This window comes from Ursus americanus, chromosome 8 (assembly GCF_024610735.1).
Source record: "Ursus americanus isolate L20-20 chromosome 8, mUrsAme1.1.p, whole genome shotgun sequence".
In the NCBI taxonomy this organism is placed as follows: domain Eukaryota; kingdom Metazoa; phylum Chordata; class Mammalia; order Carnivora; family Ursidae; genus Ursus; species Ursus americanus.
Genome location: NC_142134.1, coordinates 5,289,070 through 5,361,158, shown reverse-complemented (window position 1 = coordinate 5,361,158; position 72,089 = coordinate 5,289,070). Strand labels below are relative to the sequence as shown.

At 36.4% G+C, this 72,089-nt stretch overlaps 1 protein-coding gene and 1 long non-coding RNA gene across 2 annotated transcripts; one reads left to right on the top strand and one right to left on the bottom strand.

Moving 5' to 3' along the window:
* Positions 1-22,786: 22,786 nt before the first annotated feature.
* On the bottom strand, positions 22,787-63,365 carry EIF4E (eukaryotic translation initiation factor 4E). The gene is made up of 7 exons (XM_045792247.2): positions 63,249-63,365; positions 39,927-40,033; positions 30,484-30,579; positions 27,612-27,675; positions 26,795-26,908; positions 25,378-25,517; positions 22,787-23,096 (listed from the first exon to the last, which is right to left on the bottom strand). The coding sequence occupies exons 1-7, from the start codon at positions 63,264-63,266 to the stop codon at positions 22,982-22,984; spliced, it is 654 nt and encodes a 217-aa protein (XP_045648203.1). The 5' UTR covers positions 63,267-63,365; the 3' UTR covers positions 22,787-22,981.
* Positions 63,366-63,768: 403 nt separating this feature from the next.
* Positions 63,769-70,758, top strand: LOC148109516 (uncharacterized). The gene is made up of 3 exons (XR_015725415.1): positions 63,769-63,955; positions 66,940-66,983; positions 70,513-70,758. It is a non-coding gene; the product is annotated as an uncharacterized LOC148109516 (long non-coding RNA).
* The last annotated feature ends 1,331 nt before the right edge of the window (positions 70,759-72,089 follow it).

Sequence of the window (72,089 nt, the reverse complement as noted above, 5' to 3'; positions counted from 1 at the left end):
TAGTGCAGATTTTGTGAGAGAGATCATATATACCTGGGAATCCTAATTTTAATAGTTGGTGCATCAATAGCTCTAGGCTCTTTCCATGGGCAAAATTAGGAAATACTTCAATATTTCTAAATTACTTCATATTAATATTTAAAATCCATATTTACTATTATAAAAGTATTTCTGAACTTCAGGTTTTACAGGTTTTTTTCTGGCAGTGAAAATCTTGGGGCCTGATAATTCTAACACCAATATTACTATCAGCAATAAAATTATCTAGTTTAAAGATTTCTCTGCAGTTCTTGGGGCATCTGAGTGGCTCAGTCAATTAAGCCTCCAACTCTTGATTTTGTTTCATGTTGTGATCTCAGGGCTGTGAGATTGAGCCCTGTGTTTGGCTCCATGCTGGGGGTGAAGCCTGCTTGATTCTCTCTCTCCCTCTCCCTCTGCCTCTCCCCCCCAAAAAGATTTCTTTGCAGTTCTTTTTGTTCTTAGAATACATCCCAGTAAGGATGTACAGATGGAATATTATATTCAACGTTCACTTGGAATAATTATTTTTCTGTATGGATCTTACTAATATAAAAATAAAAATAGTCTTTTTAATTGTTGGAGTTAAATTTGAAGATTATTTTTTTGCGAGAGACAGAGTGCACACATACGTGAGCGCAGGGAGGGGCAGAGGGGGAGGGAGAGGAGAGACAGAATCTCAAGAAGACTCCCTGCTGAGTGCAGAGCCCAACTACAGGCTCAATCCCATTACCCTGCAATCGGGACCTGAGCCAAAATCAAGAGTCGGATGCTCAACCGACCGAGCCACCCAGGTGCCCCTTGTTGGGAGTTAAATTTTGTTTGCATTTTACACTCCATCTAATATTTTTTCAAGTTTATAAAACACATTGGTAGAAGAATATCAAAGTCCTATAAAAGTCATGCTTCCATCCTTCTCCTCTCCCCATGGCCTCTTCATCCCTTATAGGTAATCATTTCTTTACTCTGTAAAGGAAAGAATTAAACTTTCATCCTGCCTTTGGGGAAGAACTAGAATTTATCTCCTGTTGATGAGGGAAATTTCTTCTTTATAGAAGAAGTCAGCTGATAAACATAGAAGGAATTATTTAATTAAAAAACCTTTCTGCAAATCTTAATGAAGTAATTAATTCAGACAAGGATGTTAAAACCATTGGGTAAAAGGTTGTTGAAGATGATGATACTGGCATAGGACCAATGTATCACCCCACAGATAACTTGCTTACTGCAAAGGAGAAACATATCTTGCAATTGAGAGCTCTGGTGTCATCATCTTAGCCAAGTAATCAAACTTGACATTATGTGCTCACTGATGGGATGCAATAAGAAATACACAGCAGTACCACGAAGCACTCTTGCCAAAAAAGTTTAAGATTGTTCTAGCCAAACCTTTAGGCTAAATTTCCAGTTAATGGGAATATCAAAGATAAAAGAACAGGTTAAACACTCAGACAAATCCAGACTATGGGCCATCCTACAAGATCTGATTTCTTCTAATAGGCAACAAAAGTCAAGGGGGAAAAGTGGCAGAGACTTGGTTAGGTTAAAAGAGACTAAATGAAACTAGATTTTAAAAAGACAGAATGACACAAATAGCCAAGTATTCACATCGAGTGCACAAAGTACAACTCTTCATGATATGAAAAGCAGTTCATTATTACTCATATTTGTGTGTAGTTATCAAGTTAACATGTGTGAAATGTGTTACTGGTTCTCTTTACATTGGCAACAAGATGGACATTGAACATTAGAATTGCAAAGAGCTTTATTTATATAAACCATTTAATAACACTTCATTAAACTTCCAAAAAATTAAGTTTTTAATTTTTATTTAAAATTGAGACATTAATTATATTTGTATTCTGCCTTTTAGTTTTTATAAATAATTCTGAATATCTTAAGACAACTTTTTGAAAACAAAAATAATTTTTAGTATTTAATTTCCATTTTTGATGAAATATATTTAAATATTATATACTTGGAATACATTTTTTATACTTTATACTACTGCCAACAGAAATTATAAGAGAATTCTTATTATAAGAATGTAATTAGTGATTTTGCTGGAATGAAGGCAAGACAAATGAGCTCTTCAGAATAAAGATTTGAAAAAGACAAGAAAAGAGAAAAACAATGGAAGAATAGCCAAATACATAGAGAACAGAATCAAAATAGTGTTCCTGAAGTGGCCTGAACAAAAGAAACAGAAACATTAATCAAAGACAAAGGTCTTTATCACTCACGCAAACATTGCTGTCGAAAACCCAGACACGTGCAATAATTAAATTAAGTCATCTTCGACATTTTGTTTTTCATCATATAAAAACCATAATGTTACACATCTTTTTCAATTTTATTTAATGAAAATTTATTTGCCAAGGTGAGAGAACAGAATATAAGTTTGTTGGCTTGACTCAAACATTTTAAATCTTTAGATATATTGTATGTGGTGCTCCATTTGAACTCTTGCCTTGGGTCCGGTGAACATTAGGGATGGAAAGAGAAAACCCTATAACCCTAAAATGTTAAGCCGTTTATACCCCTTCAAGCTTCCTTTAAATGTAAAAAAAGGAACAAAAAGATCATTTTAGATAGACAAAGTCTGAGAAAATACACCATCCAGGAATCCTTCTTGCACAAGTTACATAAAGATGTCTAACACATGACCCAAAATTAAAAGCTCAACACTGGAAGATTCTGAGACGACAGCAGTGTGAAGGCATTCCTACTGCTTAGCTTTCTCAACTCCAGACCAAATACCAACTACTTCCCTTGAGCACGCCGACAGCATGTATAAGCTAAACTTCCGAGTGTGCCCAGATCTCTCCTAAGAGAGTGAACTCAGGACCTTCCCCTTCCAGGTCAGATGGAAACAATGCGATCCTGTGAAAGAGCAGGAGTCCTGGGATGAGGGCTGAAAGTCACTGATATGTGATCATACTAATCTCATGACTTCTTCCTTTTCACATCTCTGGCCCTGGAGGGTAAGTGAGGGGAACTGATCACCTGACTGAATCCCTCCTGCCTCGGAATCTGAGGAGCCAAGGGAGCAGACCACTCTCAGTAGGGGACAGACAGCCTTCTGGTGGGAATACCAGCTAGACTACTGCTAGAATACGAGCAGGGTGCAAGACAGGAAATGCCAGTGCCTCTCAGAACTGTTGGAGTTACACGGGAGGTACACCACTAGCAGGACTTGAGCCCCGAGCACAGGTGGAGCCCTGTGGAGGCAAAGGCCAACAGCACAGCCCCTAGCCAAGCAGCCAGGGTGAGAAAGAGCACGCAAAACACCCAGACCTGAGATTACCTCCTGAAGGGTAAAGTCACCTTAAATGTATACAATCAGCGTGTTTAAGGAAATCTGACTACAAACCACAAAGCATGGATTAAAAAATTTTAAATTCAGTAGATAAAACAGGAAGTGCACTATTTAGACCTTCAATTAATTAAAGGTCAAGTTAGGAGGCCTATCTCAAAACAGTCAGCAGGCATGCAAAAGAATGTGACTTGAGAGAAAAGATGACAACTGACCTGGACAGATCCAAAGGCGTCTCCCATAAAAAATCACGGGGGCTCCAGGAGAAGTTAATAAAACACAGATGTTGGAAAGGTAATAATGAAACAAATTAATGAAAGAAAATGTGCAAGTCTGCAGATTGAAGAGGTTAGGAGCCCAGCTGGGACTGTTTGGGAAAACAGACATACCTGATTAGCTTTATAAAACTCTCTATTTCAAAGATAAAATCATCCAGCCTTCTGGACTAAAAGAAAAAAACAGAACAAGAATCATTTCCTTTCTCCCTGCTCACTCCCCCTCCCAAAAAAGATCAGTACTGGACTTTTTATCTCTAACAGTACAAGGTAAAATCAGTCTAGCTTCTTTCTAAATCAAGTTTGAGTACTTTCTTGAGTATTTTGCTAAGATGGTGTAGGTGGCTGGTATAGTCTCTGAATATTTCCCTATCTGGGACTATTGTCTTCACTCAGCAATGATATCATGGCTAGGTAACAGAAACTTATATAATCCGTAGTATGCCAGGCACTGTTCTAAGTACTTTAGAAATACTAACTCATTTAATCTTCATAACCCCATGAGTTAGATGCTGTTATAATCCCTGGTTTACAGATGAGGAATAGAAGTACAGAGAGATTGAAAAATTTGCCCAAAACCACAAGCTGGTAAGTGGCAAGACCTTTTCTTTCTGCTAATATCAGCCAGTGCTCAATATAATTTTAAAAGCCATAGCAAAATAAAGAGGCATTATATAGAAAGTAGCAATTCGTGCAGAATACAATGGTCATAAATCTATAGCACTAACAGCATATGTAAATAGGTCTGACTTCAAAAAAATTCAATTTGTGGATGAGAAAACACAACTCAGGTTATTAAATGATATACTTGCACAAGTATGTATAATGTGAAACAAATAACTCTTAGAAAACAACAGTAAAGAGCAACTTGACAGAAACATGGACTAAGGGTATAAATATGCAGAAGAGTAAAAAGTAAGAGGTAGGAGAGTAAATCCAAACACATATATGAAAATATTTTCAAAACACTACAGAGAAAAATGAAGTACCAATGACATTATCACTTTACATCCATCGGATTATCAAGAATTAAGAGTCTCAGCACTTTACCAAATTTCTTACCATGGCTGACAAGGTAATTGTAACCTAGCCCTAGACCACCCCTTCTGACATCATTTCTTTCTTTTCTTCCCCTATCATTCTGCCCCAGCTACACTGTCCAGCTAGTGATCTTCAAACAAAAACACTGTCCCATCTGCCTGAAATATTCCCTCCTTAGATATTACTATGGCTTGCTCCTGCACTTAAATCATGTGTTTGCCCAAAAACCAACTGTTCAGAAATTTTCCCTCATCTCCCTAAGAGATCATCTCCCACAATGCTCTGCCTGCTTATCCTACTTTATTTCCCTTTATAGCACTTAGCAGTTATCTAGTGTAATGACTGCCTTATTGTATGCGTACAATATTCATTTTATTAGATTGCATTCATTACGTGTTTATTGTCTGTCTTCCTCAATAGATTGTAAACTCCATGAGGGCAGAACTTTTTCGCCGTAGTGCCTGGAATAGTGCCAGAGACATGGCTGAAATAAGTATTTGCTGACTGAATGAACAAACGTACAATGAGCAAACACCTACCACTAGTAAAAGTACAAATAAATTGAAACTCTTCTACACTTGTGGAGGATATGTGAATTTATAACAGCATTTCTGAATTTCTGTATAACAACATTCCCTTCAACACAGCAATGGATTCACCATCCTCATAATCTAAATAAAGCTCCAAAATATAAGCACAGGAAAGATGTGTTTAATAGCAATACCTGCAGAGGAAAAACCTAGTAACATGCATGAACGTTCACCAATAAGGATATGGTTGAATAAAATGTGTTAGGGATACAGCACAGATTATCCAGGGTTTAAAATAACTGAAATTAGGGGCACCTGGGTGGCTCAGTCAATTAAGCATCCAACTTTTGATTTTGGCTCAGGTCATGATCTCAGGGTCATGAGATCAAGCCCCACATGGGGCTCGACACTGGGTATGGAGCCTGTTTAGGATTCTCTCTCTCGCCCTCTGCCCCTCCCCCCACCAGCACACACACACACACACACACACACACACACACACACACACACTCTCTCTCTCTCTCTCTCTCTCAAAAAAAATTAACTGAAATTAGACCTATGCCTATCGACTTAGGAGTATTTGTACTATACAGTAAGCAAGAAAAGGAAGATTCAGATAAATGTATATAACGTGAGCCCACTTTAGAAAACAATGACTAAACCTCCACTCTACACCTGGGTGCATTTATAAACATAGTGAAATGTGAGCTAATAGATTTGTAGTAATAGGTATATGGGTTTGGATACGGTAAGAAAAAAAAGAATTCACTTTTAAAAATTGTCCACACCAAAATAAACACAATATACGTCACCACTGTGTACTATTGCACACGTGACAAACACTGTAGGTTGTCTAACAGTCATTCCCTACCATTCTTCTTTGCTATCAAAGTCTACCTGTCGATCTATAAACAGAACATGCCAGAAGCACTCTTCACCAGACTCACTTGCAGCTGAGGCATAACCATGTAACCTGACGAATGGAAAGTAAACACTTGCTAGGGTCTTCTAGGAAAGATTTCTTTTTTCCTTAAAAAAGAGACACAAGGAAAAGTAGCTTATTTCCTTGCTTCCTGCTTTTGAACACAATCATCTGCGGAAGCCATGCTGGAACTGTGAGAGCCATCTTGTGACTAAGAGAGGAAAGCCAAGAAAATCAAGAGAAGCCAATCCAAAGCCCTAACTTTGCTAAGCTGCTGTAAACCCTATAAACTGTCACCTGATAGCCTTATTATGTTAGGTATTTAATTAATAACCCTCTATTGTTGATATTGCTTTTCATCAAATATTTGGGTCAATTATAGCTCAGCATCTAAACTAGCCCTGGGTTTATGTGGATATTGTGAACGCATGAAAATGTGATGCCAAAATATTAACGGTAGTCCTCATACTTTTATAAATTGTTTGAATTTTTGATGAGCAAATATCAGACCAAAATAATGAAGCTGATTTCATTATTTCAAAAAATGATGACTTCAGGGTCAGATAGTAAATAAAAACTAGAGATAACTTTTAACACTGTAAATGTGTCCATAAAACAGTACAAAAAAACCCTGAGAATTTTAAGAATTGAAGTATTTTCTTAAACAAAAGGGCTAAAAATATTATGTCATGGAATGGTTAATACTAACAAAGAACACAAGCTAAAGAATGCTTTGAAAACTTAAAATATCCACTACAAGAACCAAAAATAAAATACGCCTTTTAGGAAGACAAAAGCAAAGAAAATAGTTTAAACCAATACACTGAAAAAAGGAGCAATCAAGCATTTAAGAAAAACTAAAGAGGGGGGACCTGGGTAGCGCAGTCGTTAAAGCTCGTTAAAGCGTCTGCCTTCGGCTCAGGGCGTGATCCCGGCATACCGGGATCGAGTCCCATATCGGGCTGCTCCGCTATGAGCCTGCTTCTTCCTCTCCCACTCCCCCTGCTGTGTTCCCTCTCTCGCTGGCTGTCTGTCACATAAATAAAAAAATCTTTAAAAAAAAAAAAAAAAGAAAGAAAAACTAAAGAGATGACTGTCCTCAAACACATTAATTATACGAATAAGCTGATCTTCTGTATTGAAGACAGATGAGGCGCCTGGCTGGCTCAGTCAGTACAGCATGCTCCTCTTTACCTTGGGGTTGTGAGTTCAAGCCCCACGTTGGGTGTAGAGATTACTTAAAAAAAATAAAAATGAAAAAAGACAGATTATCTCAGAAAAGGTTAAAAATGACCAAAATCTGGTTTCCAATAGAAAATAATAGGCTGAGGATAAATTTACCTCCCTTCCTTCCCATAATCATAATGAAACAACAATGAAGAAGAATAAGGACTTCTTATGCAAAACAGCTAGAAACCAGCATCTTTCCCTTCTCTTCTTGGAAATTGTACAAAAATAAGAATATAGGGAGAAAGGAAACCTTGTGGCCTCTCCCAATGAAACATAGGAAAAGTATAACCTGCAGACACCAAAACATAGATAAGTACTGCCAAAAGTGCCTGAGACCGCACAGACGTGAACACAAACAGTCCAGCGGTGGCAGATCTCAAAGAGCACGAGAAAAAAGGCACTTGCACCCTAAAATGCATGGCGTTCTTTACAACAACCAGCACAAGAACTAAAATGAGGGTTGTCACAAAGGGGAGTGAAAAGCTTAGACAGTATCAAAAAGGCCCAGCAACAGAAAATATGAGAAATGTGAGAAATACCAGTAAAGTGCAGTTAAATTTTGTAATTTACTAAGTAACTTTTTTAAATGGACACATCAAAGATACTATCAGAAATAAAACAATGGCGCCTGGGGGGCTCAGTACGCTAAGTGTCTCCCTTTAGCTCAGGTCATGATCCCTGGGTCCTGGAATTGAACCCAGTTAAGCTCATCAAGCTCCCCACTCAGTGAGGAATCTGCTTTTCCCTCTCCCTCTGCGCCCCACCCCATGCTCTCTCAAATAAATAATAAATCTTTAAAGAAAGAAAAAGAAAAAGACAACAAAACTGACCAACAGATGAATATTCCTCCACAGAATATGAAAAATTATTGTAAAAAAAGAACAAAATGGTTTTCTAGGCTATTCTGGTAGCAACTGAAATCCAATGAACTTAAGTAAAAGGCAAGGGGATTAATTTGAACACTGATGCAGAAATTATTGGACAACAAATAGAAAGAGCAAGGAAATATATGGGCTTCAGGAACAACTGGAACCAGGAACCCCAACCACCAGTTCCCACACTATCCTTATTGATGCTAGGGTACCCATGCATGTGCGTGTGGGTCCGCACCGCGCACTCACACGCGCGCACACACACACACACACTCTCACATCTGGGGAAAGGAGTATAAATGTAGCAAAAGTGGAGAAGTTTTATAAGAACAGAGCAGGAATTTTCAGTCCTGGCTGCACAGTTGATTACCTGGTGACTACCTGAGGGGCTGTTAAAAATACCAGAAAAATTGTAAATAAAAGACAAGAACAATTTTCAAAAACACACAAACTCAGCCCTTGAAATATATCCAACATCACTCAAAGTAAAACAACATTAAAACTATACCAAAACACCATTTCTCCACTTTCCACTGGCAAATATTCAAATATTAACAACATGCTCAGTTGGTGAAGTCATGGGAAAACAGGCACTCTCACATACCGCCGGCTGCAATGTACGTTGACGCAAACTTTAAGGAACCAACAAAAACCACATACTTATCTTTTAATCAAACAATCCTGTTTCTAGGAGTTTAACCTGAAGATCCGTAAAGATTGAACTGCACAAGAACATTCACTGCAGCCTTGCTTGTAACCGCATGTATCGGAACACACACAGTCACATGTAGGACAGCGGCTGAATAGGCTAGGGGACAGAGGAGAGCACTCTGTGGCCGTAAGAATAAGATCGCCATGAATTGATGTGAAACAATTTCCAGGATAAACTGTCAGGTGAAATAAGCAAAGTACAAAAGATATCTGTAGTATATCACCCTTTGTGTGAGAAATAAGAGGACGTAAAATATATAGGTACCTACTCCTTTGTGCAAAAATAAAGGAAACGTAATACAGAGAATCATGAATTTAGTTACCCACAGGAGGTGGGTTGAAATGGGGTAGAAAGGACAAAAGAATGAGGGGGAAGAGGAGGATGTCATTCTTCTGAGCACACCTTCATAAACCATTCTGCCTTTTGGAATCATGTTAATGTATTACACATTCAAGGAAGACAAAAGGAAAGAAGGGAAGGGGGAGAGGGGAGGAAGAAAAAAGGAGAGAAAGGAAAAAGCAAGGGAAGGGACAAGAGAGAAACAAGAAGTGATGGGGCAAGGGAGCCTAAAATGGAGCACAACCAGAAACCAACGAACAAAATGGCATTTCAAATGATAACATAGCCACGCTGAAGAAAGGGATGGGTAGGAGGGGGAACTGAAGTTTTGAACACAGTGTTTGAACTAAATGCCCTACATCAAAAGATCAAACGAACTATCTTGAATTCTTAGATTTCTTTTTTTTTTTTTTTGTAAAGACAAAGGCTAGCAATTATGAAACTATTTTCTATTCCAGGATTGAACAAATAAGTAAATATATTGGGGATGATGTCTTGTTTTCTCACTGCACACAGAAAAGAATCACACATATGAAGAGAGACAATACAAAGACCCCATGTGATGTTGGGCTGGAATTAGAAATATCAGTGTAAACTCATTGATTTAAGGTGTGTGTGTGTGTGTGATTATAGAAAGACACGTACGTAAATACACACATACTTTTATTTCCTAGCTTTGTCTACTGTGAGAACTTTTAAGCAATGACACCTTGGTACCAATGAGTATATTAAATGTCCAGACCTCGGTTATAAATTCCATTCTCCACTGAAGGATCAGGGCTCCATGGAGAAATCACCAATTTCAGAGCTGAAGTAGAGAAAGTACATGAGTCAAGAAAAGTCTCGAACATTCTTTTGTACCCAAAAGTAAATTCCACTCAAAGAATGATAAGAACATGTCAAAAGGACAAGGAGCCAGGTTGAAGGAGCTCCCACTGGCCAAATCTGGGGCAATATGAACACCAAAATGATGATAAAGGATTATTATCAAACAGAAACCATGAGTCTGCACTTAAATAAGAGAAAGCTCTAACAACAGGAAACCAACTAATAAACATAGGAGGATGATGAAGTAGAAAAATTACCATTTGTCAATCATCATAACTGAAGACAAGACCATAGCTGGGTACTAAAACTTTGTGGGTAAAATTTGTGAAGAACCAGAAAGTTCCACAATGAGATACTTATTAACTACAAAGGGAAAATTAGTTAAGTTTACAATGGAGAAACTCACAGAAATTACCTTACTGAAGTGATCAAAATTAATATCACCAGTAATGGAACAAATTGGCATCCTGTGTTCCTGGTAGGACGCCCTGAGAAAAGCACATAACTTCTGTCGTATACTGGTCAAAAGTCATAATCTCATCCTAATCACGAGGCAACATTATTCAAACCCAAACTGAGAAATATACTACAAAAGAGCTGGCATCTTCTCTTCAAAGATGTTACTGTCATTAAGCCAAAGGAGGGCTGAGAACCTGTTCCAGATTAAAGGAGACTAAAGGGATATGACACCTGAATGCAACATAAACTGGTTTTCAGTTGCTATCATGGAAATTATTGGGACAGATAGTACCTGAATAATATCTATAGATTATACCATTTTATCAATGCTAATTTCCTGATTTTGATCATTGCATTATGCTTAGGTAAGAAAATGTCCTGGTTTTAGGAAATACGCAGTAAATATTTTAAGAAACACACTGAAGTATTTAGGGCAAAGGAGGATATCAGCTATTCTCAAGAGGTTCAGAAAAAAACTTTTAGAATAAAGTAAATGTGGTAAAATGCTAATATTGATGAATCTGGGTGAAGGTATATAGAAATTCTTTGTATTATTACAATTTTTCTGTAACTCTGACATTATGCCAAGATGAAAAATTTTTAAAATATTTTCTGGAGTTCACACATAGGTAACTAATTATTGCTCTGGAATAAACAACCTATTTAAGATTCTAACCTACACTAAAGCCGTAAGAACTTCAGGAAGTAGGGAGTAGAGGAGGGGGGTTCAGGGTAAGTAATATCAATGATTATCTACTGCAATGGAGAAACATTAGCCGTGTCTCTGTACCATAAAGCATACAATTAACAATGAAATTTCATCTGTTAGCATCACATAACTTTGCATTGAATTGATAAGGCAAAAACTTTCACAAAGGGAAAATGAACATGTCTACAAATTAGAAAAAGATTAAGTGAGAGATTTTTGTTCTGCTTTGTTGTTAGTATAAACTACCCTGGCATATAGTAACCATTTAATAAATGTATTTTCATTTACATTATGTAAATTTAAATTATAATCATCATGGTGGGGGGAACCATATCCTCTTTTGTTCATCATTGTCTATTCAAGACTTAGCAATGCCTGGCATATAATAGGCCCTCAATATTTGTTGAATGACTACATACTGAGCCTGCTCATTAATACTTGTGGGAGATTAAGTACTAAGAAACATCTTTAATAGATCAGAATTCCAGTGGGATAAAGTTAATATGCATATTCCCTGCACCTTCTTTTTAATTTTTAACTTAGTAAGTTGATACCACACTTAGATGATAAATACAGGCTCTTTCGTTATACAAAGTATTCAGGTTACTGCAGATGATCCAGGTTTACTGTCATAACTGTGACCTTAAATAGGCCAGCTTGCAATACAATTATTGCTCCCCCCCCCAAAAAAAAACCATTCCGCAGACTACCTATATAAACCAGCATTACTGGGGCATCTGAGTGGCTCAGCTAGTTAAGCATCCAACTCTTTTTTTTTTTAAAAAGATTTTATTTATTTATTTGACAGAGATAGAGACAGCCAGCGAGAGAGGGAACACAAGCAGGGGGAGTGGGAGAGGAAGAAGCAGGCTCATAGCAGAGGAGCCTGACGTGGGACTCAATCCCACAACGCCGGGATCACGCCCTTAGCCGAAGGCAGACGCTTAACTGCTGTGCCACCCAGGCGCCCCAAGCATCCAACTCTTGATCAGCTCAGGTCATGATTTCAGGGTTGTGAGATCAAGCCCTGCTTTACATTCCTCACTGGGCGTGGAGCCTGCTTGAGATTCTCTCTCCCTCTGCCCTTGTCCCCTCCCCGCCAACCTACCTGCACTCTCTCCAAAAAAATAAATAAAATAAAAAAATTAACCCAGCATTATCAGTTCTTACAATGTTATAACTATTTCAACTGATTAAGACTTAACGGTGCCCACTCATTTACCTAGGAATATATTTTGTATTTATGTTAGAGTCTAATTAAAAGTTAAAAGAACTCAGAACTTAATAGCAAAAAAAAATCCTAAAACAATCCTACTAAAAAATGGGCAGAGTCCAAATACACATTTTTTCCAAAGAAGACATACAGATGGCCAACAGACACATCAAAGATGTTCAACATCATTATCGGGGAAATGAAAAACAAAATCACAATGAGACATCATTTCACATCAGTTAGAATGCCTTGTATCAAAAAGATAAGAAATAACAAGTGTTGGTGAGGATGTAGAGAAAAAGGGTCCCTTGTGCACTGCTGGTGGGAATATAAGTTGGTACAGCCACTATGGAAAACAGTATGGAGGTTCCTCAATAAATTAAAAATAGAACTACCACATGATCCACTTATCCCACTTCTGGATATTTATCCAAAGAAAACAAAAACATTAATTCAAAAAGATATATGCACCCCATTATGTTCATTGCAGCATTATTTACAATAGCCAAGACACGAAAACAACCTAAGAGTCCATCAATGGATGCATGAATTAAAATGTGGTATACACATACAATGCAATACTACTGAGGCATTAAAAAAAAAAAAAAAAAGACATCTCGCCATTTGAGACATGGATGGACCTTAAACATATTAGGCTAAGTGAAAGAAGCCGGAGAAAGACAACATATGATTTCACTTACATGTGGAATTTAAAAGACAAACTAACTCTGATACAGAGAACAGACTGATTGCTATCAGAGGAACAAAGATTGGGGGGTGAGCGAAATGAGTGAAGAAGCCAACTGTATGGTGACGATGGTAACTAGACTTACTGTGGTGGTCACCTTGTACTGTATACAAATACTGAATTATGTCAAACACTTCAAACTAATATTATATACTAATTTTACTTCAATTTTTAAAAAAGTAAAACCAGGGGCACCTGGCTGGCTCACTCAGAAGTACATGCAACTCTTGATCTCAGGGTTCTAAATTCCAGCCCCACATTGGGTGTAGAGATTACGTAAATAAAACTAAAAAAAAAAAAAAAAAAAAAAAAGTCAAGCTAACCAAGTATAAACAAACAATGAAGGCTTTATAAATAATATTCCATGGTCAATGTGGCCAAATGGTATAAACTGCTTTATAATTTTAGGGTGGTGCAGTCAGTAAAGCATTGGACACTTGAGTTCAGCTCAGATTGTGATTTCAGGGTCATGAGATTGAGCCCTGAGTAGGGCTCTGTGCTCAGCATGGAGTCAGCTTGGAACTCTCCCTCTCTCAGATAAATAAAGCTTAAAACAAAACAAACCTGCTTTATAATTTTAATATAACAGGGATATTTCCTATGGTATTTTTCAAACTGCAAATTGTGACTAGACAAAGATCAAGACCAACATAAAAAAAAAGAGAGACTAGCATAGAAAAATCTTAGAATGGGTCCCTTATGGTAAAGTTGAGTACAGCTTAGTGAAACTTTTGTTTTGGGATAAACTGAGTCACAATATAAAGTGTATTTCTTACTGTAGGTTGTAGTAAGAAAGATTTTGAAAAATGCTGTTTTATGCTTCAGAACTCCTTCAGTACAATCTAGATCCATCTCTGCAGATTTGGTGACGTTCCATTCAGGATCACGTCTTTACCAAGTTCAACGTTCACAAAAAGAATGGCAATCTTATTCCAAACACTGCTCCTAAAGCGTATGATCACAAACATACTAGTTCCTCAGATAAATGTCCAAAAGTAAAACTGTTATTTGAAACCTATCGAAAGATCACTTGAGAAACAGTATTTGCCACAGCTCCCTAAGAGAACTTTTTGCAATGAAAGAAAAACGTACCCTTTTGGACAGTGCAGATATACAGCTTTATGCCTTCAAGTATGGTCCATGGATCACAGTAATCATCCGAATCACTTGGAAACTTCTTAGAAATGCACAATTATAGGTTTGATTCCAGGTATAATGAACAGAACGACCAGCTGATTCGTGTGCAGAATGAAAACACTCTAAAGGACTGGTTGTCAAGGGCCCAGTACCACTGAGCACTACCATACCAGTGGAAACTGATGGGGTACTTTGGTTGTAGCAATTACAGGTGCAGTAATGCTGGCATTACAGATAAAGCAATACATAAACAGATCTACACACCTAAGGACTAGTATCTTGAACAACATTCAAACATCCTACCAGACATTCACATAACCTTTTAAAAAATCTATTTGTAATAGATTTTGAATTGAAATTCTGAATTTAACTATATTATATAATGTCATCTAACCAATTTTTGCACAATCTTAACATAATCTGAATTTTCTAGAAATACCATATGTAAATTGAAAAAAGACAATTTTAGTCCAGAATTTACTGAATATTGTTCACCATTTCAGAGTAACTTAATAGCTTACATTCAGGACTGTCACATTCCTACTGATACTAGGTAGAAGTTCAATTATCAGACTTCGTTATGTAGTTATACTTGAGCTAAAATAATTTTACTAAAAACTACTTCCCTCTAATTTCCCTTCTCTTATTATTCTATTATTATCTCTATTATTCTCTAGTTAGGTTATTTGTTAATTTTTCTTTAAAATGTGGATAAGCAAGTTATATCACCCATGAATTTCACACTTCAGGGTAAGAATGTGCAATGATACATTTCCTTTTACATACGGAGTGCTATGTCTGACAGATTTAAGAACTACTGATTTGAAGATTTATGCACATTACCATCCCCCTAGATCAGAAGCCCTTAATTTGGTGATACAAGGACTTTCAGGCTAATTAATCCATGGAGTGGCTTTAGGAAGTCAACAGAACTCCCAAATACTACATACAATTTGATACATATGCATAGCCACCCTGGAGGGGATAACACACAACTCCGCTCCATCAAAAACTGTTAGATTAGGAACCATTACATCATACCCTGAGAATCTATGTACTGGATTGGATTATAAACTTGGATCTCAAAAGGTAGTTGAACTCCCTACCCAGTTAAATTTATGCATCACTTCATCAGCTTACACTGACATTTTCTAAAACCCCGTAAAAGAATTACTATAGAATGTCGGGCACTGCATTATGTACACATTAGTACAGGTGTTCTAGTACACTACAGTGTTTTACGAAGACCCATGAAGATGATTAATATTCATTACACATTCACAGCAGATCAGGCACTGCACTATACTCTGTACACACAACCTCAATTAAGTCTCACAACTGCCCTCTGATGTATCACTCGTTTCACAGATGAGAAAATTGACTTAGAGAGCTCAATGAATTTGACTAAGTTCGTATATCTAATAGATGGCAGAACTAGAATCTGAACTCAGGCTGTCAAGACTCCAAATCATGTGTGTGTGCTTTTCTGGAGCAGGTCACTGCTTTTTCCTTTGATCTTTCTATGGAATATCGACTGGATCCTGTCTTCCTTTGACATAGCCTGTTAGACTACTTACAGCAAAAATTGTGGCCACAGATGGCAGTTGACTAAGCATTTCAGAATTGCCTAAGCATTCTCTGAATTACTTGCTTCTCCCTTTTATTTCGTTACTAGATCGACTTCATGGAATGAATGCATTTTTCATGCTAACATTACTTCTGGCTTAATCTTTTCTCACATTTCCCCTTTCTTCATTTTTCTACTCCCTATAACAAAACAAGGAACAAATAAACGCATACCACATGCTGCTTTACGTAATACAGTAAATATATTAGTAAGAGTCCTACAGAGTGAGTACAAGCTTTCCGGGATAATTCAAAAGCCATTTTGCAATCGTTTTTATAATTAAAAACACCAACTATCACTTTGGTAACAAGTACATAAGCTCCAGTATTTTCCAGTTTGCGAAAACGCTGGTTACTTTGCTTTCAAAAGAGCAGTAAAAGAAATCTTAACATGCAGATAAAACAATAAGCATTTGAGGACATGAGCAAAAAGGAGGGAATTCAGTTGGGGATGTCTTTTAGCATAAAAACCCAGACACTAAAAGGGACAATTAGGAGAAACTGTGGTGGACTCAAAGATACTGTGTCAGTGAAAGGTGAAAGGAAAAAATAACAATGCACATCATACTTAAATGACTGTATTGATAATAAAGCCATCATGTGGGAATGGGGCTAGGGGTATGCTAGAAGTGAAAAAAAAAAATGGGAAGAGGATAAGATATTTGGCTTTTGCCAGTAACACCATCGCTACAAAACATTTAGAGTAAGGATCAGACTTAAAAAAAGAAAAAAGGATCAGCCCTTTTTCTATTAAGGGTCAGATAGTTAAGTATCTTAGGCTTTGCAGGCCACAGTCTCTATCACAACTAGCCAACTCTGCCACTGTAGCACAAAACAGCCACAGACATATGTAAATAAATGGATGAGGCTGTTTTAATAAAACTTTACAGAACAGGGGCACCTGGGTGGCGCAGCAGTTAAGCGTCTGCCTTCGGCTCAGGGCGTGATCCCGGCGTTATGGGATCGAGCCCCACATCAGGCTCCTCCGCTCTGAGCCTGCTTCTTCCTCTCCCACTCCCCCTGCTTGTGTTCCCTCTCTCGCTGGCTGTCTCTATCTCTGTCAAATAAATAAATAAAATCTTAAAAAAAAAAAAAAACTTTACAGAACAGAATGCTGATCAAATGTAGTCTATGAGTTGGTAGTTTGCTAACCCCTGACGTAAGAGATACAACGGTCAGCGAGAAACAAATCTGAAGCACAAGAGGAAGGTCATAGATAAGGCCAAATATTTGGAAGTCACTGTCACAAATAAAGTGACAGAATGGATAACCTAAGAATAGCAGAAATGGAAAATATGAATATTTAAAGATAGAAACTTTATGAAGAACAGCGCTTTATAAAAAGCACGAGGAGGAGGTAATAATGGTTTCCTGAAAGTAGAAAAAGCATGTGAAATGAAAACTCGGATTCCCTTAAATGTCATTCTGGCTCAATTACAAATCCCTTACGCTTGAGGAAGTGCAGGACGCTGCAATATTTAACCATGGTCATTTATCTGGAAGGCAGAGGCAGAACACAGAAAAGCCCCCAATGTGTATGTAATACGCTTAAGGCCTTGACATGAGACAACGCAAGGCAGGGTCAAATTGGAACAAAATCCTACACCCCACATATTTTATAGAGTATCCTATACAAAAACAAAATCCACAGGCATTTTACAGAAACTATTTACACAAAATTGAGTCAAAGGTTGAAAACAAAAATAAAGCAAAAACAGAATACGCTTAAAAACAAAACCAAATGCCAAGGGAAATGGTTTTGACAATATATAGATGTGTCTGGGAAATGCTCTCTTTTTAAAAATTATGAAGTTAAATTCATTACACTGCTTAAAAATAAAACAGGGTCCAATATCAATGTATTTGATTCAAGCTTTTTCAATGTTTACAGGCCTAAAGTAACGACAGGTCTTACTGCTTATCTTAAATAGCAAAGAAACTATTTATGACTTGTATTTATAACAATGTTGGCTCATTAGAAGTAAAGCAATTAAAAACCAATCAAAAAATATCACAAGGCACAAAACTGCAAAACTTGCAAAGAAGCACTGTAGGAAACAGTTACAAAATTGAAGATGATTCATGTATGTGTCTTCGAACAGTCTGGATGGGGAAGGGGTAGAGAAAAAGTGTCACTGCTAAAGAATAGAAAACTATTTCCTTTACACATACCAAAAAACTCCAGTATACAAAGATAAGACTACAATTTACACTGGGGACTATAAAGGCAAAAATGACAAGGAAAGCAGGCAGGCAGTCCTCCAATAAGGCATACATTCATACACTGGATCACTACACAATGAACAAAAATAATGTCCTATGTGCACAATGACAGGTCAAAATGTCCAAAATTATTAAATGAGAAAACGCCAGCAAAATGATCTGTGTCCATAGAAAAGTTACCCACACATGCACACACATGTATCTGGCGTGTGCACAGAAAATTCAGACATTTATGATAGATGTGAGTGGTACCTTGAAAAACAGTGGGACTGAACGAATCAGGAAATTTTCACCTTCTACCTTTCTGTAGTGAAAATAAAATAAGCATGCATTATGTTTAGTCAAATATTAAAGGAAAAAACACTATCGGTATTTTGGGAAGGTAGCTAGAGGACTGCTGCCTATAAAACCACATCAATGTAGACACAATCACATTTAAAATGCTTCACCATACTCAGTATGTTAAATCAAAGCTGTAATTTTTGAAAAGTACAATCACAAAACCAAAAAAAAACAAAAAAGAACTACCAAATTTCTATTGACAATCTTACAGACTTCAGTAATATAAAGTAAAAATTACGTCTTGCAAGTGTGAGGGTTTAGTCCAGTCTTCCTATATAGTGTGACCTGTTTACTCAGTGTTAAACAACCTCATTTTATATGTATCTCCAGACTACCAATTCCGTAATAGAGACACAAGGAGTTCTATTTCAATCACAAAAACTGTTGGTAGAACTTTATGGAGAGATTTATTTTTAAGACAGGTCTGCTTTTAAAAGTTTACAGCAGGGGGCCAGTTCACTCTGTTTTCTGCTGTATGCCCATTACCTAGAACATAATAAATAGAAGTACTGAATACATATTTTTTTTGGGGGGTAGGAAAGGTAGGAACAGAACCTCTGTGAAACTATGAGGCATACAAGTTCTGAATTAAAAGAAAACGGGACAAGATCAAAATGTGAAAACTGGTTCCTCAATTAAAAAAAAAATTAAAACAACAACAACAACATAGTACCACATGTGACTGCATGCCTGCAATTTCATTTCTGGCTTCTAGCAATGGAATAGTGACAGCAACATTAAAGTCTAAACTACTTAAAGTACTAGGAAGGCTGCCTGATGTCTACTTTGGAATTCATAGTAAGCACTGTACCACCCAGTATTATTTAATGATGTTACAGATTAGGACTGAAATTCTGACACCAAGTCCAATAGCTGTGAGGAGATGAGGCACAGAGAAATAACAAACCTAGTTGTTTCAGGGAAGGATGGGCAAATGAGCTGGCCTTGACTCCTGAGGAAAACCACCTAAGAGCAGTGTTTCTCAAATTATATGTGAAGGACCAGTTTTAACCCCTAAATTGCACTGTCAAAAGCATACTTTTATAAAATATGTTTTCAAAAATTACTTACTAGAAAAATGATCATATACTTTAAAGTGACAGTAATATCAAACTGCTGTAGAATGAGACATTCTCAATTTCTACACTGGTCCACAGAGACACTGGATAACAATGACCTAGGATTTTGTTTCCTAATGTCAATCTCACCTAAAATCTCACATTTGTCTAGTCTGACTCTGAGAAAATTTAGTTGTTTTCCCCCGCAGTAAATAATAAAGACAATCCATAACAACTAGAGATAAAATGTGGCACAAAGACTTGTCACTAACTTGTTTTAATTTTAAAATGTAAAACACTCCATTATCATACTACCTTAGAAAATTAAAATTATCCTTTAAAATGCTACAGAACTTAAGAATGTTGACTCCTATCAACTTGAAAATTTTGCTTTATTTAGTTTAGAAGATAACAGGGTATAGACACTTAAAGTTGTATATGAAAATATTTGCTTAACTTATGTAACTATATAGCTCATGTATCTGTAAAGTCCTGTTATCTTTGTCTCCGTGTTCTCAAAACTCCCCCAAATGATTAGTTGACTAACAGGGTGAGCCTAGGGAGCCTATTTTAAATTCCATTACCAAAGGTAGGAAAATGAAAGTAAAATGCCTGGCCTATAAAATGACTACAATCTGATGTGATTTACTATAGCCTGGTAAGATAGGCTCTACACTATTGAGAATATAATGTGATTTATAGGGTCTCTGGAACCAAATTCATTTTGCAGCTTACAAGCTATAAAGTGACTTATATCCTCATTGCTTCTGTTTCATCTATAAAATGGGGATAACAGCACCTACATCAAAGGATAATTGTGCAGGTTAAAGTGCATGTAAAGTGCTGGGAACACTGCCTGGCACATAATAAGTACTATATAAGTATTGTAATAATTTAATTCTTACACAGTATGTCTCAAATCCTTCTCTAGAACTGGATTAACAATTAAATTGGTTAAATATGTCACATCCCTACAATTAATTACAATTCTTCTGTTAAAAGAGTTTAATTCTCTATTATGAAAATATATTTATTTATAATCTCCTATTGGACAGGGAGAAAAAAGATAGAAAATCATGTACAGTCTAATCTTATATTTAGAGAAGATGCTAATGAAGTTATGAAAAGTTGCAAGTCACTGTAATACTTATGTGGCATCTGCCAAAAGTGACTCAGTAATTTATCATCCTCCCCACCCACTGGGAAAAGACTTAAAATAAAACTGATTATGATTCTAAAATGGTAATAATAAGGATGATCAAATGCATATTATAAATCAGGTTTTTAAAAAAATTTAGAAATGTATACATTTAATTTCATTATTCCTCCTCTACTCCTGAAAGCTGATGCTTCTTAAAATGGACTAGGTCTTAGAATTAAGGAAATAGAGCACTGATCTTAACAGATATACTCTAATCCCACCCACTGCCAACACACCACCACCACCACCATCACAACTACACATATCAACAATAAATCACCTTATCCAGTCACCCAAGCTTAAGCAGCAAATATTAGGTACAGTCTAATGAGATTATAAACACAAAAGACTCAGTATTTCTAGAATACTGAAGGTGTTTGTGGTATTGAGAGTACTCAGATGGTAGACTCTGGTACCCTTTAAACTGTTTTAGAATTCTTCAATGAAATCAATACTATTAATTTCATGTTTACTTTATATAGGATTTTTGTCAAACTTATCAGTTTTTAAATTAATTCATAATCACCATTTTAAGACAAATTTTCTTCTTACCTAATGCTTTTCATCCTAAGTTCAGCTTACCCTTTTGTCTATAATAGCCATATTTCATTTCATCTCATCTGAAATACACAATTATCTATTATATACAAAGATTTTCACATGTGCTTTCAAATGCCTAGAAAGAGATCAAGTTTTCAAATTTACATAAAACCATACTACACCAATTTACCAATATAAATATAAGTCGTCATACCTATTTATTCCATTCTATTTAGACAGCAACACTAACAAAATTCCTAATGTATATGCCCCCACCACCTGTACTCTTCCCCTATGTTATCATGTTGACACTTAACAAAAGAACATCTCAATTCAGCAACCAAGTTTTACAACTACCATTCCTACCAGTCAAATGTAATGCACCAAGGTAACAATTCTCTTGAGTTTTAACACATTAAGAGTACATTATTTACCTAAGACCGAAGGACTGTGCCTTCCTGTATAAAAAACAAAGATAACCACATCAATTTAATTCCATATATATGATGCTACCTATTCAATTTATTAAAAATTGTAATAAGCATAATAATCAAACTAGTGCTCCAAACTTATGCTGTTCACGTGGAAGACACTACAAGAAGACACAATAGAGACTGCCTGGCAATAAGAGGTACAATTCCTTGGAGAAATAAAAGGACAAATCTAGTTGTCTAAAAGACAATTCACTGTACACAGTTTATTTACAGTTTTGTACACTGTCTTAATATGAATGGGACCGCTTTTCTACTTGAGCCATTTTTTAACCAAAGCAAAACAACCTAAGTAATACAAAGTGTTAAAATACAGCATAAAGATACAAAAACAGACATACTAATTCTAATTAGGAATGTAATTATGATGTTACATTTTTTATAATCCACAATTATGTTTAGGAAATCACACAAACATAGATCACTGATTTGAATGAAATGCATAAATTTGTAGCAAAGCTTTGTAGTTACAAAAAAACAAAAAAATTACCAAAGAATGCACAAAATTAATGTTTATTCCGCCTTTGTGTCATATTCCTGGATCCTTCACCAATGTTACATGAGGAAAAAACAAAAGCAAAACAAATGAAAAACTGAAATCAGAATCACTAATGTTATCAAGTAGGGAAACAATAAATTAAAATCTAGCAGCCATCAGCAAGAGTACAGCAAAGACAATGCTGTAAAAAGAAACAAAGAAAATTGCTAGAAAACTGTATGCATCATACTCTTTCAAACCAGCAAAATATGCTCCTGCATACAATGGAACATAAACAGAATTTTTTTCCTGTTAAGGTATAGAAATGCAAGTTCTTTTTTGAATATTGTGGATGGGTAAAATGTGTTTGTAATGGTAATTCTACTAAGCTATTACAGAGTGGGCCAGGAACACATTTATGGATTCTGGGGATGATGTGTACTGTAATTCTTTGATTGGGATAGTGGACACTCTAGCCAAAATTAAAAAAAAAAAAATATGAACACAGAAGTACAAGACAAAGGCGAATGAGACTTCTCTTATATCTTAGCAACATTTAGATGGAAATCAAATTTAAATGCAGTCCACTCTGCTTTTGAAGAGGCTTTGGTTCAGCTCCCAAATCTCGATTGCTTGACGCAGTCTCCTATGAGAATACTCAGAAGGTGTCTTCTTAAACAACAAACCTATTTTTAGTGGTGGAGCCGCTCTTAGTAGCTGTGTCTGCATGGGACTGATAACCAATCACTATCTTTGGAGGAAGTCCTAACCTTTCCTTGTATACCCTCCTAGAAGAAGAGAAAGAAAAACAGCAGCCATTAATTTTTATTTGCACGCACGAAATCTGATATCACCATTCTTTACATTAAAAAAAAAGTCCAGGGCATGATATAGGAAACTGCACACCCTTTTCCTTTTAGCGAAATTTACTATTTTCACAATAATCTCGGTTAATCAACCGATATTTGAGACTCTCCTATGTTATCAGATACTGTGTTATTCCTAATAAATCAATAATAAGCAAAGCCTGGACAGTCCTTGGGTGATGACAGTATCTGATTTAATTACAAACAAATAGGGGCGCCTGGGTGGCACAGCGGTTAAGTGTCTGCCTTCGGCTCAGGGCGTGATCCCGGCGTTACGGGATCGAGCCCCACATCAGGCTCCTCTGCTATGAGCCTGCTTCTTCCTCTCCCACTCCCCCTGCTTGTGTTCCCCCTCTCGCTGGCTGTCTCTATCTCTGTCAGATAAATAAATAAAATCTTTAAAAAAAAAAAATAATTACAAACAAATAATCACAAATACTACAGTGAAGCTGTATCACATGCATAACTCATTTATACAAAATTAACTGCCTACATGTCTACTTTAATTCTCTGATATAAAATGCTACGATTATATTTTACATATAAACCATAATAAATATCATATATTACTGCAAATTACATTTACATACCTACTTTATGATATTTTCAGGGTAATTTAGAACATACATGATTTCTGCCTTATATACTAACTCTGTAACCTAATTTTCAAATAACATGTGACTCTATTTTAAGAACAAACTATGATGAGTGCCAAAGTGGGTAAGTATAGGGGCTGTGATATTGTATAACAAGGATGATCTAATCTTGTCTGTGAAATTAGAGAAATCTCCCCTTTAGAAGTCATGAGGTTAAAAGTAAAATGCTGAGAGAAAGAAGCACATCTGAAGGCTGGGGAACAAAATAAGGCTGTGCGGCTACAGCCCATAAGGAAAGGGAGTATGAGCAAAAAGGGTGACAAAGTAGAACTGGGGCCAGATCATAGAAAGCATCACAGGTAAAGTTAGGAATCCGGACATTTATTCCCAAGAAAAAATAGCAACACTTCAAAAATAAACATCGGAGTAAAGAGATATGTATTTATACATATTGGAGCTAAATTCTCCAATATGATACTAGGACAGTTTTATCCATACTCCACCTTCCAGAATATTCTACTACCTTCCTCCAAATAAAATTTCTAAAAATAATTTTATAACTAAAATTATAACTATTATCAGATTTATATTAGATACAATGTATTCCCTTCCATTATACTTAATCATTAAAAATGCCAGAAAGCCAGAGCACTGAGCCATGTAACTTGGAAGGGGTAAGGGGAAAAAAAAAAACCAACTCCCTTGAAAAACTGAAGTCAAATATTTCACAAAGATTTCAAATTATACTAACACATACAAGATTTTCAGAGGAAAGAAATTCATACTTATTTTTAAGCTATTTTCAAATACGAAATCCCCACAACTAATAAGTTTTGATGCTGACAGAAATATTAAGAATATGACGACAAGCCAACAGTTAACTTCTCTTTTAGAGAAAACCTCTGTAGAATGAAACCTGGAAAATCTCCATATCTTTTAATCCAGAGAATTCATAATGTTTGGAAAAAAATCACAAAGGGCTAACGAAACATTTTGTGACCTATAACCAATACTTAATTTTAACATAAAATTCAAAGTCAAATTTTACTAATTCAAATATAATTTAAAAAAAAAAGATCCCAGTTAACAATGACCAATGTTTGGGATGGGGTGGCAATTTTTGCAAGGAATAATATTCACATATGAAGAAATTAAAAACATACACATGTGGGTTTTAAAAATATGGACAGAACTAAGATACTATCACTTAAATCACTGAAAATTTTATGTACAGTATACACACATGCACAGAATACACATATACTCACTAAATTACTTGAGTATTACAATATTAATGTTATGATTTTAAAGTAGAAAAAAGACTAAATATTGTCATACGATAAATGAAAAAAATGCTACATGCCAAAATAGAGTGCTCTGGTGATTGATTATATACCCCATTGTGAGGAAAAAGAAATTTTACAGAAATTAAAAAAAAAATGAACAAGAAAATGAAAACCAACAGAGCAGTTTAAAATTATAAGTTTTCATGAAAATATTACAAGGAAAATAATGATCTACGAATCCAGGTATTTTTAAAACTATAAATAACTACTTCTGCTTTTAGTTATTTTAATATTTTAAAGGACATAAACAGTAAAACTTACCCTATATGTGTAACAGCCTCTCTGTTTTCACATTCAGTAGTCCATATTGCTATCTTATCACCTTTAGCTCTAACATTAACAACGGCTCCACATACATCATCACTGTAGTCATCAAAAGATTCTCCAATAAGGCACAGCAGCTTTAAAAACAAATTCAATCAAAATTACATGAAATAAATTATACACTGCTTACTGAACTACAAATGTCTCTTATATTTGTATATATACAAAACTCAAACAGTTTTTAAATCAAAAGTTGACTTTTTGAATGTATATAGTTCTTTGTCCTGACTTTTTAAAATTCATTTGTTTCTTTGTTTAATATCAAGAACATTAACAGTGGTTTAAACTTTTCTAGCAAATGGGGCAACTGATGACAGAGCAAATATAAAAGGCAAATTAGCTTAATATTCATTTGCTCTGCTGCTGCTTCTACTTGCCACCAAACAAATATTAATGGAATAACTGAATAGTTGCTCATGCTGCCTCTTGTTCTTGCTGTTTTTCATGAACACACATTTTTTTTTATTGTGGAAAATACATATAAAATTTACCCATTTTGACCATTTAAAAAATTTTTTTAATTTGAGTATAGATGACACATGACATTAAATCACTTTAACCATTTTTAAGGGTATGATTCAGTGGCATTAGGTATACTGACAACATCGTATAGCTATCACAACCATCCATCTCCAGAACTTTTGTCATCTTACAAAACTGAAATGACTTTTTAAAGTGGAATTCTAAAATGGATTTACTGACAATCTCCCCCAAAAGCAAAATTAAGTCTCTTCATTAAAAAAAAAAAAACCAAATAAACATTCATTCAAATACTAACTGCTTAACTTAGTGCTAACTATAAATGAGACACTGGGACAAGCGCTAAGAATCCAAAAGAGACTATTATCCTTACTTCTGATAGCCTGGAGTTTAGAACTTCTCACTAGAGAAAATGGCAATTATCTCATATTTAATATATGTCTTATAAAGTCAAAAGTTCCAGGTTATATCACAATATATAAGGTAAATAAGATCAAGCTACAATTTCACTGTTTGCTCCACTGATCTAAAGAATTTAGTACACAAAGTTATACTCTAAGAGGGCTGTAAAAACTTGTATCATACAAAATGTGAGGTTCTATAATTTTAAAGCTAATGAAACGACCAGGATGAGCTTACTATGGAAGGTGAGAGTCAACTGCCAATCACTTTATATCTGATTTGTGAAATGGTATGGGGTTTTCACTGTACCAGTATGTAAAATATACAGTATTCACATATAGAACAAAATTAATTGCTGGCTTCGATTTTATAGGGTGGGCATCCTTATCTCTTCAATTAAGTAACCGATGTAAAATGTAATCCAAATTAAGTTTTAGTATTCCAAAACTGTTTTATAATTTTAAAACCTTACTGTCTCTAGCCAAAAGCGATCCAGGTCACTTCGTCTCTGCTGCTTGTTCAATGTAATTAGCCATCGTCCTCCTCGTTTGTTTTTCTCATCTTCCCACATAGGCTCAATACCATCCTATAAGGTTAGTAGGTAACAATATTAGAAAAAATTGTTACTTTAATTGAGGAGATCACTAGAATGAGGAAGCAAACTCTGTCAACTTCTTACTTTTTTCTCCATAGAGCTGTTATTGATGTAGTGGGGGAAAAAGCAGGCAGGACTTAAAGCCAGAGACATGGGACTGCAGAATTAGAGTCCTGACACAGATACTTATTAGCTCTCAGACCCTGGGTTTCTTTTAATTTGAGGTTCTTAAACACTGAGAAAAAGATACCCCTGAGAAGCTACATACATTTCTATATCTAGAAAATATATGTAAAAATTATGCAATTTCAGAGTTAATGAATGCTCCACCCCCTACCACTTGACAAAACCCACTTAAAAATATAAATATCCCAAAGACCAATCATCCCTGGTTAAGAATTCCCGACAAACTCTAGACTTCAGTCTACTCAAATGTATAAGAGACACTGGCCTGGATGACTAAAGCTCTCTTCAAAAATCAATCACAGTGTGTGCCCATAGAGTAAGACTCTCGATTTCAATTATTTACAGCAATAGGGCAAAATTTGTTTATGCTAAAGCCCAGTAAAACTAGTCTAATTATTCCCCAAACCTCAGAGAACTGACTATTCCTAAGTTTCTGACAAGCTTTCTTAATGAGTAACTGAACGGTTCCGTCTTATAATAAATATATGAAATCACCAGTTAAGCGTACCTTAAAAAGTGAGTAGTCACAGCCAGGCATTAAGTTACTAGACAACTGGATGTGGTTGTACAGACTAGGTTAAAAAAAAAAAAAAAAGGACAATTATAAACATAGAACATGTAATCATTTAGAGGATATGATAAAAATAAAAAGATAAAAGTTTACGTTTACTTGTTATTCTACCAAGTCAATTTCTGTAATGGACCAAACAGGTATCTTAATGATGGTCAGTTCAAGAATCAGCAGTTGATGATTTTCAAGAAAATAATTGTAATGACTTTATTCTGACAAAAGTGTATTTTGATATATTAGCTAACTCAGTGCATACATATGTATATATATATATATATATGAAACAAAGAACAGGAGTATGAGGCAGCTTTTAAGTACCTGAAAGAATTCATGAGGCTCAGGAGCAGTTTTAAACACACAAATAAACAAATCAAGGGAAAGCAAGACAAAGTTCCTGACTATCAGGACTGCATGACTAAAAGAAGACAACACTATTATCCTTGGAGGTATTCTAGAACAGACCAATGGGTATCAAATACTGCAGTCATTACTAGTCAGTTTCCATCGTTTGGAAAGCTTTGGAAAAAAACGAACAAACAAGCAAACAAAAACCACCCAGGCCCTACTCCTTGTGATTTTAATAATCCCTTTAATATAGGGTAGAACGCTGGAATCTGTATCTCTGAACTTTTCCTCAAATATCAACGTAACAGAGTAACACTTGAGATGACTTAGATATTCACTACCCTGAAGGTAGAAGGCTAACTCATTTGATCTCCTAAAGTTTCTTCCCGCAAAATTATTATAAAATTGGCAACAGAATCAGAATGCTTTGCCTGTCTCCAATATTAGATGCCGAAACATGATCTTTACTACATCTGCAGACCATGGACAATGCTATTTTCCTTAGTCAGATTCTCTTGATGCTATTTTAACCCAGTCTAGAAATATTTCAAGTAGAGTTTTAACAAAGATTCTGGCATCCTCTGGATCACATTCCACAGGATAACATACAAATCCAATCTGGGGAAAGGCAGCCTAAGGCTGAAAAAGATCTGTAGAGTTACGCAATGGTCACTCTTCCCAAACTACCTTATCACTGGCAGCTTCCACTAGGCAACAAAAGAGGCCTGGAGAGTAACAGTAACTATAGAATTAGCACCACCACTTTAGGTAATTAATGGACAGGGTGGAAGTGCTTTCTTCAATGGCATTCAAGGTAGAAATGACCAATGCTTCTTTATGCCGTCTCCTTTCTCCTTCATGATGCTCTAAGGTCTCTTTTAAGTTTATAGTAATGAGAATTTGTAATGATACACTTAAACAGAATCAGAGCACTACAGACAAGATGGATAAATCCCAAAGGGGTCAACAGCTGTCTACCACTAAATCTGCCAGGAAAAAAAGTGAGAAATTAAGAAGTGCTTAGGTATTTACAGAAAGCTAAAGAATTCCTTCATATGTCTAAGTGTAAAAGTCCACTCGCAACGACACTGCTTACACGTAACTAAAGTATGGGGCCATGCTCTAATTAGAGGCCCACTTAGAAACCCAATTATGTACACTGAAAAGCCAAACCAACCAGGTAAATGCGGATCTGCTTCAGTGGGGGGAATGGTTCAAGACTGTTGCTCTTCCTCCTCCAGAGGAGACTAGAGACTTTTTGGTTTAGAGGACTCAAATAAATAGAATCAAAGAAGAAAATCACTTATGTTTTGATGAAAGATAAAACACAGTAACATTGGTTTAACTAGACAACTAAACCTATGAATTACTGGGGATTTAAATATAGTTCCATTACTTAAAAAAAAAAAGATGATTTCAGTATAGAGTGACCACTCTTTAAAGTGCACAGCTCAAAATTTAAGAGTTTTCTCTAATTATTCTATGATTTTTTTTTCAATGATTCGAATGCATACTAAATGCCTATTATGGGCAAAGCACTGCAGATACAGAAGAATACTGTTTCTGCCCTGGAGGAAGTATACATATATGAATCTTCTGACAATCTGTTTTTTTGTGTGGGCAAACTACACTCAGGGGGTTATGTTAATACACAAGAGTTGCATCACTGATTCAACATACATAGGATCCAAAAATAAACTAGATTTACAAATTAGAATTTTTAGATGATGTACAAAGTAAGAGTTTTTAGATAACTGCTAATTAATTTACACCTCTTAAAATGTTTTAACAAGTTTTATCTTTGAAATGAAAATTATTTTTCAAATAAATTACATACTAAATTAACTTTGCTTTTAGAGAACACCACAAAACTTCTTGAAAAGACTTTACAATTTTAAGTTTTACGTTGAAGTCAAGCAAAGTTTTGACCCCCAAATCTTAATGTTTTGCTAAATCTGAAACAAAATCTCCAAGATATTTCAACTATTCTTCTTGAAGTTGATCAACTACCATCACAGATACTTGGACAAACCTTTCAGCCTTTGAAAAATCTCAGGATCCCTCTCACGGGAAATCCCAGGTATTATACAAAAAAGAATTTGCACAAATGGGAAACTAACAGAGTTCTGGAATATGGGGCAAATGTATCTAGGCAACCAAGAAAGGGGATAGGTTCCAACAAATTGTCAAAAGTTCTAGAAGCAACAAAGGACTCTCAAGGGAAGGATCTCCTAGGGGACAAGGAATAGAGAATATACACAGGGCTAGGGCTAAAGGATGACAAGACTGAAGCTTTCTAAATGATGAGATATAATCACCAATTCAAACAGTTGTGAGGAGACAGACAAAAAGGTAGGTCTATAGATGAACATTTATTGTTTACCTTATCCTTCATTTTGTGAATGTGACTTAAAATGAAAAATTACACAATTAATAAAACAAACATCCTAAAATGGTTACTTACGCCCAAAAGTCTTCAACAGTATCAAACTTAGAGATCAGCCGAAGGTTTGCTTGCCAAGTTTTGCTTTTATCATTTTTAAAAAACCAGAGTGCCCATCTAAAAGTAAAAAGTCAGTGTCAAACACGGTAGTTTATATATTCACATTCCTAGCGCATTCTTCACAACAGCCAGAGGGAGGAAGCAGCCCAAGTGTCCACTGACAGATGAAAAGATAAACAAAATGTGCTTTAAACATACAGTGGGATATATGTCAGACTTAAAAAAGAAAGTCTGAGGATGAACCTTAAGGACATTATGTTAAGTGAAATAAGCCAATCAAAAAAGACAAACAGTACAATTCTACTTATATGAGGTATCGAAAGTAACCAAATTCATAGAGACAGAGAGTAAAATGGCAGGGGCTAGAAGGAAACGGAATGGACAACTGTTTAATGGGTACAGAGTTTTAGTTTTGCAAGATGAAAAGAGTTCTGGAGACTGGTTGCACAACAGTATGGATGTACTTAACACTACTGAACCATACAGTTAAAAAATAGCTAAAATGGTAAATTTTATGGTATATTTTACAATTAAAAATTCATTTTAATTCAAAAATAATTTTAAATGGTAGATGCTATTACAGTGGCAAATAATGAGTAGTTCTCGCTCTTTCATTTAAAAAGTATGTATTCTGGGGCGCCTGGGTGGCACAGTCCTTAAGTGTCTGCCTTCGGCTCAGGGCGTGATCCCGGCGTTCTGGGATCGAGCCCCATATCAGGCTCTTCTGCTATGAGCCTGCTTCTTCCTCTCCCACTCCCCCTGCTTGTGTTCCCTCTCTCGCTGGCTGTCTCTATCTCTGTTAAATAAATAAATAAAATCTTAAAAAAAAAAAAAAGTATGTATTTTGTACCTACTTCTTAAAAGATTCTCTGCTATACTTTAGAAACCCACTGAGGCTCATCCCTCAAAGTAATTCACAGAAATGTAACAGAGAGACAATTACAGTGTGCTAACGTGCTATGATAGAGATAGTCAAGCAGTTACTTAAGAAAAACAGCAGAAGCACTTAACCAGAAAAGAAAGCAGGGAGCAAGAGAGCTGAATTTTCAGAGAAATGAAAAGGTATTCGCCAAGAGTGGGAAATAAGAGACTCCTAAAAAGGGGGGGGGGGAGGGAACGACGACTATGAAATGCAATTATCTGTTTACTCAAGCACACAACAAATGGGAAAATAACAAAATAAAGGGATTCGTTCAGTAAAGGTATCACAGATGTGTTCTGAAATAATGTATACCAGTTTCTACATATTTATATGTAACTGTTAAAAAAGGTTTTATTCTAATACCTGGAAGATAAACTCATGTCACATCAAAGTTATCTTAAATATCCCAAGATAACATCTTCGGTACAATTATATTAACTGAATTACAATACCAAAGGTAACTCAAAAGGGAAATTTCATTTTCTCATTGAGAATAATGTCTGAAGATAGGTTTCCAAATGGATATATACGTTTCATAACTCATGATTAATGCTTGAATAATATGACATAAAAATGAGATGCATTTCAACATCCACTTTATAATGTGAATTTGCCAAGACGCTATCAAGGACAAAAAAGAAAAAAGCAAAGGTATAGAAATTATTAAACACACATGTAATAAGGTCAAGTACTATACTCTGGTCTTCCAAAATTAATTAAATCTTTCCTCGAAAAATTAAAAATAGTACCATATCGTCCAGCAATCCTACTTCTGGGTATTTACCTGAAGAAAATGAACGCACTCACTCAAAAAGATCTATGCACCACCCTCATGTTCATGCAGCATTATTTACAATAGCCAAGATGTGGAAACAGGTAACCTCAGTGACCCTCAATGAATGAATGGATAAAGAAAATGTTGTATGTAGACAATGGAATATTATTCACCCACAAAAAAAGAGAAGAAATCTGTCACTTTAGACATTGGATGGACCTTGAGGGCGTATGCTAACTGCCGTAAGTCAAAGAAAGACAAATACCGTATGTTCTCATTTATATGGGGAATCTTAAAACAAAAACAAACTAAAAAACCAAGGTCATAAACACAGAAAACAGACTGGAGGTTGCCAGAGGTAGCTGTTGGGTGAAAAGGGGTGAAGAGGGTCAAAAGGTACAAACTTCCAGTTATAAATAAGTCATTAACAATATACAACATGGTGACTACAGTTAACGATAATGTATTATGTATATGAAAGTTGCTAAGAGAGTAAATCTTAAAAGAAATTATTACAAGGAAAAAAAACCTTTGTAACTATACATGGTGGTAGGTATTAAGTACACTTAGTATAGTGATCATTTCACGACATACACAAATACTGAGTCACGTTTCACATCTAAAACTAATGTTATATGTCAATTATACCTCAAATAAAAATGGTAATAATTTTTTTTCCTTTTTTTACTGCATCCAGCTATTGAACATATAAAAATTTATCCTAAGAAAATAATTAGATGATTAGGTAAAAATGTTTGTACAAGAATGTTCTTAATGTTGGAAAATTTGGAAACATCCTATGTGCTTTCAACAAGAGATCACTTAAATCTAGTTATCAAAATGTGGTTTGCAAAAGCTTAGGGGACTCCAGGACCCTTTCAGGAGCTCTGATAAGAACTACTTTCATAATAATGCTAAGACATTATTTTATTTTTCAATGTATTGACATTTGTAGTAATGGTGCAAAAGCAATGGTGGGATAAATCTGCTGATGTCTCAGCAAGTTCCATACAATGGCACCAAACTGTACCAGCAGTCACTGTATCCTTTATCTTCACCTCTCACAGAAACAACATCAGTTGCAATTAAGAATGCCACTGATGAAGCAATAATTATTGGTTTCATTAAATTTCAATCTATGTATATCTTTTTCATATTCTGCAAAAAATCAAAAACAAAAAAACATTTCTGCATACCAAAGTAAAATCAATGCTGAGGAATTGAACTGTGAAGTGACCTAGCCACTTTTTTCAGAGAACTCCATTTTAACCACGACTGACAGACAAACCATGGTTATTCCTTGAAAATGAACAGAGTATGCCTGATGTGAGCTTTCAAGAGAAAATCAGAATTTTGGAAAGCCTGCATGTGCCACTGTGACAAATTTACTAAAACTTAAAGATATTTCTAAAGAGTTTAGTAGTGATATTAATGAATGTTACTGATTTCATACTGTATAATGAGAAGTATCAATATCCAGAAGATCTGCAGAACTCACTGAATCAATGTTTTCCAAATGACCACTGGTGTTGCAAAATCATGCATGGGTAAAAGATCCATGCCAAGTGCAAGATAGGCCAAGAGATATTAATGTAACAGAGGAGGAAAGGTTCTTGGATATGGTTTCAGATTCTACATTGCAGCTGACATATAAAAAAAACTATTATCAAAGGAGAATATCTATACTTAACTTACAAGGCTATTAAAAATCCTCCTTTTCCAACCATGTACTTGTATGAGGTCATACATTCTTATACTTCCTATGAAACAACTTATCCCCTTCACAGACTGAATGCAGAAGCAGCTATGAAATACATACCACTAATTTCTGTTAAGTCAGGCACTTAAAAGAGATTTATAAAAATGCAAAAATGCTGTTCTTCCCACTATATTATTTTTTCATAAAAAATATTTATGTTAACATGCAATGGATTTTCTAAATGAATATATAATTTTACATTTTCTCAGGTTTATTTTCTAATATACTAAATGGAAATAGATAAAAATCTACATAACCAAAGCTCTCTGGGTCCTCAATAAAAAGGTCATGAGATCAAAAATTTGAGAACTGCTGACTTAGTAAAATACACATCCATAAAATAGACCACTACGCAGCTATTAAGTAGAATAATTATGTGGATAGTTATTCCTAAGATGAGCATGAAACCCAGATGCCATGAAGGAAAGGTGATACTGGACTACATAAAAATAAAAAACCTGTAAAAACATAATCCCACAGACAATGTTAAAAGACAAATGACTTGAAAAATTCATTTTCAACCTAATGTTCTACATGGGTAAGTTAGCATCCCTAATTACAATGTTTGGAAATAAACTTTTTTTTTTTTAAGATTTATTTATTTTAGAAAGACGGGGGGGGGGATCTCAAGCAGACTCCCCGCTGAGCACAGAGCCCAATGCAGGGTTTGATCTCACAACCCTGAGATCATGACCTGAGTAGAAATCAGGAGAGGGACGCTTAACCAACTGAGCCATCCAGGCACCGTGGAAATAAACTTTAAACAATACCTACCTACTCCTCACCCCTAGACAAAAGAACTGAGTAGACTGTCCACAGATAAAAACAAAAATGTTCAATATATATGAAACAGCTTTGCAACATCAATAAAAGAAATGCAAATTTAAAACGAGAAGACATTGTTTTTAAAAAATCAAACTAGGACCAACCAATTTGCAAAGATGTAGAAACCAGGAACTCTCAAACTGCTAAGAGCCTAAGCTGATAAAGGAGGATAATTTGACAATTATCTATTAAGGTTGTTAAAGCATAGTCTTTCACCTAAGAAATCTGAAATTTTGGGCCTCCTGGGTGGCTCAGTCAGTTAAGCGTCTGCCTTTGGCTTTGGTCATGATCTCGGGGTCCTGGGACTAAGCCCCACATCAGGCTCCCTCCTCAGCAGGGAACCTGCTTCTCCCTCTCCCTCTGCTCCTCCCCACTGTTCTTTCTCTCAAATAAAATCTATTTTTAAAAATCTAAAATTTTATCCTATAAATATATTCACACAAGTGCACAAAAAACATACAGGAATGCATACACTACAACACTGTAAACGGGGAAGAAAAAAGTCTATATACCCATTAATATAAGCCTGACAAAATACATGACTATTCATTAAAGCAGTTTACAATAACGAGGCAAAGTCTGCACAAACAAAAATGTCAACAGTACTGTCACCAGTATAAAAAAAAAAAAAAAAGATAGATATGCACACTGAAAAGCTCTGGAAGACTACAATCCAAATTTAATACTGAATACTCCAAAGAGTGAAGAAAAGTAAATTGGGAAGGAGAATATCTGAGGAAAACAGAGAACTTTTACTTTATATACTTGTACCCTGATGATCTACTCTTGTAATTATTATACATCTTTTAATAATGCATAATAAATTACGCAATATTTGCAAAAAGTAAATAAAGAGGAAACTACAAAACTCTGAACATAAAACGTCTTGGAATATTTTTCTAAATGATATTATTTTACATAATGATATTATTATTGAAGTAGAATTCATAGAGAAATTGAAATCCTCAGAGACTTCATTTTAGAGTTAATCAGTTTATCTACTAATGACATTTTTCAGGCTCTTCTCAAATTTTGTTCAAGCTGTGAAGGATATATGCCTTGCTCCCAACAATAGTAATACCAAAAACTGGGTTCACAGACAGAAGGCATACATAGTTAGCTTTTTGTAAGATAACACTAAAAACATGAAAAAAAATAGGGGTGCCTAAGTAGGGTGGCTCAGTCGGCTGAGCTTCCAACTTTTAGTGGGGAGTCTGCTTCAGAGTCTCTCCCTCCGCCCCTTCCCCTACTTGTGCATGCACGCTCTCTCTCTAAAATGAATAAATTAAAAAAAAAAAGATTAAAAAAATACCTTAAGGGTTTTGGTGCTACTCTCATGTTCAATTATATGAAATTGCCACTAATCAACTGTTCAATTTTGGTACAATGTTTTCCTGAGGAAGGATTTTACCCTTTATGGACTATTTAACCTTTGATGGCTCACTCATTAGCTGACAAGCTCCACTGTGTAGAGAATTAATTTCTTCCTCACTACAGGATATGCTGAACCACAGGTCTCTTATGAAAAAACACATAAAGCATGTCTGGACTTTTATTTCAATAAGTATACCATGGCAATGAAGAAATGATAAAAAAAAATATTCAGGCCATAAAAGGAAAATGTACTTCTTGGATAAGTGAAATGATAGGTACACTTCAGAGATATTGCAGATGCAGCTCCAAACCACCATAATCAAGCAAGTATTACAAAAAAGTCAGTCAGACTATTGAAGTTTTTGGTTTCCCAATGCACATAAAAGTTATGTTTACACTATACTTACTCTAGTAAGGGTGCAACATCATTGTCTAAAAAACTCATGTATATACCTTAATTTAAAAATACATTATAGCTAAAAATCACCATCTAAGCTTTTAGTGAGTCACAATCCTTTTGCTGGTGGAAGGTCCTGTTCTGATGATGCTGGCTGCTGACTGATCAGGGGGTGGATACTGAAGGGTGGGAGAGCTGCGGTAAGACAGAGAACTGTGAAGTCTGCCACATTAATTGACTCTTCCTTTCACAAAGGATTTATCTGTAGCACGCAGCGCTGTTTGGATATTTTATCTGCAGAGCTTCTTGCAAAATTGGAGTCAATCCTCTCAAACTTTGCTGCTGCTTTATCAACTAACTTTATGTAATATTCTAAATCCTTTGCTGTCATTTCAACAATCTTCACAGCATCTTCACCAGGAGTAGGTTCCATCTCAAGAAACCATTTTCTTTGCTCATCCGTAACAAGCAGCTCCTCATCCATTCAAGTTTTATTATGAGTTGTAGCAATTCAGTCACATCTTCAGGCTTCAACTTTAATTCTAGTTCTTTGCTATTTTTACCACATCTGCAGTTACTTCCTCCACCAAAGTCTTGAAGCCCTCAAAATCATCCAGAAGGGCTGGAATCAACTTCTTCCAAACACCTGTCCATACTGATATTTTGACCTCTACCCATAAATTACAAATGTTTTTACTGGCATCTTGGAATGGTGAATCCTTTCCAGATGGTCTTCAGTATACTTTGTCCAGATCTATCAGAGGAATCCCCTATCTATGGCAGCTACAACAGTCTTACAAAATGTATTCCTTAAATAGTAATACTTCAAGGCAAAACTACTCCTTTATCCAGATGTTGGATAAACTGCAAAACAGATGTATTAGCAGGCATGAAAACAACATGCATCTTGTACATCAGAACTCTTGGGTGACCAAGTACATTGTTCAATGAGCGGTAGTATTTTGAAAAGAATTTTTTGTTCTGAGCAGGTTTGAACAGTAGGCTTAAAATATTCAGTAAACCATTTTGTAAACAGAAGTACTGTTATCCAGACTTTACTGTTTCATTTATAAAGCACAGGAGATTAGATTAAGCATAATTCTTTAGGATCCTAGGGTTTTCAGGATGGTAAATAAGCGTTGGCTTCAACCTAAAGTCACCAGCTATATTAGACCCTAACAGGAGTCAGCCTGTCCTTGGAAGCCAGGCATGAACTTCTCCTCTCTAGCCATGCAAGTCCATCCAGATGGCACCTTCTTCCACTAGAAGGCTGCTTCATCTACATTGAAAACCAACTGCTCAGTGTAGGCAGCTTCAGAATGATCTTGGCTAAATCTTCCGGATAACTTGCTGTAGCCTCTACAACAGCTCTTGTTGCTTCACCCTGTACTTTGATGTTACAGAGACAGCTTCTTTCCTTAAACCTCACGAACCAAACCTGTGTCAGCTTTAAATTTTTCTTCTGCAGCTTCCTCATCTCATCTCTCTCAGCCTTCACAGGACTGAAGAGAATTAGGTCCTTCCTCTGGATTAGGTTTTGGCTTAAGGGAATGTTGTGGCCAGTCTGATCTTCTATCCAGACCACTTAAGCTTTCTCCAGAGTAGCAGTAAGGCTGTTTCACCTTCTTATTATTCATGTGCTTACTGGAGTCGCACTTTTAATTTCTTTCAACAACTTTTCCTTTGCATTCACAAGTTGGCTGTTAGTGCAAGAGGCTTAGTTTTTGGCCCATCTTGGCTTTCAACATGCCTTCCTCACTAAGCTTAATCATTTCTAGTTTTTGATTTAAAGTGAGATGTATAGACTCTTTCACTTGAACATTTACAGGTCCCTACAGGGTTATTAACTGGCCTTATTTCAATATTGTTGTATCTCAGGGAACAGAGAGACCCAATGAAAGGGAGAGAGACGGGGAACAACTAGTGAATAAAGCAATTAGAACAACACACAATATTTATTAAGTTTGTCGTCTTATATGGGCACAGTTCATGGTGCCCCAAAACAATTATAATAGTTACATCAAAGATCACAGATTTCAGATCACTATAACAAACATAATGAAAAAGTTTGAGATATTGCAAGAATTGCCAAATTTGTCACAGAAACACAAAATGAGCAGATGCTGTTGGAAAAATGGTACCAACAGACTTGCTTAAAGCAAGATCACCACGAACCTTCAATTTTTAAAAAATGACGTATCTGCAAAATGCAATAAAACAAGGGATGCCTGTGAAACATACATTATGGGATTTTTAAAGGAGAGAGGGTAAAAAAGTCCTGGGGTGGGGGATGAAAGGAACTGAAATACTTAAACATCCTCAAATTCTAATTTACTTTCTTCCAGATTCTTACATATTTCCACATTGCCTTTTTCTTCCCACCATCAGCTCTGAGAGCATTCATGTTAATTTTCATCATATAAACCATAAAAACACAAACATACTGGGAAGGGGTGGGGTGGAACTGGGAAAACTATATAATGAGCTACTACTCAACTACTACACTATAACTATGAAACTTAACTCAATTTTTTTTTAAGTAGGCTCCACACCCAACATGGAGCTTGAACTCACGACCCCTGAGATCAACAGTTGCATGTTCTACCAATTGAGCCAGCTAGGCACCCTGAAACTCAATTCATCTTAACCTGTCCTCTTCCTCTGCTAACTTGTCTTAAAAAGAAACCAACCAACCTCCAGACTTCACATTCCCCAGCTTTTTCTCCTTCACAGCCCTACTTCAAGTTGCTTATTCTTGCTCTGTAATACATTTGTATTCACTATACAAACTACTCCAATCTTTTTCCATCAGCTACATTCTACTAAACTTTCTCCTACATTAGCAAGGACTTTATCATTTAATCCAATGGCCATTTGAGTGTTTTTAAAACTGTTAAATCCAATGGATATTTGACCTTTTTGTGAAACATATGCTATTGACCACCTGTCCTTAAAACAAATCATTTTGTTTCCCTGACCACCACTTTGTCCTAATTTATACAGTTTATATGTCTAAACCCTTCATAGACATTATCCCTCCAAAAATAATCCCTTATAAGCTGGTATCCCAAGCCTGTCTTGAGTCAAGTTCACTTTAAAGAGAATTCATTTACTACTATAGTATCACTTACCACCTATTACTGATGAATTTCAAACCCAATGTCTCAACCAGTTCTCTTTTCTGAGCTCAAGACTCACATATAAAACTACTTGCTAGAAACAGGTTATCCAAATGAAATGTAATCCTCAACCTAATGTAACTAAAACTAGTCTCACCTAATTGTTCCCCCCAAACCTATCCTATTTTACCATTCACCTCAAGTCAGAAGAATCTGTGTGTCAGAGGGCTTACCTGTTCTGTAAAGGATGTTTAATATAGTGTTCTGGGTTAGCAACCTCCTGATTAGATTCTGTTTTCTCTTCTTCTGTAGGCGGGGGATTAGGAGTAGGGGTGGTTTCCTAATGGAAAATAACAAAACATTATTTTAAATTTATTAACATAACTATGATAACAATACTCTAAATCAAATACTGCCAATATTCTTTAAGAAGAATTATAAAAGCATTTCATAAAATAGACCACAGACCAAGCACTAAGAAAACTATCAGATTCTCCATTCTAGCATCTCTTCACTAAGAGCAAAAGGTTCTCAATAAAAATACGGTAACAATACTATATAGTTACCTGTCACACATTTTGGTATCAGAAAGATCGTTGGACACAATGCAACAAAGTTAAGAAAAATCAGCTGTTTTTCCTAACATACCATTAAAGTACTATGTATGGCTTGGAGGGTGGCAGAAGTATGACTAAAGTTTAGAGAGTATAACAACTATATTACAAAGACAAAAGAAAGCTTCATAAACTGATCAAGCCAATACTACACAGGTCCTTCCTTCCTGTCACACTATTATATGGTATCTTAGAAGTTCAGCAACTGGGGGCGCCTGGATGGCACAGCGGTTAAGCGTCTGCCTTCGGCTCAGGGCGTGGTCCCGGCATTATGGGATCGAGCCCCACATCAGGCTCCTCCGCTATGAGCCTGCTTCTTCCTCTCCCACTCCCCCTGCTTGTGTTCCCTCTCTCGCTGGCTGTCTCTATCTCTGTCGAATAAATAAATAAAATCTTAAAAAAAAAAAAAAAAGAAGTTCAGCAACTTCTGTCATTTTCAAATGGCACCAGGCAAAAAAGCTCAATGTTGGCTTGAACCTAAATCTTCTTCTAGGTTAGACATAATACTGTCATCTAAAAATGTAAGGAAAAGGGGCGCCTGGGTGGCTCAGTCAGTTAAGCATCTGCCTTCAGCTCAGGTCATGATCCCAGGGTCCTGGGATCGAGCTCCACATCGTGCTCCCTCCTCAGTGGGGAGCCTGCTTCTCCCTCTGCCTGCCAGTCCCCCTGCTTGTGCTCTCTTTCTCTGTCAAATAAATAAATAAAATCTTTTAAAAAAATCCTTTAAAAATGGAAAAAAAGGAGCTTGGGGATAATCTGTGTTCTTCACATTGCTCCATGTAGCTCTTCACCCAATTATAAACTATTGTCAACAAAAGTGAATGCCAAGGAAAGGTACCAGAAGCTAAAACGAAAGCTGATTTTTTTTCAAAAAGGGCACCACATCAAGAGTCTGGGGATCAAATTTAAATTGAACCAGCAAAACAATAGAGATGTATGCTCACATTAATAGGATGATGCAAATCAGAGATGTAGGATCTAAAAGATATCTTAGTGGATAGGTGGTAAATATTTATTTTACAAAATACATTTTTCTTAATAACATGACATGTCTAGGAGCTAATTTCTACTAGCCTACGAAGTCGCTCATAACAGAGGCTAGGCCTTGATTTTGCTCACAATTTAATGCCAATGAGCAAAGTGCTACACTCAATAGGAACTTACTGGCTTGATTACTTAAGTAATAAATGTAAATGTTTACAAAGCCATTAAGACCCTAAAATTTACATAGAGTAGTCAATGCCCTAAAATCACCACTTTTTACCAGCACTTTTCCATTGCAGTCTATTTACATCTTCGTATAGATAATTATAAAATGCCATTCTCCTTACCCCACTAGCTTAAAATTAATGATAGTTTTCAGACAGAGGCAGTCTCAATGGCTCAAGAAAACAGGGAACAGATGGGGACTAAGTGGGCCTAGAGAGACAGGGTACTAGAGAAAAGTGGGCTACAGAGGTATAAGCCTCAAAACTCTATGTAAAAGTCTCTCAGAGGTCCTTGGCTAGTTCCTAAGCTGTGATGTTCCCAGTACAGCTCTGGGTAGTCTAGCAGAGAACAGCTGAGCCAAGACTTCAAGAGGATGAATACCCTTAGGAACACTTGGTTCAGACCCACCCAGAGGGGGTGGGTGAAAATCCGCAGCTTTCAGATGAAATCCTAGAAAGGCCATACCCTAGGAATCAGGTGAAATATGACTGCCTAACAAATCCTAAAACTAGTCTTTGACAGGATCAAGGTAATCTACCTATAAATTAAGTGCCTCCAAAAACCAAACTCTACATTCTTCAGAAGAAGAAAACATAATTCTGTGTCTCTATAAATGTTATTTACAATACTCTACCAAACAACCAAGCATTACTAGACATGCAAAGAATTCTTTAAGATTTTATTTATTTTAAATAAATAAATTAAAATCTTAAGAGAGTGAGAGAGCAGAAGGAGGGGGGAAGCAGCAGAGGGAGAGGGAGAAGCAGGCTTCCTGCTAATAAGCAAGGAGCCCGATAAAGGGCTTGATTCCAGGACCCTGACATCATGACCTGAGCCAAAGGCAGATGCTTAACCGACTGGGCCACCCAGGTGCCCCTGCAAAGAATTTTTTTAAAAGTCACTAATGATTGCATGGTGCACTGGGTGTTATACACAACTAATGAATCATCGAGCCTTACATCGGAAACCGGGGATGTACTGTATGGTGACTAACATAATATAATAAAAAATCATTAAAAAAAATAAAAATAAAAAAAAATAAAAGTCACTAATGATCAAGAGACTAACCTATCCACAGAAAGCCATCCAGACATGACCCAGGTAACGGAGTTAATAATTATGATTACTATTGTAAAACAGCAAAGACATAATAACCAAGATTATTATACTAAAATAGAAGAAAAGATAGGGGAAAGGATGAAAAAAAAGGGGAGTATTTGAAAAGAAAACCGAAATCTATTTTTAAAAAGAACCAAAGATACATTATAGAATTGCCAAGCCCAATATCTGAAATTAAGAGTTCACTGAATGGGGGCAGCAGGCTGGCAGAGTCAGTTAACCATTGTGTTTCAGCTCAGGTCGTGACCTCATGGTCATGAATCTGAACCCCATATGGGGCTCCACACCCAGTGTGGAGTCTGCTTGAGATTCCCTCTCCCTCTGCCCCTCCCCCTGCTCATGCTCTCTCGCTCTCAAATACAGAAGTAAAGCTTAAAAGAGTTCACTTGAGTGATTAACAACATTCAACTCTGCAGGATGTGAGATTGGTGAACTCAAACATAGGTCAACAGAAGATATCAAATAAATACAGAGAGAGAGAGAGAGAAATATGTGGTAGAGAAACATTGTGGAAGATGGTTAAAAAGTTTAAGGACAAGGTGGGAGAATGGGACAAAATCAATATACCAACAATGACCAAAATTTACCAAATCTCATCAGAAACTCAAGTCATGGATTCAAAAAGCTCCAGGAACTCCAAGCAGTAAAATGCAAACAAAACTATACCTGGGTATATCAGATTCAAACTACTCAAAACTTAAAGAAATCACATTAAAAGCAGTTAGGAAAGGGGACACACATGGATGGACATACACACACCCACACACCTTTCACAAGAATAATAAGATTAACAGCTAACTTCCCAACAGAAACTATGGAAGCCATCAAGACAACAGAATGACATCTCCACACTGAAAGAAAAAAGTGTCAACCTAGAATTCAGTGCTTAGGAAAAATATCCTTCAGAACTGGATAAATACACAGATGCACACAGACCCCAACGCAAACACACAGGTCCAAAATAAAGAGGAACAAACACCAAAGGAAAAGTCTTCAGGCTGAAGGGGAAAAAAAAAGAGCCCAAGTAGGAACATGAAAATGCAAAAAAGAATGAAAAGCACTGGAAAATGTAAATAGATGGATCAATTTGTTAAAGACTATAAACAGTTTAAAGGAACAATAATAATGATATCTTATGGAGTTTAAAATAATAATGATGGTTCTAGCAATTGGGGATATATAAATTTGTAAGGCTGGGTGTGCAGCACATGCCTCCTCCAGAAGTTAAGTACTATAAATTCTCTTATTAATCTAAATTAAAAGACAAGTAAAATTTACTCATAAGTTCCAAATCCTCAATACAAACCAACTTTCACAACATTTAAACAGTGTATGTCAGCAGCACATAAAAACAATAAATTAATTATAGTATGAATGATTACAAGTTTCACGAGACCCAAAATGTCACCTGCTAACTCAGGATCTTCCTTTCTTTTCGGTTACTCAACTCTTTTCACAACGAGGAGAATGATGAAAGACTTAGATGGTATCAAAAATCTCTGGACACAAAGGAACTAAAAGCAGGTAATAACTCAGGAAAAAGTATATTAAGTTCCCAGAATTTAAAAGTTTCTTTTGAATTAAAAGTCCTACCTTAATTGATGTTTTAGTCTTTACATTAAGAATCTATAATTTTGAATTATCCTTATAACTAAAATTAAAATAACTACTCAACTTTAAATAAATGTGTATGGATGTTTAAAAATGTAAAATCTTCCAGCCTTCACTTTTAATATTATACAAATATGCTAGATGTTAAGACAAATACTCTAAAACACTCCAAAAAAATATTTATTAAACACAATCATCTTTTCAGTATTTAAAACATTTTCACCCAAAGATTTTATTTATTTATTTGACAGAGACAGAGACAGAGCAAGAGAGCACAAGGAGGGAAGGCAGCAAAGGAGCAAGAGCCTGACTCGGGGCTCAATCTCAGGACCCTGGGATCATGACCTGAGCAGAAGGCAGATGCTTAACTGACTGAACGACCCAGGCATCCTCCCCCTCTTTTCTAAAGACTTTATAAAACTTTTCTTAAAATGTAAGCAGTGAACTGACGTTTCTTTTATTTAGCCTTTTAAGTCACCATCTGCAGTTTGACGTCTCATGTTCAAATTTTTTTTAAGATTTTATGAATTTGAAAGAGTGCATGCCTGCGTGGAGGGAGGAGCAGAGGGAGAGAGAGCCTTAAGCAAGGCTCCATCTCATGATCCCAAGATCACAACCCAAGGCAAAACCAAGAGTCAGACACTCAACCGACTGCGCCACCCAGGCACCCCTCATGTTCAAATATTTAACTTAAGAAATTCTCACTCTTTTAATAAAGCAACAATGGTTTTTTAATAGCCAATTATTTCCAAGACAGAATATAAAATACTCAAATATTCTATGAAAATACTCATTAACATGACATAACCCAAATCTAATAAAACCCAAAATCCAAGATCTAATAAACCTTATAAAAACATTAATATTAAAAACCACATATAAGAGGGCACATTAAAAAAAGAAAAGTCATATTTTCTTGGCATACATTTTCTTATTTAGGCCATATTTTGTTATGACCATCTACTTATCTCACCAATTCATTCTTAATCAGCAGAAATTGAAACCAAAATCTAAACCAAAAACTTATCAACCACTTACCCTTTAAGTTTCTTACAACTATATTGTAAATTATTGCAAAGAAAAAAAACTTGTTTGAGACTGTTGAGACATGCCTCTCTGTTAATTTCTTTAAACTTATTATTTTATTGTTATAAAACCTCTCTCAACTTTGATTCAAATAATCAGGATGTTTTTATCAATGTAGGAGGTTATTTAAGGCTTCCAGGCTAATTCTGTGAGGGTAGTCCTCTATGGAGAAAGTCCAATTCCTATATAAACTTTTGAATCTGTAAGCAACAAACACACTGATAAACGATGTCCAGAATGATGGCCATACTCTACTGAATTCTTGGATCAAAAAAAAAGATTTAAAAAAAATGATTTATGAGCATGTGCCAAATCAGAAGAAATATTTTTTAAAAAGAACTGGAACAAAAATGATTTCAGTTCACTCATCAGTTGAGCATAAGCCTCTAACTATAACGAATCTCCAAATTATCCATTTTTTGCTCTCATTTACTAAGTACTTCTAATATCAACTGAATTTAAAAATAAAATTATCTTGGAATTTTCTCTCTTCTTAAAATTATTTGGAAAGCTATCTGAGACTTCAGATTACCATGAAATAGGTAGTACAGGAAGACTACGTGATACTTGTTAACACCAACTTCACAAAATTCTCCCTGAAAACTCCACAGCAGGTGTTTTCATGGTATGTTTAACAACCGAGTTACTATTTTTAAATTTGTAAGATCACCAAAGTAGCAAGTAAAGCAAACAAGATTATTGTACGATCTGTATAAGAACTAAAAAATGTATTCTGTAACTTGTCATTTTAATGGTTGCTTTGTATACAGACAATATAAGTTTTAAATACAAAATTCTTTACTGCAAAGTTCCACAACATCCCTCTACCTACTCTCTAAGCTCCTCCGTAAGTAGATTTCATTGAGAATTACATCTTAAATATCCATGTTTTACCAGTATTTCTAAATTTAAAAATTATGCAAATAAAACACAAAAGGCTAATTTAACAGATTATTGTACTCTCAAAGTAATCAAATGCATTTTTTTCTTTCCAAGTTTTTATTTAAATTCCAGTTAGTTAACATACAGTGTAATATCAGTTTCAGGTGTAGAAGTTAGTGATTCAACACTCACATGCAACACCCAGTGCTCTGTGCACTTCTCTGTGTCACAAGTGCACTCCTTAATCCCTATCACCTATGTAACCCATGGACCCACCCACCTCCCCTCCAGTAACCCGGTTTGTTGTCTATAGTTAACAGTCAGCGTCTTGGTTTGCTTCTTTTATTTACCCCTGTATTCATTTGTTTTGGTTCTTAAATTCCCCATATGAGTGAAATCATATAGTATTTGTCCTTCTCCGACTGACTAGTTTAGCATAATACTCTTTAGCTCCATCCATGTCGTTGCAAATGGCAAGATTTCATTCTTTTTGATAGCTGAGTAATATTGCATTGTGTGTGTGTGTGTGTGTGTGTATGTGTGTGCGCATGTTTATCACATTTTCTTTACCCATTTATCAGTCAACGGGCACTTAGGCTCTTTCCATAATTTGGCTATTGTTGATAATGCTGCTATAAACATGGGGCTGCATGTATCCCTTCAAATTAGTATTTTTGTATCTTTTGGGTAAATACCTAGCAGTGCAATTGCTGGATCATAGGGTAGTTCTGTTTTTAACTTTTTGAGGCACCTCCATACTGTTCTCCAGAGCGGTTGCACCAGCTTTCATTCCCACCAACAGTGCAAAAGGGTTCCCCTTTCTCCACTTCCTCACCAACACCTGTTGTTTCCTGTGTTAATTTTAGTCTAAGTTGTCAAATACATTTTTAACCTAAAAGACAAAATATACTTGAAAAACTCTTGTATAACCTATTTCAGGTGGGTAGAATGGACAGCACAAAGCTATGAGATGGTACAGGGCTTAACTAGAAGATGGTAAGGAGTGAGACTGAAAGAGAGGGCTCCATGAAACCACAGACAGACTAAAATGGTGGGCTGAAGGGAGACCAAAAGGCCTCAAAGGTCAAGCTAAAAGTACACCTTTCATCTTGTGAGCAATGGAAGCCATTCATTGACAGATCAAAGTGATTAAATACTGATGACAAGTAAGAGAATAGAAAAGACAACCAGTTTAAGTGGAAAATATAAAACACGGTTGTGGATTTGCTGAGTTTATAAGATTCAAATAAAAATGAAGTCTTATAATTTAGTGGTCCCAGAGCTCAGTAACTGTCATAAAAAGAGAAGTTGAAAAAAAAGGTAGAGCAAGGGTGGGGCAAGTCTAACAATCTCAGGCAGCTTTTGAATGTTGCTACATCTCAGAATGCAGTAAGATTCTGCAAAAACCAGCACGTTTCAAACACCATATTAACTTTGTTGGACAATCCTAATATTATAAAGCTAAATACTTTCCAGATATAGTATCATTCCCCTAATCCGACTAAAGTTTGGATTCTTCCTTCCAGGCAAGTTCAAATCTACAGTGCTTAAATTCCAAAACCATGGTGTGCTTTTCCATGGTTGTGAATACTCAAGATTTTCCATTAAATCTCAACTCAAGCATATTTACAAACTATCTCTTCTAGAAATAACAATGAGCCTTCCCCTCAGGACACTCAATTAGTGTCCTCTGTTACTTCATTGAACAAGTATTACTACTAAGAACTACAGGGTCCCCCCTCATCCACACACACCTTTAGGACATCACCTAAATCTTTTTTTTTTTTTTTTAAGATTTTATTTATTTATTTGACAGAGATAGAGACAGCCAGCGAGAGAGGGAACACAAGCAAGGGGGAGTGGGAGAGGAAGAAGCAGGCTCATAGCGGAGGAGCCTGATGTGGGGCTCCATCCCATAACGCCAGGATCACGCCCTGAGGCAGACGCTTAACCACTGTGCCACCCAGGTGCCCCAGGACATCACCTAAATCTTAATTTGAAGTAAGCAAAAAGCAATAGTTCCCCTGGCACTAATAAGGGTTAAAGCAGTTAACTCAAAATGCAGTCCACAGATTTCTGCTGGTTACAGTCTACAACCGGGGTAGGTATAGAAACAGCAAGTAAGAACTTAGAAAACTTAACAATCTGACAGTATTTTTGTACCCGCCGAAACTAGTAATAGCAAATTCAGGCTTATATTTTTGTGCATTTTTTTTTCATTTTTCTTTATCCTATTTTTATGATTTACAAAAACATTACATGAGAAATTGTTAAAAAACAAAATAAAAGGGGTGCCTAGCTGGCTCAGTCAGTAGAGCATGTGACTCTTGATCTTGGGGCTCTAAGTTCAAGTCCCACACTGGGTGTATTGATTACTTAAAAAAATAAAGTTTTAAAAATAAGTAAGTAAAAAAATAAGTAAATACCTTACTTTCTACCAGAGTGTAAGAGACACTGGTTTAGATCACATACTCTGGAGCCAGGCTACCCAGGTTGGAATCCCAGCTCTGCCATTCACAGTCACGTAATTTCAGGCAAGTTCAACAGAGCACTGAATAATGGATAATAATATCCGATTTTCAGCAGCACTTCCTTATACACACCCCCTTCCTTGCTTCACTGTGTTTCAGTTGAGTTAGAAAAGACCATTTGTGGCCTTAAAGAAAAATGTAAATGCTATTATGGCAAAGATAGTTGCAAAATTATCTCTACAAGTTACTCACCCAATATTTCAGTAAACTGAAGGCACTATATAAATTAAATAAAGATATGAAGTAATGAGAAGAGTAAGCAAATAAGAACAGAAAAGAACGGTGCTTTGCAACTTTTAAAGTGGTAACACCCACCCTCACACTTCATCCAAATTGAGTTTTTGATAGGTAACATTTACGAAGCAGTTACTATCAAATAATGTGCTACATACTTTTATATACATTATTTCAATATTCATATAATCTCAGTATATTCAATCTTCACAATACTGTGAAACTACCAATGCTCTCTGCTCTTCAAATTTAAACGGTGGAAGTTAACGTGGCCTAGCTGTATTCTACATTCGAATCCAAGACTATCAGGATTCACAGCTAAGGATACCGTATGTCCTGGTTTTACCTGTTTATTGTTTCGGTGTATCAGGAGAACCTTTGTTCACTCCCAAAAGTGCCCAGAGTTGAATAATAAATTATAGAAGGTTATAGAGGTACTCTTTCCAAGCCGCATAACCCTACAGTATGTACTATGTCTCGTGCCACAGCCTCAGACTCAATACCTTCACTATCTTGCAAATGCATGCCACTGCCAATAAGCCAGAAAAAAGGCATGAATGGTACACCTCACTCGCAACACATCCACAAAATCCCACTAGGAAAAAAAAGCAAGTAAATGCCAATGATCAATTACAGTGAGTTTATATTATTATGTAAGACAACATACTAAATGCCTATATGGTCAATTATCTCAGAAATACAAGCAATTGTAACAAATCCTCTCTTTATGGATACAAATAACTGGAAGGAGAAAATCATTTCATATAAGATAGTGAACAGACTTCAAGATACATTACTCTTCCTTTTAGTCTCTGAACATTCAGTTCCCAGGTCTCTTTTTAGCAAACAATGCACTTCCCCCAGCACCCTCCATATGTAAATTAGTATAATTAATTAACTAGTTCCTAAGAACAAGTAGTCTTACCACTTGCCTTGTAAGGAATAAAAAAATTGGTGTAAACACTGAAAAGTACCACAAATAATTAAATCAATTGTTTTGGTTGTTAAAGTAATATCAGCTAATCTGGCATCACTCATCACAAAAGTGGAGGCTGTCGATTTTGCAGATCTTCTTCCTTGTCTGTAATAAAGAATCAAAATAGTGACCTGCACGCTCTAAACCAAAATGCTGAAGTATAAAAACAACATGTGCAGATTTAGCAAAATACAAACCTTTTAAGCTTAAAGCACTGCTTAAACGGAGAAATTTTTTTCATGTAAAGGACTCTGAGACCCTATATATCAATTCTGATTCAAAAGACAGTACTTTTAAATATTCTTTTCGACTGATGTAAAATGGCATCTACACAACAAAAAATACTGGAAGCTGAGGTACAGAAAGGAAAAGCTGTGATGATCTGTACAAATTGTATCATATCTATAAGTACTGCAAAGTTAATAACTGTTCAATCTACTTAAGTAACAATAACCTAATTACCTGACTAAAATTAATGACTAGCAAATAAACTTTTCAGTGAACAGAGCTGATTAAGTTCACTGCTCTATAGCTAAAAATGGTTCTTTCTGGACAGACAGCAAGATATACTTAACCACATTTTACTAATATTGAAAAAAAAAAAAAATCCCTAGAGGCCACACTTGAATTTCTGAGGTTCTGGAATACAATTTTTAAACTTGGATGCATATCCCTTTAACTCTTTACTAGAAAGACCTGTAGGCATCTTGTTTCATTTGAAATCTGTCAACCGAATTACTCCGCACATCTTATGTAGCTTAGGAGAAGATCCCAAATTCAGAAAGGAAAATGTATTAGAGACTTAAGAAACATACATGTGTGATCTAGAATGATAACAAGGCTAATGATAAAATTTAAATGGCGATGCTACTTAAACCAAAGATTACCAAAAGACTCATATTTTATAACAACTAAGGAATTTTATATAAGTTAAACTTTATACAAATTTAAGAGTGCTCCAAATAACATTAAAATGAAGTTAGGACAAGCATTTTCACTGCACAAAATTACACTGGTTCCAGTAGCATGGCAATTTCTATTTCAATTATTCTTTAAAACTTCATAATTACAATTTGAAAGGCAAACATTTTAAAGAATTTAACTGCTGCCTAAGTTTATTCCTTTTAAAATTATAAATAAAATTTAATGACACCGATTGAAATCTTTACAGTCCAGTTATACAAGTAAGCACCTGCTTTTTTTTAACAGCTGAATTCTTTCTAAATTCTACATGCTTTTTAAAAGTTCTACAATGTTAAAAGTTAAAGATTAAAATTGTGATATAAACTATAGTTTTGGTTTTTTTTTAAGTAATCTCTACACCCAATGTGGGGCTCAATGTGGGGCTCAAACTCATGACTCCGAGACGAAGAGTTGCATGCTTTACCAACTGAGCCAGCCAGGAACCCCAAAATAATAATTTTAATAAGAAAATCAGAGTTGTCCTTTCATACTTCAAATATTTAAATTATCTTCCAGAAGAAATCAACCTATATTTCTTTAAAAAATTGGAAAACTAGGGACAGTCACAGTTTCAAATGTCCCCAGGTTTATAGAGTAGGTTATGTCCTTCCACTTACTGGGCTTAAGTTAATGAACTACAAGCTTCCAAATATAAAAAGAGCTATATTCTTTAACTCAGTAATTATACTTCTAAGAGATTTCTTCAAAGAAAGTATCAGGACACTAACAGTTTTGTGTATTTTATGTTAGTTAATAAAAAGTACAGTCAACATGTATCAAAAGATACAACCAAAAAGTAAAAGATATATTATGGTGTTCACAATATAGGCACTAAATGTGATGCTTAGAAAATTATTTTAAAATGCTAATGTGGGAAAAGGTAGATCACAGAACTGTACAAACAAGGAGCATTTTACTTTTCTGGTGGAGGGGAAGCACTTTTTAACAAGTCCTAAATGAACTATGGTATATCCATACAATGTAATATTATTCTGCACAAAAAGAAATAAGATATCAAACCATGAAAAGACACGGAGGAACAATAAATGTATATTACCAAGTGAAACAAGTCAATCTGAAAAGACTACACGCTGTATGATTCCAACTATATGACATTCTGGAAAAGGCAAAACGATGGGGGCAGTAAAAAGAATAGTGGTTTCCAGGGGTTAGAAGGGAGGGATGAGTAAGCAGAAAACAGAGGATTTTAGGCAGTGAAACTCCTTCTGTATGATACTACAATGGTAAATACATGTAATTATTTATTTGTCAAAACCCAAAGACTGTACAACACCAAGAGTGAACCCTAATGTAAACTAGAGACTTGAGATGACAATGACATGTCAATGTACGTTCATTTGGTATAACGAATGTTCCACTCTGGTAAGGGATGTTGACATTGGCGGGGGGGGGCACCTGTGCATACAGGAACAGGAAATATACCAGAATCCTCTCTACCTTCCTCTCAATTTTGTAGTGAATCTAAAACTGCTCTAAAAAATACTCTTATTTAAAAGCAAAAGAGGTGTCTGAGGGGCGCAGTCTGTTAAGTCTCCAATTCTTGGTTTCAGCTCAGGTCAGGATCCCAGGGTCCTGAGATGCAGCCCCACTTCGGGCTCTGGGCTCAGTGTGGAGTCTGCGTGAGATTCTCTCTCTCTCTCTCCCTCCCTCTGCCCCTCCCATTCATGCATGCCCGCTCTCCCTCTCTCTCTCAAATAAATAATCATTTAAAAAAAAAAAAAAAAAGGAAAAGGAAAAGGGTACAAAGAAGAGATGAGGTAAGAAAGAAGAGTCCACAAACAAGTAAACCAAAATATTACCAAAGAAAACCTAGTTGTCGGGATTACAGATGACTTTTATTTTCAGTTCCCCATTCCACTACAAAGATTTTGGTATTTTGATTCAGTATATATTGAATTAAAGCATTAAATTCAGGAAAAATTAACATCTTTCCAGTATCAAATCTTTCCCAAAAGCAAATTATGACTTTGTTTATTAAAGCCCTCCACTGTATTCCTCAGTAGAATTGTATAGCTTTCATTTTTGAATCCTGCAAATTACTTACTAGGTTTATAATTTCGGGGCACTTAAACACTGGCACCTGGGTACATGAAAGTGGCAAATTACTTGCTAGCTTTATTATTCCTGGCACTTTTTGCCTACTTACAGAAAAACTAATACTGTGTTCTATAATCAGAATGCAACAGGTTACTTTTTAAATGTCAGCTAAGTGTTATTTCTCTCTCTCTCTTTTTTTTTTTTTTTTTTTTGCTATTCAGTAATTCAGCAACTTTAAGCTCCAAGGAGAGCTGGGTTAAACACTCAGAAATGTCTAGCACATGACAGGTACTCAAATGTTTGAATAAATGAATGATTTTAATTTTGTTCCCTCTCAAAATCGCACTAAAACTATAACGGAATTTTTTTCTAAGTCCACAACTATGAGAAGAGCAGGGAAAAAAAGAAGAGAGCTGGAACATAGATGGATAATTGGTCACTAATCAATATACACAGCTAGATCCTAAAAGTCTCAAAAGCTGGCAGCACCTTTAGAACCGAGAGTGAAAGAAAGAGGTAAATTAAAGAGAATATGGTGAAAGCTATTTGAAAAATAACTAGATCCCTCAATTTCCTCCAGAGGGAGGAAATCCTTCACAGGATTGCTGCCATGAGTTCAAAAATAAAAAAGAAAATAAGCAACTTGGAGGGAAGAGGCAGGGAAAAGTAAATGCCTTCAAAAATATGTACCTATATATATCCTCAAAAGGTTAAAGTGTTGCATCACAATTACAGGAAGCTATAAAGTGAATATTCAGAAGAGGAGAGGAGAGTGAGAGGAGAGGAGAGAGAGAAGATATCTGGAAATTAAAATTATGACAGAAAAGGTTGGAAAATAAAATTTCCCAGAAAATAAAACAGAAAATGAAAGTAAGATTTGAACTTAAAAAAAAAAAATCAGGTAACCATGCTAGGAGATGTAGTATCTGAATAACTGTTTCAAAGAGGGGAAAGAAAAAGAGGAAAATCACAAGTAAATCTAAAGTGATGAACAGGAGTTGCCACATTAAGAAAGTGCAATAAGTATCTCGCACACTGGAGAATGTCATTGTGAAATGGGGACAAGAAAAATTTATGGGTTGAAGTAGGAGACTGGTCACACAAAAAAAGAGAAGGGCAGAGAGGAGAGGAGAGAAGTAAAAGAAGTAGCCATCGGAACATATGACTTTGAATAGCCACAACAGAAGATGACCTGAAATAATGACTTAAAAATTCTGAAAAGAATTCTACACCCAGCCAAACTACAGATATGACATTGTTTAATAGGCAAGGTCTCAAAATCTTTAACTCTCACGTATTTTTTTCTCAAAAAATACTGGAGATGCGATCTACTGAAACGAAACAAGAAACCAAATAAGACAACAAGGGACACCAAGGAAGTCAGATGAGAGGGAATCACGAGCGTCGTCAAAGACAGGTGTGCACCAGATATAGAGAGCAACATTCAGATTGGAGCAATGTGATTCAGGCTACATTCTTCAACTGATGGCTATAATGATCAAGATGCTTATTATCTACCCTTAAAACAAAACAAAACACAACAAATCACTGATTGCCAGTGTTTGTCTGGCCTAGGCTTTTATCTATATTTAACTCAGCTTAACCCTGCGTTTTTAACAAAGCTCCTTTTCTCTCCTTTGTGCCCTTCCCCCGAAACAGCTCTAAGTTTCACACCAAGTGAGTTCAGCTTTAACCTACACTTCAAACAACACACAAAGCATTTTACTACCACAAACCACTCTCCTAACTGAAGGTTCTTTGCCTGGCCCACACAACCTGCCAGGTAACAACTGTGCAGTCCTATGTTTCCCAAAACAAGTTCATGATCTTGCCGACTGGTTTCTCCTAGTGGGACTTCAGTAGAGATTCGAGGAAGCTGAAGCCACCATGAGACATGATGACGTCTTAGGTGATGAGTACATAAGCCATCAGTTTATTACTCTAAAACTTATGCACATATGTATCTTTTATGTTTTTTACATATAAATTGTTCACAATTAGAAAAGGCATAGTTCTAAAAAAAATTATAGCCTGATAGCCAACTACAGTCACAAAGTGTTTTATCTAACCAGTAGTTTTTAAATTTTCAATGTATAGCCAACATTTACCTTACAGCCATACTACCTCATGTACGGACTATTAGCAGAAGGCTATTCACCATAAACTGAATTAGCAAATGGCTGGAAATAAACCAAATGTATAGAAATACAATATGGAACTATGTTTAAGACCAAATCATGCAAGACATACTACCAGAAAAAAAAGTGAAAGCTTTATGTGCTGATATGCAATGCTCTAAAACACCTATTATTAAGTGAAAAACATAATGTGCCAGGTTAGTATATACAATTGACTACCACTCTTTTAAAAAGAATATATATCCTATTTCCTTGTATATATACAAATCGCTATGAAAGATAGAAGTGACAATGCTGGCTGTCTCTAGAAGTGATCTACCTGAATGAGATCAGCTTGAGGCACAGACTTTACTATATATAGTCTTTTGTACAAAATCTGAATTTCAAACAACATGAAGTACTACCTACTCACAAATTTTTTTAAACAGCACAAAAAAGGCTATAGGACAATTTTAATTATCCATACAAGAGCAAATAATTGCCTTTGAAAGTTTAAAATAGAGAGAAAAGTTTCCCTAGGATAAAATTAGATAATTTCTCCAACCAAACTGGTTATATTCAACTGTACCTTACGAAGTTAAGCCAAATACAATATGCATATGTTCACACCAGATAGGTCTAGATTCCACAGCTACACTGTCCAATTCGGTAGCCACTAGCAACACATGAAATTAAATTTCAAGTAATTAAAATGACATTTAAATTAAAGTTAAATGAAGTTTAAAATTCACTTCCTTGGTTGAATCAGTCACAATTCAAGTGCTCAAAAGCCATGGGGAGGGGGCGGCTGGTGGCTACTGTACTGAACAGCACAAATACAGAACATTTCTACCATCACAGAAAAATTCGGCTGGACAGCCCTTATCTAAAAGAATCCTCAAAACACTGGTTAACAGTGTGCACGTGTTGGAGAAGGGAACTAGGCAGCTGGAAAGATAGATAGGAAATAGGTTTTTCACAATAAAAAGGACTGGGGCACCTAAGTGGCTTGGTCAGTTGAGCATCCAACTCTTGGTTTCAGCTCAGGTCATTAGATCTGCCCATTTTAGGCTTTGCACTCAGCAGGGAGTCTGCTTGAGATTCTCTCTCCCTCTCCCTCTGGCCCTCCTGCTCATGTGCTCCCTACAGCGCACTCCCTCCCTCCCTCCCTCCACAAAAAAATAACCACATTCTTTAAAAAAGAAAAAAAAAAAAAAAAAAAAGACAGGACTGAGCCTGTGCCAGGCAGCATCCTTAATGTTTGATGTTAACTTAGTTAATCCTTACTGTACTTCAATATAGTTTCCTTTGTAATCCTAAGTATTTTACTTAATGCATTTAAAAACATTATTCTGACAACAGAGCCATAGACTTCACTGCTAAAGGGATCCATCTGAATTTTGGCCCATGAGCATGTATTACTAATTCAAGAAAAAAGTCATAAGAACATAAAAGCTAAATGGTGATTATCTATAAACCAAAACCCAAGAGATTTTACAATCCTGAACATTATTTAAAAAATACAGTATACAAGTTCAAATGAATGGAAAAAAAAAAAAAAAAGAAAAGAAAAACCCATCTTGCTCCATGCCACAACCCATAAATCATCTGGTACATCCTGGTTTTTTTTTAAAAGATTTATTTGAGAGAGAGAGAGCATGCACGCACACACACAGGGGAAGGGGCAGAGGGAGAGAGAGAGAAGCAGACTTCCCACTGAGCATGGAGCTTGATCCTGGGCTTAAGCCCAGGACCCTGAGATCATGACCTGAGCCAAAATCAGGAGCCTGCCACTTAACCAACTGAGCCACCCAGGTGCCCCTTAAAAGATAGGATCTTATATTTATTTGTGCATAATGGTGATCTATGCAGCAATTTTATGCTTAAGGTAAGAGTTTAACTGAAAATAAGGAGTTGGACTTTTTAGTCTTGAATTTCAGTTCCTTTTTTTTGAACAGAACAGTAACACAGCTTGGGGCCAGAGCCTGGGTTTGAGTTCTAAGGTTGGCAGGAAAAAAAAAATTACTTGGAATATGAATTTCCCACCTATTATTTATCTCAAAATATGAGGAGAATTAGGGGGAAAAAACTACAAGAAAAAGATGTTTGTTTCATCTTTCCATTAAATATTAAATTTTCTTTCCTTAGTTAATACTTGGAAGTTCAGACTGTGGCTGCATAAACTGTTGCCCTAAGATAACCACATAAAACCCCATAAAAATTCTTCATAGGAACACTAACATTGGATGCCCGGGTGGCTCAGTCAATTAAGTGTCTGACTCTTGATTTCGGCTCAGGTCATGATCTCAGGGTCCTGGGATCAACCCCCCATGAGGCCCCATGCTTAGCACAGAGTCTGCTTGAGATTCTCTCTCCCTCTACCTCAGTACCTCTCCCCGCTTGCGCTCTCTCTAAATAAATGAACTCTTAAAAAAAACACACTAACAGTGGTTCACATAAATATAAAAATCTTACCGGCTGTCACTATAAGCACAGAAAGATTATAATTTCTGTACAGCATTTTACAGTAACAAGTTTAAAACATAGCTAAAAACATGCAAATATACACTTTAGCTCTAACAATTACTGCAAAGCCTTGAGTTTCAGGGAATCGGTCTTACTACTATCTTCCTCAAACAATTGAGCTTTTAAGACTAGCAACATTAGGGGCACCTGGGTGCCTCAGTTGGTTAAGCAACTGACTCCTGATTTAGGCTCAGGTCATGATCTCAGGACATCAAGCCCCATCTGGAACTGCACTTAGTGGGGAATCGGCTGGAGATTCTCTCTCCCTCCTTCCACCCCTCCCGCGCATGCACTTACACACAGGCGGGGCTCTCTTTCTCACCTGCTCTCCAAAATAAATAAATAAATCTGTTAAAAAAAAAAAGAAAAAGAAAAAGACTAGAAATATTATACTGAAACTTTTTCAAAACAACCACTCAACTCTTAGACCTTTCACCAAAATTACTAAGAGTACAAAGGTAATTATGAGTAAATTCTATAATTACAAATTTTTAAAAACTTACTGCACTGTTTTTTTACTAGCAAAATATTTGAACTGGCAAATCATTTGATTTGACAAGGTCCAAAAATCAAATGAGAAGGGGGAGAAGGGAAGTGACCATTTGCTATCTTCAGAAATCTATCCAAAATGTTCTGGACCAGTTTCTAAAATATAACCTTATGTGTAACAACTTGTTTAGTTCTTGAATTTAGACACCACAGTGCTATTTTCTTACTGTACTTTGGTTATCAGTTATCAAACACATTTTCTTTTAGAGCTGCAGCAGAATCTCTAGTCAGTTTATCAAATTAATCTTCCCAAATCACATAAGGAAAACATATTACATGGCTATTGGAAAGACAGTGTCATGGTTAAGAACACATACTCTGGAATTTGGCTGCTTTAGTTAGAACTCCACCCCACCATTTATTAGCTGTGTGATCTTCAGCAAGTTAGTCACACAGTTACTTAAGCTCTTCGTGCCTTGGTTTCCTCATCTGAATTAAGGATAGTAATACCTACTTTCATAGGGCTGCTGTAGGATTAAATGAATTAATATATGTAAAGTACTTAGTGTGTGCCTAACACACATAAGTGCTATATGTTAATTATTAAAAAGTAAAGATCTGCCTATATTAAAAATCACTGTTACAAATAGGTTGTGCTTAAAGGTCACTTTTTTAAAAGATTTTATTTATTTGACAGAGATATAGAGCCAGAGAGCACAACTGGGGGGGGGGGGTTGGCAGAGGGAAGATGAGGAGCAGGCAGGAGCCCCAAGCTGGGCTGGATCCCAGGACCCCAGGACTATGACCTGAGCCAAAGGCAGACGCTTAACTGGCTAAGCCATACAGGCACCTCTCAAAGGTCATTTTTAAGGCAGTTGCTTAGAACTCTAAATCCATATCCCTGGAAATTTAATGCTGGTTAGATTTGTCCTAATGCCACAGAAATTTACTGAACAATGTGACTAGATTACAGCTTCCTACTGTTTCTATGGAATAATGTATCAAAAGTTCCAACTGGGAAGAAAGAAGAACTTTTTTTCTGACCACATTCTCAGATACCTGAAAGTCAAAAGTGATCCTTTCTTTTTTCTCCAGACACAGACAGGAACTTTTGAAGGAATACTAGTGATTTTTATAATAGGGATAGGAGTTGGAAGAGTATCTGAGGATTGTAGAGCAAAAGCTTTCCATTTCTTGCCAATGACAAGATTGATAATCAAAATGCAGCTATGTGACTTTCTTAGCAAAGAGAGGAAAAGGTGAGTATACATATACATGAATACAAATGCATGCAACACATTTATGGGCTATTGGTATACCTAGCTCTTCATAACTGACAAACTGTTATCTCTGAATACTGAATCTGAAAATCAAAATTACTGTAAGACATCTTATTCCCACTTTCAAAGCTAGACTTAGAAATTTCAGTCAAGGTCACACAGATATTAAAATTAGATTATATACCCCATGCTCTTTTCCACTTCTCTAAAAAGTCTCTATAACAAAGATGGAAAAACTCACAGTACCAGAAGGCCAAGAAATTTCCAGTAGTAGAGAGAAGGAAAAGTAGAAATTACCATTGCTAGAATAACCATTTCACAAGTTTCTTGTTACATCCAGGTACTCCACTACATTTTTAACCTTATATAAATTAAACAACATATTTTAAATATTGCCTAGAATTTGCTGTCCAAATTGGATTAAGCTTACCTAATTCATTTAACACTGTATTCTCTGCAACTTCAGGGTATAAACTAGGACTGCTTTCTAAATTGGATTTCTCTAAGTCAAATAATTATGCATAATATTAATTCAAAGCATAAAATGAAGTGAAATTTGAAATATAAAACACCAGAACCAAATTTATTTGGTTTATGAACTTTGATACATGTACTGGGTTCTTTCATTAAGGCAAAAACATGATATTAATTTGCAAAGTCTGCTTGTCAATCAACAGTCTTTGATTAACCAAAAACATTGAATTATATACAACATGTCTGTCAATATATACGTAAGCCTTATTTTAATAAGCTCTTTGCAGTACAAAACATGTTTCTAAAGGGTAAAAATGGAAACTTTAGATTAGACAAGTCAATTCCAGTTACACAATTACGTAGTTTTAAAAATCCAAGAGATACGATGTAAAAACAAGTAAACTGTATACCTTCAGTTTAACCAAACAAAAACAAAACAAACAAACAAACAAAACACCTCTTACCTTAAAAAGAACTACAAGTAAAAAAACAGCCCAATAATGAAGAATGCACAATGAAGATAAAGCTACAAAGAAACGTAAGCCACTGGAAGCAAGATGGCCTGGGGAAACTGACTTGCCATCTTCACTACTAATAAATATTAAGTCTAATTTTGATCTAGCCACAAAGTCTAATTTTGACCTAGCCACACAGTTCAAATGCCAAGAGACCCCCCCGATGTTCAAAATTTTGCCATATTACCTATAAAGAGGTAAAATGCTCCCTTTAATTTGCCCTATCAAGTTTCTCAACAAATTTAGTATCTGTAAGCTACATTTTAATGTAACTGATGGCTTACACACACTTGAAAAAAATAAAATATCAAACTGAAAATGACTGCTGTTTTACATAATTTCCATAGATAAAAATTCCCCAAATACCTATGAAAGGTGGGACAAGCAGGAAAAACCCATGACTCTTTAAATGCTTATGATTATGCCCAACAGAAAAGCAATAAGGAAACTCACAAGGTAGCTGAAATAGCAATGAACAAATATAAATATGGTTTCTATAGGCTTCAGCAGGAATACCTCAACCACAATCAATACTCATCAGCTGCTGTTAACACAAAACTCCCAGTATTTAAAATCGTCAAAGAATTCTAAAAGAAAAGGGTGCATTAAAAATGCAAAAAAATTGCCATTCTCACTAAAAATGAACACGTCAATGTATTTTACATACATCCTCAAACTACTACTGGCCTTCCACTTTCACACACTTTAGGTTTTTAGGTTCCCTACTCTCCAGATTTAAATCCAGTATCCAAGTTTCCCTGGGTCAGCACTAGAATGAATACTATACCGTATCACCCACCACATCACTGGGAATTAAGCTCCTTAAGAGTTTACACTGAACAAAGTATAGAATCACATTTTGTATAACTTTGTATCCTAAAGAACATTTGGTATAACCTCCTAAACAAGAGGCTATAAATATTTACGGACTCAAAACAGTCCTTCAACACTTTGTAGTTCTGTTCTGTGCTACTGAAAGAAAACCGCACAGCTTTGCAAAATCCAAAGGACCTAAATGTTACTGAAACTTCACAAAATACATAATTATTTCACAGCTTAGAGGTTTTAGCTTTGCCCCTATTACCCGCTGTAATGCTTTTTGAAGATACTGGTACAAGCAGGTAGGAGAGCAGACCCAGTAAAAAGTGGACATGGGAACTTGTTAAAAGGGAGTATTTTCATAGTCATCCTTTACCTTTTTATTTATGTAACATTAATGTTCAAAAGTCAGTTAACTGTATCAGCAAATTAAGAGACAGTTTTGCAGAACATAAGTGAAAACTGGTACCAATAAAAAGTAACCAAAGAGAAGAGGTGCCTTAAATTCTGGTAACAAGGTAAGGATAGTTCACACCAATATAATGAAAAATACATCTTTCTGTATTCTATAAGCCTTCCATGACTAATTTTTGAGCTAGCAAAAAGTCTCTAAAAAGTCAAAACAGAGTCTCTAAGAAGTCAAAACAAATTGGTTAAGTCATTATGAAAAGCACAAACTATCATTAAAAATACACAGAAATATCCGGCAACCAAGGTCTAGAACTGGTTCGAGTGTCAAAGGTCCTCTAGTTGTTAAAATACTCCATTATGCCTCTAAAACAATTTCACTTAGATGTGACATTCCTAAAACAGCAACACAGGCCTGTAAGTTTCAGTGAGCCAGTGCCGGCAAACCCAAACTATGACAAAGATATCCTCTCCTTTGGGCGGTAACTACCAAATTACTGTTCTGGGATCGGCTTGCTTCAACCAAGTTTAAGATGGTGCCTAAACTGAAAGGAAAACGGCAGAACGGGTAAAGAAAAAATAAATAGAAAACTAATTTTAAAAGTTAAGTCCCTACTTCCAATAAACAATGTCTTAGAAATCTTTCAGACGATAAAGGCTCGGAAGAACAGATGGATCAAGACCCATCCGCATTCTCTCGAGACGTGCGCACTGAGCGGAAAAGGATGAATGAATGGAAGACAGGCGCGTGTGAAATGCAGCAGGTCCGGCCGGCAACCAGACCAGCAGCAGCGATCAGTAGGCCTCGCTCCTCCCCCTTCCCTCCTCCATGACAGCCCAGTATCAAGCATGGAGGGGAGAGGACAATGTGATCCCCCTTTCTCACCACCACCACCCTTCATCCTACTCTGAGAGCTCTACCGCGCAACACGAGGTTCTCCTCCCCACCCCAAACCTTTCTCGCCTCCCCTGCCGCCAACCCCAGCAACTCTCGGGCGCGCTGGAGTAACATGCGCTTGCCCCTCTCGGCTCCCCTCGGCGAGGTCGAAGCTTCTCCGCGCGTGCCGCGGCACCACTCCCGCCCAACCCACCCTCCGGCAACGCGCGCCCACCGGTTCCCTGGCCCACCGGTCTAAAGAAGACCCGCGCGTGCCTCGCACACGAACCCCCCAGGCTGGAGCTCGGGAGAGAAGGAGGGACGGAAAGGCTACCCCGGGGCTCCCTCCTCCATCTCATTCCAGGCCGGCTCGCCGCCCACCCTCCCTGCGGATCCCGGCGCCCGCTCGGAGCCAGTCCTGCGCCCTTCTATCCCGAAGACACAAACCCCACACACCTAGCCCAGAGCTCCGATCACCCTCCACCCTAGCAGACCACCTCGGGAATAGGCAGGAGGCGCCGTGCTGCCCCTCCCCCACCCCTCTCCCCCAGCTCTCAGGCCCCCACCAGAACGTGTGCGCTACACGCCGCCGCGGCCAGTCTCCGGGGCGCCCCCAGTTGCCCACGGAGAGGTCAGGCCCAAGAAGAGGGGGAGGGGGCGGCAGGGGGTAGCGTGCGCGCCGGGAACGCCGTCCCGCGGGGTCCCCCAGTCCGAAGGGAGACGGAGCGCGGGGACCGGTGGGGGTGGGGGCCAAAGGCAATACTCACCGGTTCCACAGTCGCCATCTTAGATCGATCTGATCGCACAACCGCTCCTGAAGGGGGGGTGAGAGGAAAAAAATGAGATTCAAACCGGATTGGCCGGCTACTGTCCACGTGACGGACGTGTCCGTTTGGCCCGGCGGCGCCTGCGCAAGACTGCGGCTGCGTGGATGACAAGAGGCTTCTGGGAAGTGGAGTCTCTCTCGCTCACACTCTTTCTCTCTCTCTCTCTCTCCCTCTTTTTTTAAGGGCAAAGAAGTTTAAAAAAAAAAAAAAGGACTGGTCGCGTGGTTGGTGGATAGGGTGCGCGGTTCTCGGCGGCGGACCCTAGCGTGGCGGAGGGTGGTTTTCAGTCCTGTGCTCTTCCGCCTGGATAGCTGCTGTCGCGTTTACTGCCAGGCATGCCTGCTGCGCCCTTTGTTGCCCTGTCCTCCCATCTTCCCGGGAAAGTTGGGAACTGTAGGCTCAGCACGCACAATGAGGCTTCATTTGCTTAGTTGAGGTCCTAGGACAAGTTGTCTGTTTATTTAAATTTTGTTTGACTTCCCACCATTTTCTCTTGCTTTCAGAAAGAGGCGGCGATGGAGAGTCGTCGTTTAAAGCAATCAACCCTCCCTCGTCCCGCGGCTCTGCTCTGCTAACGCTGGTGGTCACTCATTGCCATCACTGCGAAAGGGGGTGGCGGAACCGCCCGCAGTACCCACTTGCCACAGGTTGGGGGAGGGGGAGTACACCCGACAGCTTTTCCTGTCCCGAATCCTGAGATTAAGACCTCAGGGCTAAATCTTGAGTAGAAGTAAAAATTATTTGAGAGTTCTGTCCTCTCGGTTCCACTACTGTACTTAACGAGAACGGAAATAGGCTAAGTCCAGGTGCCAGCCAGGGAAGCCACTCCGGGCCCCGCTGACTAAGCCCTGGACTGATCGTCAGAAGTTAGGTCGGTCAACGATGACTCTTGACGTTGACTCATTCTCCTTGGGCGAGTGACTTAATCATTCAGTGCCGCAGCTTTTTCATTTATGAACCACAGATGATAATACACTTACCTCACAAGGGTGTGCTGTGGTAATGATTGTAACCAGCTTTGAAAATGCATCGGACTCTGTAAGTGCTTAATAATAAGGCAACCTCGTGCCTCCCTAAGGATAAACTGCTTCCTCTAATGTTTTTTTAAACAGTGTTTTAATCATGTACACCAAGGAATTTAAAATTTAAAGTCAAGACGACTTTTTTCTTTATTACAGTAGTTACCTTCAATAGAGGCTTTATGTTCAGGAATATATTGTTATATTCACAACAATCAATGGCAGAAATTTATCCCCACACTGGCATCCTACCATTTCCTTTTCCTCTAAGATACTCTTTTGTCATTTCTTAAGACCGTGGTGTTCTGCACACTCTGGTTGCTAATAAAACAAATGGAGGTAAATCTAACAGACCACTACTATGAAGTTCTAATGAGAAAGACATATCTTTACTATTTTCCATACTTAAGAATGTTAACCCTAGAAACATCAGTATAAGCAGGCTGCCTGTGCCTGCCCTGCCTATGGTGTTGCTGATGTCCAGAGCTGTGTCATACCTATTATTGAGTACATAATGGTTGCTTGAGTTGACTAACACATAATTGAGGCTGTATATACAAAACCATTGCCTTTTCATATGTCTTGGTTTCCCTGGACGTCAGAGGTGAATAATGAAAGCTTTTTTCCAGTTAGCTCTAGTAGGCTTAAAGTTGATGGAATTCTGAATAAATAAAGAAATGGATTTCTACTTACAGAGACTATCTACTGTTACTTAAACTATCCAAAGTAATTACAGTCGATCTCAGGGATATCTTCTGTAGTATCTGGTTATCTTCTTTGAGGAGATAGCTTTCACAGTGCTGCTATATAGTAGCAAAGAATTGAGGAAATTCAGCCCCCATATGAGACTGAAAGCCAGTGATGGCCTTAAAACCTTTTTTTAATTATAGCTTCCATTTTATTAACTTTTCTCGATTAAAAAACTCCTCCCTTTTGGGGCGCCTGGGTAGCGCAGTCGTTAAGCGTCTGCCTTTGGCTCAGGGCGTGATCTCGGAGTCCCGGGATCGAGTCCCACATTGGGCTCCTCTGCTGAGAGCCTGCTTCTTCTTCTCCCACTCCCCTGCTGTGTTCCCTCTCGGGCTGGCTGTCTGTCAAATAAATAAAATCTTAAAAAAAAAAAAAAAAAAACTCCCCACTTTTGTTAGTCATTCCAGTACTTCTGTAATATTTACATCTGCTCCTATTCTTTGTAGCTTAATTTATCTCCATTTTGTATACACTTTGTTGCATGTGTTTTATGGCACATTCATGTGTCTTTGCCTAATATCACCATTAGATTCTACCATGTCAAAGATTTAGTGATTAGATTTTATCTATGTGTTTATGTGGTTGTATTGTTTTTGTCAGTCTGAATTATGCAGAGTAGAAATGTTTCACTTTATTTTTCTATTAATATACAATTACATTTGTTACTAACATATTCATGCTTATACTTAAGGAAAGGAAGGGCAATAAAGAGATCGATGAAATGGGATATGGTATTGAAAACTATCCTACTTCATCAAGTTAGTTAATACATAACTAATGGCCCAGCGTAGTATCATGGTAACCGTTACTTGTAAGCCTGGGATGACTGGTTATCATTTAGCATGTATAAATAGTCATGATCTTTTCCCTACTAAATATTCCTCAAGCTGTTATATTCCTAGCCTTTATAGATTTAACTCATGGTAAAAGATTTTAAATAATTTGATAGAATACATCAGTTTTTATCATTTATTTACCTCTTTGTCATTGGAATTTTATTTAGGTTTTCTAGATAATCAAAGTCATTGTTTTGCTGGGCATTGTTTAACTATGGTTCAAACTAATCACATCTGTTACAATCAGTCGCTCAAAAATATTATTGCTACAACCTCTGGGATTTTTTTTTAAGGCCTTGGAATTTTAGACAATCTGTTCTTATTAAATGCCTTTCTTAGTCTTTTTAGTCTCTGATCAGTATTAAGCAACCATTTTTCTTAAAATGAGTAGATCTTCAGATGGAAGATATGAAATTGCATAATAAAGTAAATGATCCTTGGGATGCCTGGGTGGCTCAGTCGGTTAAGTGTCTGCCTTAGGCTCAAGTCATGATGTCAGGGTCCTGGGATCAAGTCCCACATTAGGCTCACTGCTCAGCGGGATGTCTGCTTCTCCCTCTGCCCCTCCCCTGCTCTTGCTCTCTCTCTCTTAAATAAATAAATAAATAAATAAATAAATAAATAAATAAATAAATAAATAAAATCTTTAAAAAAAAAAGTAAATGATCCTTAATATTACCGTGTTGGCTATTAACTTTATTTTTTTTTTAAGATTTTATTTATTTATTCGACAGGATAGAGACAGCCAGCTAGAGAGGGAACACAAGCAGGGGGAGTGGGAGAGGAAGAAGCAGGCTCATAGCAGAGGAGCCTGATGTGGGGCTCGATCCCACAATGCCGGGATCACGCCCTGAGCCGAAGGCAGACGCTTAACCGCTGTGCCACCCAGGCGCCCCGGCTATTAACTTTAGATGTAATCTAAAGCAACCTCTAAGATTGAGGTTGGGTTTTTTCAAAACCTTATTCACTCTCTTTCTAAACTTGGTCATACTTTAAGCTCTATTTTTTTGTTACTGTCACTTTCTACAGTGATGTTCCTTAAAGAAAGATCTAAGGTGGTGGCTTCAGACAGGGTAAGTAATCTTTTAAATTACAATTGCATAGTTTAAGAACAAGCTGTGGTGTCAAATTATCAGTTTGTAATCCCAATCCTACCACTTAGTATTTGACTGCATGCAGATTTTTCATCTCTTTGTGCCTCGTTTTTAATTTTTTTTTTTAAGTAGACTCCACACCCAACATGGGGCTTGAACTCACAACCCTGAGATTAAGAGTTGCATGCTCTGCTGACTGAGCCAGCCAGGAGCCCCATCTTTGTGCCTCATTTTTGTCGTGAGTTAGAGAGAATAATAGTACTTGTATGGTTAGTGTGAGAAATAAATGATTTAATCCATTTAAGGTTCTTAGAATAGTTCTTAGAACATAGTGAGCACTCAATGTTAACTATCATTATCATGATGTGATATCGTAGTAACATAAATTTCTTATTTCTACTTTTTAGTTTAGTCTAATATGCTTAAGTATTCTTTTATGCAGAGAATCAACCCCAGCCCATTATCTTTAAGGATACTCTAGGCTTTCAAACTCAAGTAACATTTATCAATCAATTTCCTATAACATACCAAATATTTTTCATATCAATTACTTTGTTTGACCTGTACAACGATTATGTGAATTAAGCATTAGCATCCCCATTTTACAGATAAAGAACAAATGCGTTAAAGTTAGGGGACATAAGCAAATCCACACAGCCAATGGTGAGCTGGAATTCAAACTCAGTTCTCTTGACTCAAGATTCTTTCCTCCATACCACAGCGACTTTCCTCTGATAGGTTCTTCCAAATGCCTGTTCCTTTTCAAAGGACTTCTAATACTGAGTACATTTACAGAACTGACAAACCATTCAAGAAGTACTAAGTCAGTAATGGGAAATGTGTGATCACTGGCAGATATTTAAAGCACATGGAAAGCCCAGGCACTTCCTTCCTGGACTGTAAAATCTGCTTGGCATCCTAAGTCATAGAAATATAAATAGTTCAGTACCCATATAAAGAAGTGTGACTAAGAACCAAAAGGATGCAGCTAACAAACACCCTAACAAGCACTCATTCATCTAATGAATGAGAGAGTCACATAGTTCCTTCCCTTGTTTCACCCAGGTCTCTGTTCTAATGCCACCTCCTCAGGGAAGACTTCCTTGACCACCCTACCTACGTTAGCATGCTCATTACTCTTTATCTCCTTACTTTATTTTTCTTCAGACAACTTCATTACCCTAGCTCTACACCCAAGAGTATATTAAACATTGTTTAATTAATTGTAGGTTGTCTCCACTATTAAAATATTAGCTTCTTGATGATTTGTAAACAAATATTTGGGAAAATTCAAATATAATTTTAAAAACCACGTAAAATTTCTAGACTGAAAACCAATAATGTAAGTAATAGAAAAATTATTATATGTCAAGCATGATGTTATGCAGTTTACTTGCCATGGTAATAACCTCATTTAATCTTTAAAATAACATTCTGAGATAGATAAGGAAACTGAAGTTAAATAACTTTCCCTAAAACACAGTCTGGTTTTCAGGGCTCTTAACACTACATAATATTGACTGGATTGTGACTGGACCACCTAGTATGTGAGATCATTGTCTGAAATAATGAGAAAGAAATAATCTGTAAAGAGTACGTGAAAAATTCATATAAGTAGTATGTTGGGCAACAATAAGATAGCTCCCAAAGTGATTTATCTTAATTTACCTTTTAAAACTGAAATTAAGAAAAACGTAAACATATGCGAGGAGGTCAATAGTATTTAGAAATAATCTGCAAGATTGTAAACACCCAAAATTCAGAGATTTAAGTGAACTCCCAGGGAGGCATGACTGAATTTTCATTGCCACATATGTGAGTATGCCTGCATTGAATTTGTCTAAAGACAGAAATGTATTAATGGGTGGCAGATGGCCTGCTTGCTATCTATAAAAGAGAAATCTAGAATGACAATATTTGGTGATCCGTCACTAGCACTGTTCCTCATTGGAGATGGTTTCTTGAGGACACCAACCATACAGCTGATTTACCTTGCTTTGATTCCAGGTTCACAATCATATGGTAAACGTATCTTCCCATATTGATTTGTACAAATGTCGGGCTGATATGGAAACAGTAATATCCAGATCCATAATAGTTATATTGCTGAGTCCATTTTCAAAAAGTTTTTTTTTAAGTAAGCTCTATATCCAACATGGGGCTTGAACTCATGACCCTGAGAGCAAGAATAACATATTCTAGCAACTGAGCCAGTCAGGCACCCCAGAGTCTCCCCCCCCCTTTTTTTTAAGTACTAAGTTATTTAGTTTTTCATAATTATGGTCTCTGAGCTTGGAAAACAGCTACCCCTGCAGATTGGATTTTCTCTGTGTCCTCAGATTGTAATGATTCTCTGAAGAAATGTCAATCTGTAGGAATTGTCTGGTTGGCTAATCAGCCTTCTTTAGGACTTGCCACGTGCCTTTCTATTCCAACTGCATCTTTAGAGACCTGTGAATTAGGAACTTTTGACTTACCTGCGTCTAAAATCTTTAATTTCAGAGTTTGAGAGATAACAACCCTCATTCAGGAAGTTTCTTACAAACATGAGATGTACTTTTTAGTACATTCCAATATGATCCTATGTGTTTCAAGTAGCTAGTGGAAAACCATGATTATCGTTTTATTAATATAAATCATAAAATGTTGTTTATACTCAAAGAGAGCCACTTGTATCTTGAAAAAAATGAGAAATCACTATTAAATTCACGCTATCTGGGGAGAACTTTTGCCAGCTCTACAGATGCATTTAGTACGAGTTAACCAAGAGCATCAGAGCTCTGAAATGGAAATCAGGAAACAAGGGTCTATACTTTATCATATCAGTACCTGAGGTTATCAGGTTTTAAGATGGGGGAAGGGTTTGATCCAGATATGGGTATTAGCAGACTGGATATATTTCACTTGTAAAACCTGACTTCTGGGAAATGACAAAAGAGCATTTTCAGCAGACTTCTGAAACTGTTAGTTTAATTGCCAGGCAATTTATGGAAATGGCACCTCAAAAAAATAATCCCACTTTGTTTAAAAGTTCTTCCTTATATTCCTATATGCTTCCTCCCAACCACCCCTGCTAAGTTGAGAGAATTAATTCAGATGAAAGTTAAATGTGGTAACTATTTCATCTTACAATAAAGTAAGATGGTGAGGGGAGTAAACACAATCTTATCATTTTATTAGAGCTTAATTTTTACATTCTGAAAGAGACTTTTGGCAATCTATAGGAAAATATCAGCAGCTGTTGTTAAAATTGAAAAGCGAAGGGGACAATATTATGTTTTGTTAACTACAAAAAATTGGATAAATGTAATATTTGAAAGGCAGAGCAATCAACGGTACTTGACTGAAAATATTTGAGTATTTCTAGTCTTTTGAGTATTTTAAGTATTTAGACTTCTTACTTTTATTTTTTGTCCTAAAAAGCAATGTTAAATTCTATGTCAACTATACCACAATAAAGCTGTTTGTTTGTTTGTTTGTTTGTTTGTTTGTTTGTTTGTTTTTTAAGCTGAAAAGGATCCCTGGGATCCATGACCCTGAGATCACAACCTGAGCCAAAACCTAGAGATGGATGCTCAACCGACTGAGTCACCCAGGCGCCCCAGTATATCCAACATGCCAACATTTTATGCTTTTACAATTGTAGGGCACATGCAATTTCGAAGTTGGCATTTTTTTCATGGTATTTTATTGCAAATATTGCATATTGAACATCGGTTACAGACTGGATAACATTTTTAAACATTTTATTTTGAAAAATAATCAAACTTACAGAATCGTTTTAACAGTAAACTCTCAAAAATGTTTCTAAATTCACCAATCATTAAAATGTTGCCTTGTCTCTCAATCTCTCTCTCATTATTTCTAAGTCATTCAAGAGCAAGTTGCAGACATAATGACCTCTAAATAGTTCAGCATATTCCTAAATATAAAGACATTTTCCTATAGAGCCGTACAATTAATGAAATCAGGAAATGTTATGTTAATTCAATACTTTTATCGAAAACATATAATCAACATTTGAATTTTGCCAATTCCAATAATTACTTTCGTAGAATTTTTTTTTCCCAGTCCGGGATCATGCATTGCATTGGTTGTCAGGTCCCTTCAGTTTCTTTTAATATGGAACAATTTCCAGTTTTTCTTTGTTTTTTTTGAAATATTGACACTCTGAGGAATAAAGAACAGTTGTTTTGAAGAATATCCCTTACTTTTGGTTTACCCGATTGTTTCCTTACCACTGTTTGACATTCGGTGCTAATAGGGTTATTGTGATCTTGTTATGCTGATACAACATTGTTGGAGTGTGTATTTTTGGCAGAAATACTACATAAGTACTATCGTGTCCCCCCAGTTACATTGTTACATTGGTAACATTAGTAGCTTCAGAATATTCCACTGATTAGGTATATTACAATTCTCTTATCCAATTCCCCACAGTTATATATTCAGGTTATTTCCACTTTCTTCTATTATGAATAATGCTCCAATACATACATTCATGAGAAAAAAATTTTCATATTTTATTTTATTTTTTTAAAGATTTTATTTATTTATTGACAGAGAGAGACAGCCAGTGAGAGAGGGAACACAGCAGGGGAGTGGGAGAGGAAGAAGCAGGCTCCCAGCGGAGGAGCCTGATGTGGGGCTCGATCCTGGAATGCTGGGATCACGCCCTGAGCTGAAGGCAGATGCTTAATGACTGCGCCACCCAGGCGCCCCATTTTTTTCATATTTTAGATGATTCCTTCAGAATGAATTTTCAGCAATGGAATTAAACAGTTTATGAGATATAAACAAAATGTTCACTCTTTATACATATTGGAATTCACACTGCTCTCTAAAAATGTTATATTAATATAACAGGTCACAGAAACTCATCAGCATTGGGTGTTAAAAAGAATTAAGTGAATATTTTCTTAATTTTTATTACCAGTTTCTTCATTTACTTATTCATAGGCTTTACCTTTGTTCCCCTCCTTTTTATTTTGGAAATTTTTAAATCTACAAAATGTTGAAACAGTATAATAAACACTTGTAAATTCTTCATCTAGATTCTCTGGTTGGTAATCTTTGAATTAATAA

What these genes read in the sequence shown, in the direction of transcription:
- EIF4E (XM_045792247.2), bottom strand. An exon ending in AAACATCCTTTACAGAACAG is followed by an intron (nt 30,580 to 39,926) that starts GTAAGCCCTCTG and finishes TTTTACTTTTAG; the next exon opens with ATGGGCACTCTGGTTTTTTA. An exon ending in ACTGTTGAAGACTTTTGGGC is followed by an intron (nt 27,676 to 30,483) that starts GTAAGTAACCAT and finishes TTTTTAACCTAG; the next exon opens with TCTGTACAACCACATCCAGT.